Below are 60,430 nucleotides of genomic sequence, written 5' to 3' on the forward strand. Positions count from 1 at the left end.
TGATTATCCATCTGTTAGCCGACAAACTGGCGACCAGCCCAGGGTGTACCCCGTCTCCCCCTCTATGTTAGCTGCGATAGGCTCCAGCGACCCTGATAGATAACCAGAAAAGAATGGATAAAAATCCCAACAGCATGAGGTAAAAAAGAACAGATGCTGCTGTGACTATGCTGAGTTGAGGCCATGGAACACATGAAAATGCCATCAGACGCAGTCTACGAGTGAAATATTCAAATATATGTTGCTAGTTTTGGTTTTAGAAGAAGCTGTGTGTACTATTTTCCTCTAGGAAGTTGAGGCTAAAGAGGGTAAGACTTCAAACTTGAGGTCAGGTCAGCTCACTAATAAAGTGTAAGCGGGTCCTCTGCAAGTTACAAACTGCTTAGATGAAAGAAAAAGTTAAACTTATTCCAAAAGTGGCAAAACTGCAGTTCCTTTATTGGCCACTTGGGGCTGACCCAATTTCACCCGCATAGAAATGCCAGTTTTGTAGCTGTTTTCATTACTAGAAATTGGTCATAAGATCTCAAAGTCTGGTGTGACACGTCGTGTAATCCAGCCTGTGATGTTTGGTTGGAAAAAAAGATTCAGACATGCCAAACAAAGATTTTAAAACATGAAAAACATTTTCATGAAAGTGCAGTTTTTACGTCAGCGCCTGACAAACACGTCTGCTTCAAGTTTCTCGGACAACAGTCTCCACAGGGAAATGGGTCAACACATTTTTTTTTTTTTCCCCCCATAGTGTTCTCCCCTTTTTTTCTTCTAGAAAACAACAGTAAACAAACAAACTGTGAAAAGGCAGAGGACCCATCTGTTCAACCTTTTTCTGTCTTTACATGTTTTGTTTTGTTTTTTTTGGCACATGTAGGGTCAAGCCTGCCGCCTTTGCTGCTCGCCTGAGAGATGAGCAAAGGGCGGATGTTCACTAAGACATCATTAGAAGGGAATGAGACGTTTGGGTTCACAGTGCTCGACAGGACGCGCCGATCAACAGGCAGAGAGGGCAGAGTGAAAGGGTCGAAGGTCACAGTGTTCAACAGCGAAGGATTTCACGCCACAGCGGTAACAAACAACACCCACGACAGCCGGACGCCGTGCCTCCAGCTCATCATCACCATATTGCTATCACTCTTTTCTTTTTTAACAGGCGTTTCATTCATTTGATCGTTTGTACGTGACCTTCATGCAGATGAAAAAACAAACAAAAAAGGCAAAACATGGTCGCAGCACAGGCCAGATGATTTGTTGTTGTGGCGATATTAATAACACATCAGGAAAAAGTCCAACCTCAGATTTTAGCGTGTTTCCGATGACTTAATCTTTTTTTTTTTTTTATTTCCCATTTCCTCCACTTCCCAGAATGCTTTGCAACAGATTTTGATGTTTTCTTTTCACCATTGTGAAAGAAGACAGACATACTCTGATGTCATTTATTGTATCTAATGGCCAGCAGTGGGCGACGCCTGCAGCTGCAAATAGACTTCTATTACAGAAAATGACCACACTACTCACATGACCTATGACCTCAGGAAACAGTTTCCTCTTAAGTTTATGGTCTCAATTGTTAGATTCAAGTATTAGTGCATATAATATTGTGTAAGTCTTTGGAAACCGTGGTCCCCATTAGAGGTGGTTGTCATTCCCTAGCCTATGACGGTGTCTCTTAGTCGCTCAGCTGATTCACCCCCTGCTACTGATGGCTCGTTACAGTGGGTATGGCCATCTTTAGTATACAGTTTATGTTTATCACCTCTGCACCGCTTTGTATTAGATCTGGCAAATGTTCTTGGTTAAGCCACATTAGTCTGGCATCGGTTTAGCTGTGATCAGATGTGTTTCTGCTGTAAGAAACAACTCAGTTTTGTCATTTAGCACCTGCGGAAATGAAGGAAATACCAACCACAAATATTTGAAGCAAGTCACCAAAAATTGCTTGTTAAAAAACCAGCGCTGAGTGTGTTTAAGGTTGGATTTTTACCTTTAAAGAAACAGAGAGCATAAAGAGAAGAGTTTGTTCCCCTGTGTTCAGTCTGGCAGCGTCACCGTCTTTCGCCTGGGCGCCTACGCACGAAACATTCAGGAGCTCTTCTGTACGCTAACAGGAACAGAGAACCTAAAAATCACCCAAAGCTACTTTTTCCCCCCCACATGTGCTGTTAGTTAGAGCCCAGAGAGGAAAGACTCTGCTGCCATCACAGACACGTAAAAAACCACAGATGATACCGCAGCGCTCACCTGGCCCATCATGGCACATTTGGAAACTGATGGTTATGAAAGCCAAGCCGCCATGTTGGAAGCACAGCTAAAACAGAGAGTATCGACTCTACCGGGCAGAGCGGCCCTTTTTACTTATTATTTCTGTAATGCCTCGTGTCCCTCAGACGTTTCTGTGTTCCTACATGGCGGCTGGTGGTCAGGAGGAAGAGAAAAAACAAAAACGTGAGGTGCAGCTCATTATGACGTCTTCAGAAAGATAAGTAGCAGCACCATATCAAAGAGAGAGATGCAAACAAATGTACAAAGAGAAAAGAACAAAGCGTCGAGTCTGTTAACAAAATCTCGTGGTCCGTTTGAAAAGAATATACTGCACAGATGGTGTTAATCGATATATACACTCAGTTTTTTTGTGTCTTGTTCTCAGCTCATGTTTCTGTCCCACTCTGTGGCATCCTTCTCCATGTAGTGGTTACGATTCATTAATTAATAATAATAATAATAATAATAATAATAAAAAGAAAACAGTGGCATGTGATTCATGGCTGCGCCCACTGGTTTTGACACCACGTCTCTGTTTCAGGCCACGTGACCTTTTATTTTTGTGTATGTGTAACATGGCAGCGTTCAGGAGTTTATAGAGTCCAGATCTCTCCACGCTCGCGTCAGCGTCGCTGGTGTTAAAATGCTGAGGCGGCAGAGAGCGAAACCTTAAAGTGCTGCAGTCCTGCAGGCACTGTCGACATCAGGGACCACCGGGGCAAAAGCGGTGGCGGCGGTGCGCTTGAAACAAAAGCTCCCTGAAAAAGTAGAATCACATTCAGACACCTTTCTGTCCGTTAGTGTTTGCTCCACGCAGGAGGGTGCGAGCATGAAGACCGCAGAGTGATCACACAGGGACGAGGCTCTGCAACATGGTTAAAAAAAAAAGCAGGAAAAAAAAAAAGTGTTTTTGTCGAAGGTGCAGAAACGACTGATCTGACCAACTGATGTTAAGATGTAAACAGCTGTAAACGAAACGTAAAAGGACCGGGAGATCTGATGCTTTTCCATGAGCCGGCTGAAGCAGCTAACACACCTCGTTTGTTTGTTCCTTTTAACGTCCTCTCAGGGTCCCGACGACGCGACAGTTAAGTGTTAAGGTGCTCCTCTGCTTCCCGAGGTGCGCTTGGTCGTTCCTCCTCTTGCGTGTCCAGTTTTTGTCTGAACAAAAACTCAAGCACCTGAGCAGAAGCTGACGAGTGGAGGCCAGAGAAGGTGATCGAGGAGGAGGAAGAGGGTGAGTGGAGGAGGAGGAGGAGGAGGAGGAGAGAGGAAGTCTCCTCAGAAAATCCCTTTGGCGATTTTCAGTCCCTTCTGTTTCATGCGAGGCAGCGTCGAACTGGCCACGTTCTTGGCCCGCATGGGCCGTGCCAAGCCGCGCTTTTTCAGCACAAAGTCATAGTTGGCAGTGGAGTTCATGGCGTAGAAGACGTTGGCGTTGTCCGGGATCCGGAGCTCTGCAGGACGAGGTCAGAAAGAGAGAAGCAACAAGTGGTGATTAACGAGTTTAAGCAGTGTTATTCTCGGGGGACATGAAAGAAAATCAATTCTTTATCTTTCACCACATGAGAAACTGTAAATATATGCAAGTCAACACATCGGCCATTAAATTCATTTTAAATTAACAACAACTAAGACAAAACACATGTGTACTATTAATTACTCTCATATTTTTATGGAAGTTTTCACTGTGCATCAGGAACTTGTATCATAAAAGCAGCGTAATATTAAATTCACTGTTAAAAACCAATAATGAATACATGAAACAAAGAAATGATCACCTTTGTCCTCAGAGATTTTCTGCATCAGTTCGTAGTCCTCGGTCTTCTCTCGCTCCAGATTGTGTTTGATCATGGCCTTCCTGATCACCGCCGGAGTCTTGTCCTGACTCGTCACCTGAATCGCAGACAGAACATCAACATCTGTTCCTAACTATTAACCATCACTTTACACACAGAGAAAACTCTGACTTCACTGCCTCTTAAAAAGCCTGAAAGCTGTTTTTCTGCCCTCACCAGGATGCTCTTATACATGTTCCCGTTCTCCACGTCCAGGCTGACCCTGATGATGCAGCAGTCGTCCACCTGCTGGTTGTACAACGGCAGCGACAGAGTCGAGTAGTTCGACACAGCCGACACCGAGCGTTTGTGTGAGCGCGAGGCCGACAACGGGGTGGAGGAGGAGACGGAGGAGGAGGAGGCGCTGCTGGAGCCGGAGGCTGAACCAGAGCTCGAGCCCATCCCGGACGTGTCCAGAGACGACAGAGACGTACATTCCCAGAACTGAAAGGTTATCAGAGGGAGAGGTTGGTGGGAGAGGCTGAAAAATGAAGCCAATACTGAAGAAATAAAAACCTCATGCAGTTCCTCTAAAGATCACTTGCGGCTCCAAAAGCAAGTCAGTCCCCATCAATGCTTCATGTTAAAGTTTCCAACTTTACATGAACATGTTTACAGCTACAGTAAGCGATTCTGGTATCTGTAGCTAATTTTCTTCTTAATAATAAGGGGAATTATTATTGGACAATTATTACTGAGCAGGTTTGCAGCTTTCTAAATCGAGTACCCCACCCCACCCCACCCTGTCTGGTTTGCAGACAGTCATCCAAGCCATTTCAGGTTTTCAGTGTGAAATGAACAGAAAAACATAGCAGCCGTTACCGTTGAGGTTGTATCTGCAGCTGGAGCTTCTCTTCCCAGTGCTGAGACAGTTAGTTTCACCGAAGGAGTCGACGTCTGGAGGAGGACAAAGGAAAACAAAACAGAACCAGTCATCGCGCGGCCCCAGACCACTCTGACACGATGACAGCCATTATTTTTCTCCACACAGGACACCTAGATCACGCTCAAATAAACTGAACTTTAGGTGGGAACAAATGTGCTCTGTGAATAATCCCTGTGACTTAAGGACTTAAGCTCCCAGTGTGGCTGTGCGCTGGGAGTTTTTCTAAGTATAACACTGTGGAACTCACGTCTGTTTGTTGTAACTGTGAGTGATCACCAGGGGGCAGCGTGGGCTACTCTTACTCATGTTTGTAGAATTTCAGCAGTGAAGTCAAACCCAGCGTTAAACTACATGTTTATAATTCGTAGCGTTCATATCGTCTTGATTTTGAAGGCTAAACCTTGGTGTAGTCACAATGTCACACGACTTCAGTACAAATGACTACAGGTCCCACCCAGGCCTGGTTTTCTGTTCAGTTTCGGTGTGTTTTGGTCCCTTTTTTGATTTTACTGATTTTCTTTTTTGTGTTTACATTTTTCCATTGTCTAAAGTGTTTCCTTGTCTTTATTTCCTTTTGTTTTGTGTGTGTTTGCCCTTCATTATCTGACTCTCCTTCTGCCCTGTTTTGAATTTCGGTTTTGTTTTCCCCGCTGAAGTTTTCTTGTAGTTTGTAGCAGTTAACATTGTCCAATAAAGGCTCGCCCTTTTGTATTCAGCCTGCTTCCCTGTCCTCCATTTGAGTCCTTCTTTCGAGTTTTATGTTCAAAGCAAAGACTTCAAACATGAGGAAACGTTTCCAGCAGATCCACTGTTGTTTTTTCCCTCCTCACAAACAGCTGCTTAAAAGTGGCTGTCACATGTTTTACATTGTGGCAGAAAATACTATGTGCAGCTTTTTCTACCTTTCTCTCGTGTCCCTCCGGTGAGTCTGACAGGAAGCTGGCGTTCACATCCTCCAGGTCTGATCCGCTCGAGCTGACAGAGGTGACGCTGAGAGCGTCGCCGCTGTCCCCCCCTCCTCCTTGGTACGGCCTGTAGTGCGAGTGGTCGAAGGACTTGGAGTGAGAGCCTGCGGCACTGCTGCAACCGGCCTCCGTCAACTGTCGGCTGCAGATGACACCGTAACAGGAGGGTTATGAAAATAAGACTGGTGGTCAAGTTTAAAACAATGGTATTAACGCTGCGACTTACTCGCTCCAGCGCTTCATGATTCCTCCGTTCTTCTTGCCTCGGAGCGTGTTGCTCGCCGACTCTGACAGAGGCTCGATCTCACAGGACAGATTGTAGCTGCGGGAACAGGAGGGAGTCAGGACGGCAAGAGAGAAAATGGGAATTCAAAGACATAAACTCAAGGATGAGATAGGATAACACGGTTAGCACCGATAACACTGAGCTGGGTCATTACACCTGCAGATGTGTAAATTTGGTGGGTTTCACCACTGCTTCCATAAATAATTCTGTCATTTTTAATGGTTTTGTATTATTTTAAACCCCTCACCGCCTCCTCTGAAATGATATTTTCACCATTTTCATCAAAACGCAGATATTTTAATCCTGACGGCAAAACTGAGGACAAACTGAATAACCCACGCTTCATGCTGGCAGCCAGTGCTGTGAATCATTTCATAAACTCCTAAAAATCTTGGAACATGTGAACATTTCATGTGTTCCTGCCAAAACTTGAGGGTTTATATATATATATATATAAATATATATATTAGTTGTTTTTAAAGCACGGCACCAAGTTTTGTTAAATTCCCCTTTTCACTGTCAGAATTAAAGGATGACTGCAGATATCCAACCACCATCAAAATAACAGCCAGATTTCCTGCTTTCCTCCGGGGTCAGAGACAGAGGGAGGAGCCTGTGATGACTGACCTCTCTGCCTCGCTGTATTTGTCCACGCCGGCGAACCACTCCCTGAAGTGGCTGTCCTGAGTGAAATTGTAGTTGTTGGAGGCCAGCTGGAGCAGTTTGATCTGAGCGATCACCTCAAACTCCTGCAACAAGAGGGCAGAGCCGAAAAAAGGGTTTGACTTTGAGATTTGGACCGGCAGATTATTTTTGATGATGACTTCAAACAAACAAAAAGAAATAATTCACCTTTCTTCTCTTCTCGAAGTTAATCAGACCACCCTGAAAAAGAAGAAAAGAAATTATTAGCAGTGATAGAAAATAAAAAATACAAACCCAGGAAGAGGGTTTAAAATCCAAAAATCATCACAGTAACGACTCCCATCTGACGTCTGACCTCAGTGTAATCCTTCATGGCAGTGTCCATCATCACCAGGTCCGTCAAGAAAGTCCCCAGGTAAGGGATCGTCCCCTGCATCACTCCCTGTTTACGGAACACGTGGAGATGAACATGCATTTAGAGTGCAAGTAACCATTTCTCTAGAACAACGTTATTTAAACCAGTGCTGCAGGAAAAATTTGATTTTCATCAGTAAGTAGTCCTGCAATCTGCAGGAGTTTAGGCTAATCACTGCTTGTTGAAATTTGTAAGAAAACTTCCAGAAAGCTAAATTTGAAGAGCAGCTGCCAATCCCCCATTCAAAATGTGATTGTACTCCTTAAGTGGATTTGATATAGAGTACTGGTTGCAGCAGATGTGCCTGTTAGCATAAGAAAAATAAGTAAATGGAGGCTGACTCAGCGCCTGAAGGAGTGCTTTGGTGGAAAAGCATCAAGCAGATAGCATGTGGTCTCACCAGGTCTCTCTGCTGCTGGTGTCTCCTCTGAGCGCGTTTAGGGTTGATTTCTAAAGTTGCAAACTTGGAGGTGCCCTCCTGCAGAATAAACAACACATGATAAGTTTTTCTGGATGCTAAAAATCACAAATGTGCAAAATAGAGGCCAAACACTAAAAATACCCAACCCTCCTTCCACCAAGGCGCAATAAGTGAGTTTTGCTCACTCACTTCTGCAGAAAAACAAACGTCCCCACAACAAACATCCCTGTGCTACATAATTCAACATCAGACACAGTTTATCCCATATTGTCTTCCTTTAAACGACTTCTGAATACACACATTTCTCCTGTAATACAGTTAGATTAATTTTTGTTGTGCGTTTCCCAAAACCACAAAATGACAGATAACACACTAAACAATAAAACATATATAAACTGAAAGAAAAATAATCATTCTGACTGACCCAGATCAAAATGCTCAGTTTTGGTCTTTTCTAAAATATAATGTTAGGCAACTTTGAACATAGCTGTAGTCGAGCTATAACATTTAAGATGCAGGTGTTTCAAATGTGGTCTTCAGTGACATCGCTTTAAAATGAGGCTCTGAAGCGAGGACGTCTCATTCCGCCTCGACTCCTTCTTCCTCATGCCTCGTCTTCGCCTCCTCCGTTCGTATCTCTCGTGGGAGGAACTGAGACCAGGGAGAGGAGTCGAGGACGTGCAATCCAGGAATGAGAAATGACGCACATCTTACAAGCTAACTCAACTCAACTCCAACCTGACACATTCTCCAAGCTTTAGAAACACTATAACTATTTCATTCCTGTCATTAGCGATTTTTAACCAGGAACCTCCCTTCAAGGATGTTTTTCTCCAAAAGCTTTTTAAACTTCATATACTTCGTTTATGTGTTACAGCAGATTAGATCTTTAAAACCTGTTCTGAAATAAAAAATAAAACATCTGCACGACCTCAAAGTAAAAACTGGGAGAAAATCCACCTCCTTGCCGTTCCTTGCGCATTCCTCAGAGTGATGTAATGCCCGGAGGCCTCCGGAGCTTCGTGCAACTCGAGCCAACTGAGTCGAGTCAACGCGGCCTGTCCCGAGCAGATAGACAGAGGCGACGCCCTGAGGTCTGCTTTCACATATTGGAGCCGTTATCTACACCTGCCAAAGGGTTCCTCCCTGTGACGTCAGCAGGGATTCCCTCAGCGGACGCCGCGGGTGTTAACTAACTCAGCATTACATCAGAAAACTTCTCAGGTTAAAAATAGGTGATTGCAATTATTTACAATGATTATGAGCTTTTTCCTAAAAATTGAGCAGTCTTTATGAGCGTGCAAATGTCAGAATGTGACAACTTAAAAACTTGTTGATTGTAAGGACAGCGCTGCAGCATAAGTGCAACTAAGTCCTGTTTCAGTCGTTTCTTGTGCGATAAAAGCCAAACATCCCTACTGCTCTTCAGACCTTCTGTTTACAAGCAGCAGCCACTCAAAAGCGAGTTGGTGTAAAAGGCGGAGGAATTAAAACAGCTTGTTTCAGACAGAGGACGAATGCAAAGCCCCAGTGCAAGAAAAATAATCATTATTTTGACCTGTGAATCATGCAAAGCTTGTGTAGTAAAGTCAAAGAGTAAAGACGAGCAGCGGAAAGCATGTGCAGCCTGTTGATCTGTCATCTCATTTCCTGCTCTCTCAAATATCTTGAATTTATGAATCAGCTCCTGCTGACCTTCCACTGAATGCGTCAATACGAGCAAAACACTCTGACGGTGTCAACAGGTCTCTGCATTAAACCCACTATATCGCACTAATGATGACAGCAACCTGTCAGCTGCACAGAGCCCACCCTGGACATCGTATATGGATCCTGTTGTCCAAAAGTAACAGAACAAGGTGCTCTGATGTGCAGGAAGCTTGGCTGCAGCTGTTGTGAGGAAGGATACTGACAGTAAAGGGTCACCTAGCCGTGCATCCTCCCGCCGCCTGCTCAGCTGCCACGTGTTACTGTTATGTAACTCATAAACGGATTTGTCTGCGTATTATTGCGAAGATGGCTTTTCCTTCAGCGGCTAAATACACCTCCTCCGTTTTCACTGTGCACCCCCTCAGTGTTATGTTTACATCTGTTGCTGTGACTCACCTTCACCAGCAGCTCTCGGCTCAGGGAGTAATTGTTGTCGTCAGAGAAGATCTCGGACAGCTCGCGGAAGGTTCGGAAACTTTCCCTGTAGGCGGACAAAGAGGTCAGCGCACAACAATCACTCTGCAGAGCCTGCAGGCGGGCACGAAACCTACCGTGACACTTCCTCCCAGGTCCTCTTTAGGCGGTGGATTGCGTTGCACTGCAGGGCGGAGAGGATGGCTCGCAACGAGGAGAAGTTCTTTAGTATTCGACACTCCTGAAAACAGCAATCGTTCAGTCAAAAACAAACCAAAACGGCCGTCAGTCCCAGGAGCACATGAGCTCAGCAAACCAGAAGTCTCACCCGGGCAACTTCTATCCACCTCTCCAGCAGACGGGCTCTCTGGTTGGGCTTCAGTGCCGGGTTGCTCAGGCAGGTGGTGATGACACAGTTGGTGACAGAGTTGAATTGGGCCACGGTGGCTCTGATGGTGGGAGCCAGGTGCTCCTTACCTTTCTTATCCCGCTGAGACCAAATCCCCCCCAGGCAGTGGTAGGGAACCACCTTCTTGAACAGATCCTGAATGGACGCAGAGAAAGAGGGGAGTTAAAATCGATACTTATTTCTAATTTAAAGAGAGGCGGTGCAGATACGATCTTAAGAATCAACACCACCAGGTAACTGTGCTGAAAGGGACAGGAAAGATTCTCACCGCGTCCATGAGCGTGAACTGCTCTGCCACCATGATGGGGTCAAACGACAGGAAACTGAAAGCAGGAAGCTCATCCTCAAAGCCGCTCTCTTCCTGCGTAGCAAAAGGGCAGCCGATGTGTTCCCCTAAAGAGAATAAAAAAATATATATTTTTCACACAGCTGACTCCACCCGAGCTCAACCTTAACACAGCTCCTGCACTTTTTCTGAGCCAACACTTTCTTTGTTCTTTACAGCAACAAATATCTCAGCGTTTGAACTGAAACTGAACATCTAGAGCCACCTGAAATGTGCACAGCCTTCAACTGGTTTATTCTAACACTTCAGGTTTTTATTACTGTGGGACCACCATTCTGATATGTTAAAGGAGTCCCTGCCTGCTCTGGTGTCCCTCTCTTGTCCTGCCTTCATACCATCAGGATCAGGCTCACACTGCTGTCTTCGGTGGAAGTGGGCCAGCAGGTTGCGGGCACGGCGCTCCAGGTCCGAGCCAGGGAAGTGGAGGTGAAGGTAAGCGAGGAGCTGATGTAGACACTCGTAGTTGGGAGGGCTCCAGAAGTCCTCAGAGTACTGGTCCAGCCACGCGCCCAGGATGGACGAAACAGTGCTGAAACACACAGGAAATAAAATATAAGAAAAGAGCCTCCTTAGGAAACCCACAAAGCAACAATATGAAAGTAGAAAAACAAAATTTATAGAAAGACATTCTCACATTTTCAATTTTAAGGTGCGCTTGAGAGAATTATCTACTACAGTATGTTAGTGTTTATCTGAACTGGTGACTCTTATGGTCAGGTTGTTTTTCCATCCTTTGTTATTTCCATTCTTGTGATTCAAACTAAATCTAAACAAATATGGTTTCTGTTACACAAGAGTAAAAAAAAAAGAAGCCCTGTTTTACTGAATTAATGAGCCATCTTGAAACCCTAAAAGAGCCTCTACTGCTTAAAGCTCGATGTCATTAACATGAATGACCCTCCACTTAGTTTAATACAGCTTTATTTTGGCTTAGATTTGAAACAATGGGACCTTTGAGTAATACAGCCTTCATTCAGGATATAAGGATGACGCAAATAATGCATAATGCATTATCATAAAATGCATTCAGGGTCACTACATGGCTACAAGATGGAGGAGGTGGTTTTTACTCATGAAATCATGTTCCCAGTGCGCGGATTTGAGTATCTGAAGATATCTCATTTATTTAGAAAAAAATTAAAACTGCACAATGTTTCCATGAAGTTTAAAACAACAGCTACCTGAAGTCAATGGGAGCATTTCTCAGAAAACACTGTCTTGACTTTAAGGATTTAACTAAAGCTCTTTTAAAAGAGAATAAGAAAATGAATAAGTTGTTTATTTTTCTGTGATTTATCACATTTTTAGGGCTGCCTGAACCCAAACAGCCCCCTCAGTCTGACAGGTATCCAGCCACGGGGAAGAAAAGGATCCCTTTAAGCCGGGGAGGAGGGGGGTTGAGGCTCGGTGCTGTGAATGTACTCTGTGATTAATGTTGGAAGCTCGACACTTAAGGTCGCAGCACGCTTACTTTCTCAGCTCTGTGCAGTCGTCCTGGGAGACTCTGTGTGCTGTGGCTGCAGGCACATTTTGGAGCTTGGCATACCTAAAAACAGAAAGAAAAAAAACACCAGTTTCATTTTATGAACCAAACTAATGAACAAAACAACCAAAAAAGAAAGAAGCTTCAGTCTGAGTTTTCATGTCAAGGTTTGATGGCTCTCTCTCTCTCTTTTGTTGTTGTCCCTAATAAGCTAAACATTTTAAAAGCACAGGGGCATTAGTAACAGTGTTTTGTAATACTGAGCAATATTTAAAATTATTCTGAACAGAAAAACATGAAACACTCAGAAAATGTCCTGAGGCAAACTTGAACCCACGCCCCTGCAGTAGCCTTCAGCATGTGGGTCACATACGGTGATACTGCTAAACTCATTGAGCCTTACTGTCATCGGCATCTTTTTATTTTTTATTGCAGTTTTATTATTGTATCATATTTATTTTTTACTACATTTTGCTTTGCAGTAAAACAATTGTAGCAAAAGCACAGGAGTAGTAAAACTAGTCGTAGTTGTAGACCTCTGACCACTGCGCAGGGTCCATCCACTAAGTGCACGATGGCCGTTTAAAAAAATACAACTTCACAGCACAAACGAACACATTTACTACAAATCTGCTGTGTATGTGCGGTTTTTCCCTTCATCACAACTGCTGGGTGGACATATTTTGTTTTATTGGCTTTTCAGGGGTGTGGTCCTTTTGATTGACAGGTGTCCAGGCGCAGGCGGTTGTCCCGGGCCTTATCTCTGTTAATTCGACTCACTTAACTGAAATATTCAACTGTGTGTGCTGTTGGTGCCTTTTGGATAATTTTGCATTGAACAGCTGAATTAACCATGATATCACTCAGGGTACCAGGTTCAGCTTTTTTGAGAGAAATTCTAGTAATTTATAAGTCTGTTAATTAATGTTACGTCAGTCCTCTGTATACAGTGTGTAGGCATGATGGGGTTCATTTACAGTGTGATCATTTTGGCACTTTTGGTCCTTTATAATCTTAAGAAATATTCCCTTGTTTCTTGTAATTTGGAGAATTTATTTCTAAGTAAATCTGCTATTTTAATCTTCTGATATACTGAATTTTTTTCTCTGTTTGTTTTATAATAATGGATCTGAGCATGATTATGTGTCACAAAACAAAAATATTCAAGTAAAGTGTCTAAAATTTGTACTTAAACACAACTTCTACCTCAATGTATTCACATTCATTTCTGATTAAGAATTTAAATCAGAAAAGTCTGGAAAAAGCACAAATCTGCTTTTCCACCCGGTGTGTCGTCTGGTGTCACCGTACCTGTTGAGCAGGAGATCGAGCACCTGCTTGGTGGTGGCGAAGGATCGGTAGGTACAGAGGAAGATGGTGACGTAGGTGGAGTCTTTGCCCTTGAACGCCGACACCATGTACTCCACCAGCCTCTCCAGAGTGCCGGCCTTGATGGTCCGCACCTTGCAGGTTTCGTAGAGGCTCAGGGCGGAGTCCGTGTCCACGCCCAGCCATCGCTGCCCTTTGCTGGCCGACTGGTGAAGCTGCACCTTCCTCAGTGTGATGGTGAAGATGGCGTCCTCCTCGGCCTCCTCGCCGATCTCCTGCGTCGAGCTCTGAGAGGCAGACAAGGAAAACAAAACATTTTACTCCAACTGTCGACTTCGTTTGGGTGAAATTTTGTCCCAGGATCCACGGCGGTTTCTTCATGCTGGAACAAGCGCTTCAAATAAGTGTTTAAGGGACCAGATTAGAGGGAGCTGAAGGCTGAGAGGAGCAGCCATCTTTACCGTGCAGAACGTGGAGTTAAAAATGTCCGGCATCTAATTCTGGGACTAAACCCTTTAATTATGACCATCTGTGTGACCTGGCCCTCTCCTTTCTGCTCGGTCCCTCTCTCTGAGTCATACTTCGTGAATCATGTGCGTGCACAAACAAACAATAGCTTGTTACCAAACAGAGCTTGCTGGATAACTGGGTCGACAATACAGGCTGCAGCCTGCATTTACCCAAACGGGGAATTAACACAAGCTGCTTGTTGCCTGAATGAGGGCTCTGTGGGCCGCTGCAGGTCACCACCCACAACAGTTTGTTGTTGTTTTCTCCTCAACATGAAAAACGAAGATGAAACAAACCATGAACTGTGATGCTGACGGGGATCATCATAAAGTAAGGATACGAATTCCACTTCACCTGATGCCTCATCAGCACCGCTCGTGGTTACACAACAGAAACAAAAGTGTTACCTCTGACGGCTTATGAGTAAAATTAGATCTTTAACACTAATTTCCTTGAAAACACCAAACTCTAGCTTAGCTGCCTACAATGCAACATGCACTGGGATAGTTCTTCAGCTGGCCTGCAGTGCTGTTTCCCCATCTAGCTTGCCCAGTTTTAGAGATATCAGCAATAAGGATGTCTGCCTCTTGAATTTAATTGACCTAAATGGACCTTTGGAGGATGACTTAAACATGTAAGCAAAGATCAGCTCCCAAGCAATAAAGATGAGAACATAATTAGATGAGTTCATTTTCAAAATAAGAGCAAGAAGCACTTTTTTCTAGTTTTCTAGAAACTTGATCACGGTTGGATAATTTTTCTAAAATGCTAAATTGAACAACCAAATATACCTGGACTGTCTGTGAGTGGGGAAACACCACTGTAAAATAAACATTAGCTGTTTGAGGGGCCAAGAAAGATGAACATATTAAAACCTAACAGGAAGAGCCACGGTGGTGTGAATCACTATGGAGGAATGGCATGCAGTGCCACAGTCGTCTGTCACGGCCACTTATCGTGGATCCTCAGAGAATTAGTCATTCAAGTCCATTTCCAGCATCTCAGCTCGGGGCTGAGAGACGCTCAGCACCGTTTGGAGCTGTAATTAAATGTCAACAAACAGCTAACATTCTCTGAGTAATAATACAAAGACTAAATTGGGAGAAACTGTGATATTTTTCACTATTTTACGTGTATGGAGTGAAACAGTAACAGTTAATGGCCAAAAAACAATGAGCATAACCGTGAGCTGCAGCCCAATCATTTAGTGTTATGTCAGAACCAGCCTACTAACAAACAGATTATGGACAGAAGGCGATGCCATTTCACACACTTGATAACCAACAATGTTTTCATAAACGCAGAAAAAAAGACTCAAATCAAACTGGCTTTAACTGGGATATCTAACCTCTGCCCAATAAACAAGAGTCCTGTACACAGAAGGTGACCTTCAGTAACCCTGAAGAGACCCTGACAGCTGAGGGAGGGTGTATGTGACAGATAAAGAGAGGAGACAACCCCTGGACTGCTGTAAATCCTGCTGGATATAATGGCCGAGGCACAGCTGCAGCTGAGAGGCTCAACAGCAGGAGCGGCTCTTATCAGCCAAACCGCAGAGGCCGCGCCACCATCACCTCCGGCCCGAAAAATGCAGCGCTCAAGGGCAGCTCCTCGCTCTATCGGGCGAATCGATTCCCAGAATAATGCTCCTATTCATGTTCCCGTAAGTGTTGCCGTGCAAACCAAACAGTCCGTGCTAGTAGAAAAATAAGTGAGAGGCTGATGCTCTAAAAAGGGGAGTTCAATGCCATCTCCAAATGGCTTCAACAGAGGAAACTACCAAGTGTGAAACACCACTGTCTATTTCAACATGACTAGAAGCTGAATCTAGACTCAAAATGTCGGTGAAAATGAAATCTTAAAGTTCATTTGAAGGTTTCTCCAGTGAAAACGGACAGAAATGCTCGTCTCAGTGACTCGTCTGGGTCTCAGCTGCACAGCTGATATGTTGAACACCTTGTGAACCATCTCGGAGCTCAGCATGTTTTAAAACTGAGGCTTAAATCTAGAGGTGACTCTGCTTTTGCCATAAGAGATTTAGTCTTCAGTCTGAAAACTGGGGTGTTTTCCTACGAGAGCCATGAAGCAGGTGACAGCGTTTTCAGTTTTCCTCTTAAACTGAAAACAGTTTTACAGTTTGAACATTTGGGCTCGATCACTCTCCTTGTAAATAAAATGAGAAAAAAAGTTTATTTTAAATCAGGTTCAGTTGCAGTTTGACTTAATCAGCATCGTTTACTGATGTAACAGCTCAAAAGCACTGATAAGACATTCACATAAAATCTCATAAATCCAGAAGCAGCCCTTTTCGTTTCACTTACATTTATCTTTTCCTCGCATTCCTTCAGCCTGACTCAGTGTTTCATCAATAAAATCAACACCACACCGCGTTTTAAAATCCCTGCTATAAACAATTAATGACACGCCAGACAAAGCAGGGTCACAGTTAGATGTTAATTATAGAAATCACACTGAACCAGAAGCACTGATTACTTTTATTTATAGAATCCAATTTACCCACTGTGGTTAAAAACAAAACTAAACAAACTGCGTCACAGTCATTACAGCAGAGGAAGGGGTTTTGGTTATTTTTAATTTACCGGCAGCTCTCCTGAACATAGCGATGCAAATTTAGTCTCTTAGTGTTTCCACTGAAAACTACAAGATGTTCAAAGTGAATTATACAAATTATTTCTTTTATCCTGATGTGTCACGATGTTCAGGCATAGTCAATTCTGGGAAATAACTTGATGCTTATTAATATGGCATACAGATTTTATAGTTTAAACAGAACCTATTCTGCTTATTTCTCTGAGTCGACATTCATAATAATCCTTGATCATCTCATGCTGGACCTTCCTGTCTGAAATAAGCCATTTTAGCTCTTCTCTTTTAAAGATCATCCTCCCTTTAACACGGCTTTCTTTCATTGTTTAGCCCACTTTGATCACAAAGCAGGACAAGGTGGCTAATGCACAGAACATGTACCATATATTTCTCTCTCTGTAAAAAAGCTGTAAAGCTTATGAAAATACAGTTAAAAGTCCAAAATGTATGCTCTCAATCACATTTTCCAAAGCATGAACATACCCTAACCCAGTGGCTCCCAAACGTTTTTTGCTAGGTCATCCTTTGTTTTACAAGAAAATCTTTGCAGTGATTAAAACATATTCAAAGTGAAGTGGCTGTCTACAAGTAACAGACAGTGATGATGATGCTGCTATCATTTTAAGAAAGAACTGATATAATTGTAAATATAATCTGGAGCATCTGAGCTGAATAATATTCCTCGAACACTGCTCTGAATCAGTTACACTGACAACAATATAAATGACACAACTACAGAAGGGTCCACAGGAAATGTCTGGCATCTAGAAACAGCCTCCTCCACACTCTACATTCACCTACACCGTCCTGGCTGTGAATGACCATGAATGCAAAGTGGGCTGGAGGAATGTGAGGCGAGTAAAAGTGTCAGGACAGAGTCACGAGGCAGGGAGGATACGTTTCCAGAAGGAAGGAAAAGGAAAATTAAGCCACATAATCCTTGTTTTAGACTTGTTTTAATGCTCAAACAAACTGGTTTATATTAAACACAGTGGGTTTTTTTCCTTGGCTTCCTTTGGCCTGACTGTTGCCCGGTGTTCCAGTACAGGAGTCGGCTCAGCCCTCACATTAAATGGTAATCTTACCGCACGAATGTACCAAAGCAAAATCCTAGTAGATTTACAGAGGGCTGAAACAAAAGAGGCTTGTCCAGCTGCTAAGGGTCGTTTTTAAGGATTCCTGCTGGCCAAGAATACCCAAGGAGGCACTTTGGTCAAAGACTTTTAACAGTTTTTAGTTGCTGGGTAGTTTTTAAACTTGTACTTTTAAATAAGGAGGTCAAACCAGCATTCGTGATGGATGTTTTCAACCATTTTGAGTCCCTGTCTTCCTGCTTCCAAAAAACTCTGGTGTTTGTTTTTGTTTCCATGACAGATTTTGAGGTTATCTTCTACCCTGATCCAAAACATAAACTTAGATTATAAACTTATTACCACTGACAAAATGACCCAAGCTGAAAGTAAAGGCTCTCTCACGGCTATTACCAAGAAGGCTGCAGAGTTTCAAGATTTTCTTTGAGTAAAACTTTATTTAATCTGTAAATATAGATGGAGAAGAGCTTCTGACTGCATCAGGATTAGGCACAAACACCTTGAGTGACTTTAAGGGTTACTCCTGCATGACTCCATCCAAAAAGGAAAATCACCAGGATTCTAATTTTTAAAAAAGTAAACCAAATGAGAAAAGTTTTTATTGATTACACAGTCAATTCAGGAAAGTTCACGTATTTTCTATTAAAAAGGCAGCACAGACTCTTGCACTGCCTTAACTACATGTGGACCAGATATACTTACATGCACAGTCATCTATCAAAGGGTGAAGGAAAAACAAGGAGGCGACAATTGGTGCTAAATTCTATCTTCAGCAGGACGAGGTGACTAGCTCCTTCCTGCACCTGCCATGGCAGCTAGGTAAGTATGACTGATCATGAAGGATCGTGTAGCTTTTCATGATTTAATAACGTAAAACACACACACAAATGTATGCACTCAGCTGTGTGTGTTCATGTTAATTAGGGATGTGCATAGAGCTGTTCGATATAACGATAAATATCAGATGACGATATAAAAAGTCTATCGTTTCATTTTACGCTATCGTTTGTTTCGTGGTGTCGCAAAATAAACTGTTTACGGCAATATTTTTTCATCGGTCACTGTAGTGGCTATATTAATTTCTTAAAGTTCTCTCTTTCTCTTATATTTTATATAACCACACTACGGATGGACAAACGCCTGTTTTTATGCGTTGTCGTTAGCAACAACGACGGTAACAGCATCGCGTGTCCGCTTGTTTATGTTCCACATAAACCTTTCACAATAAAGCTCAAGATCCTGTTGAGACTTTTCAAAATAAACTGAATCACGTGAAAGAGCAGATTATTTACGGATGAGAAGTAAAAAAGAGCCGTCAGGTGCTAAAAAAATAAACCTTTGACTCAAACGTTAGAACAGGCTTTTCCCTGCAGCACGCCGTGTAATAAATACTCACAAAGAAAACGGCGGCGTTTACAACTTATGTCTAAAAATGTATCGTTTCATGCTTCGGTTAAAACACTCCAGCTACATGACGCGCAGCTGGAAACATTTCCCGCAAGACGAGCTGTCCGAGATTCATAGAATTTACAGAAAATGTTACATTTTTGTGATTTATATCGTTATCGGGACGATAGATGTCTTATATCGGGATATGAGATTTTGGTCATATAGCACAGCCCTAGATGTGCATAAATACTCAAACAGACATTTCAAAGCTGCTATCTTTACTCATCTCACACTGTGTATGTTTTCAACATTATACATAGCCCAAACATTTCAGCAACATTTAAAACACGATTCAATTAAAGGTTTCATATAGCTCTGAAAATATACAATAAATGTTTATTTGTCTAATTAAATCTGTGGATTTCAAGTGTGATCAGTATTAAACATTTTCTAAAGGGATTCTGTGTTTTTAGACTCTGCAACTAGTCTAATTTCATAGCAAACATCACTAATGCTAATTAGTTTATAAAACAACCATAACATTCTAACTGAGAAAGGCATACCATGAGGTAACAAGCTTTGGATCATAATTTTCCTGCTTCCCAACAAGTTTTTATGTCTCCTGATCATAAACATAACCTTTGTTAACAAAGCTCTTAGCAGAGGTGTGGACTCGAGTCACATGACTTGGACTCGAGTCAGACTCGAGTCATTAATTTTATGACTTTAGACTTGACTTGAAAAAATGTTCTAAGACTTGTGACTTGACTTGGACTTTTACACCAATGACTTGGGACTTGAATTGGACTTGAACCGGTTTACTTGAAAAGACTTGATATTTTACCCCAAATATAAAATTTAACATGCATATTATATAGAGATTGAAAATGTGACGTCATTCACGGGTAGAACCGCAAAGGATTCTGGGAACTCGTGGCAAGCGGTACTAGCGCACGCAGGCTTTCAATTGAAATCAGTTACACAGCGATAAAAAGAAACACAAAAATGTCAAGAAGCTGTTGTATTATTAACTGCAATAGCCGGTCGCATGACAGCCACGGGAAGCCGACGGGTAAAGAGATCGGTTGTTATCGGATTACGTCGTTGAAGAGAAATTGTTCGAGCCATGTTTCCGAAGTAACAAAGACGCGGATGGCCTGGATTGCAGCCATTCAAAGACCAAATATAACGTCCCAGAACACTCCAGCTCACAGGTTAGTCTGCTCCAAGCATTTACACGAAGGTCAGTCTGCTGTTGTAGTTAATGCGTCATTTTCATAACATAATTAGTGATATAGGTTACAAGCAAGTCTGGCGCTGAACAGAAATGGTCGCGCTATGCTCCTTTATTTATTGTGCATAAATAGTGAATTGTCCTGACACAATATTGCGTTTCGCTTCTGTTATTATGGTACATTGACAAAAACATATACTTTTATTCACAGGATAAAACAGGTTTTTTGTATCACTAATTGCCCAGTACGATTACAGCATACAGTATTGTTGTCACTGCTACATTTCTGTGATGCTACCAGAAATTATTTCCACTACTAATTAATTACCGTTGAGCTCAAAGGTCCTATTAATAAACGGTTAAGGAATGTGTATTTATGACGACGATTTGTGAGACTGGTAAACTTATGATACGTACGATGGTCTTTACTTTCTACACGGTGCATTTCAAGGTCCTGTACCCATCCGTCGGTAAACTGTACCTGGGCTTGTTGCAGTGACCTGAAGTTACTAAACTTCATGAGTGTATGCACTCACTCCAAGAGCCGTATGATTATAAATATGCATATAAATATGCTACGATGAGATAGCTGACTTCATCTAACTAGCAAATGTTGTCCAGGCTACGTTGGTGATACAGTTTTTTTTTTAATGTGTATGATATTTTTGTCATGCGATTTTAAAGCTGGTCCTACAACCGCATCCAAGAATAACATGCAGCTTATCTCAGAACTGTCGGTGAAAATTATTCTTGGAGCTAGGTTTAATTGAGCTGCATTTTAAAGAGGTGCAATTTCACAATTTGTGTATATTTTCTAAGTTCACTATTTTGTCATGTGTTGAGAAAAACACAGATTTAAAAATTACATGGTCTAATATTTACATTTAGCATATAACTGCAACATTATTTTTTCGTTTTTTTTTTTTTTTTAAAGACTCGAAAGGACTTGAAATTCAAAGTTTCAGACTTGTGACTTGACTCGGACTTTTACACCAGTGACTTGAGACTCGACTCTGACTTGCCTGACATTACTTGAGACTTGACTTGAGACTTGAGGATAAAGACTTGAGACTTACTTGAGACTTGCAAAACAATGACTTGGTCCCACCTCTGGCTCTTAGCACTACCAAAAACAATGGCCACACTTCTAATGACCCAAGCAGACATAAACAGGAACGATTCTCTATTGAAATTAAAAGTTAGAAGAGTCGAGAGCATCAGCATCAACTCCCAGCCTCTTCACAGCAGCCGGCTGACCTTTTCATTAGTTCGAAAAGACAATCACATCCCAAAATTTAAAAAAAGAAAAAGGTTTATCTCAAATAACAAACCTCCTTCTTTCTATCTGATAGTGTATAGGCTTTATAAATACAGCTAACTGGCACAGGAACAGGCTAAAATAAACATAAGGGCTGAAGTAAACCTTGGGGCTGCGCCAAATCCCCCCCAAGGCCAAAGAGCCCTCTGGGAGTGTGTTCGGAGGAGTGAAGCTACAGGGCTCATCAACAGCAAACACACCTGCTTCGAAAGTGACCATTAGAAATCCCCTCTGAGGCAAAGTCTAAATGCAGATCAAGAGAAACTCTCAAGAGAAAACCTGCCCCCTCCCCCAAAAACAATCAACAGCTGAACAAAGGCAACGCGTCCATTTCAACTCCACGGCACAAGCCGGTGACTTCCCCTCGCTAACAATGAATGCTGAAAGGCGGTGAGATCATTTGGAAGCGGGGTAAGACACAGAAGAGGGGAGGAGGGTGTAGCCGAGCTCTTTAGCTGGTAAACACTGAGGCACTGAGGGGGTCTCTGCGAGCAGAAGGCTGGTTTATGCGCCAAAGTCATTACTCATCTCCCACTGATGCTTCTGAACAGCTAAAGTGTCGGGACGCAAATGCAAACATACAATATAATTTCCAACTTCTCTTTAAAATAATTTGTCCAAGAGCTGATGTTTTAGTTTTAATCAAGCACCATGAACACTACAGCAGGTAGACATGCAGATACTTTCTTGGATAAGACAATAAATGTAACCAGGTGCTGGCAAAGTCACGAGGCGACCAAAGACTTTAGTTCCCATCCAGTGCAGCAGGTAGATATTCAAATAACTTTCAGCTGTTGGCAGCAGAGAGAAAATGAGAGATGACACTGGGATGTATCACCCGATAAATATTTAGATAATATAAATTTAAGTCACAAGTATTAGTGAACAAAAAAGGAGCTAAAATCATAAAACAAAACTTCTTCTTATCAATAAAACAAAAATACATAAAGACACGCCCCCTTACTTCCAAATTACCTTTATTCCAGCAGTTTCTCCATCATTTCTTTCCCAAACTAACAACAACACAAACGGTCTATTTTTATCCCTGTGCTTCTGCTGTCCAAAAGCTGACTTTGGAGAGAAATTAATTTGACAGACCAGCCGTGGGTCACAGAACTTCTGCTTAGATTTAGGAGATGACCTCAATCTACATTTCCTGTAATCAGATTTTGTTTTTATTAAGTTGGCTTGTTTACAGTGTCAAAGAAGATTCAAAGTGACGGCAGTGACTGTGGATCAGCAAACGATGGAGGATGGAGTTTATTTTCTTTCATGTTTTTTGAATTATACTTTCTACTAATTTCACTCAAATTTATTTTTTTTCTATAAAAACTAAAATAAGACCTTGATTTAACCCTCGGCTTAGGACATTTCTGCCCATGTGAGAGAGAAAGGTATTAACCGAGCCAAGCTGGCTTGCTCATTTTAGCGTTGCCATTATCAATCACACTCACAGTTTAATTGGGAAAATGAGCCTCTTATGCTGATCCCGTTCAAACAGGGCTGATTTTCATATCCATAAATCATCGTTGATGCAAATTAAATGCTAATTAAATTTGACTGTAAAACTCCTCAAATATCAACACGACTTGGATTCAGTCATTTATGTCACCCTGAGTCAGACAAGCCCGACTCAAAGTCCACTCTGTTGTTGACTCTGGAGCTTTTGCACATATCTATGCAGACGTTTGGTGTCGTGGAAAGTTTAAACGCTGACATTTCCATTGAGCAAGCTCGTTCTGCTGATGAGGACTGTCTGATACGTGGGAAGGCTCCAGAACAAGCAACGTTTTATTTTTTAAGACAACCTGCAGTTAGGATTTCTTGCTTTACACTCTGGGAGTCAGAGGACATCTGCGCTAAAATCTAAAATATATTTTGAAGGATATAACAAAAGATTTCAGTAATTTTGCATTCCCAGACTTCAAGTCTGTATCGTGAAGTTCCCTGCTGATGCAAATAGCATTGACTCAAGGTCTGCTCACTAGCTTATGCTGGAGGTTTTCCTGTTACTATCACAGTCACTTTTTTTCTAATGATAATCGTTCAGCACGGCTGAAACCTGTGGAAGAGAAGAAGAAGAAAAACCATCCTCTGTGACTCTTCACAACCTCATAAAAGAGTTACGGTCAGGTAACTAATACCAGCAGCGATCCACCAGAAACATGTGGTTAGGCTACAAAACCAGCGTGACGGAAATCCCAATTAATTCTCAAGTGATAACGAGAACTTTGATCATTTTGTCCCGCAGGAGGTTTAAACGTTACTTCTTACAAGCAAAACCTCTGAGCTGTGTCCACGCACAGCGCATTAAAGACCTCCATCCTCCCCCTCTGCTCCCAGTTAATCCTGCCGAATTAAATCAAATCCCTCCAGAACCTTCTCTCCTGCTCTGACCCACTTTGTAACTCGCTCAGTAAAACAAAATAGCTGCTTTAAACGCGACAGGGTTGTAACTGCTTTGTGTCTTAAAATAAACTTCACCTAAATCCAAACATGAACTCACAAGTTTTAAAGCCTACAGGGGGACACCAGCCAGCCGGCTCATTTTTCCCTCTGTATGTTCTAACGCCTACCAAAATAAAGCAACGCAATATTGTTTCCGCAAAGATTATATTGATGTCAAAGTTTTTCTCCAGGTTTAGATAAACATGCTGCAGCAGACAGACAGCAAGTGCAGAATCAGGCAATTTGAGCAAAGTTGGAGAACCGAGTATTTTTCCAGGCGTCTGGCCTTCACATTCCAGTTTCTGTCTGCTGCTGCAATCCAGCCCTCAGCCACTCGACTTTCTCTCTTCAAAATGAACCCAGAAACAAAAGCTCCTCTGTGCCGAGTCGGACGGTCCGGCTCCTGATTCTCACAGCGACACTTAACCAAAGTTCCGGCTGTCGGGGCTTATCTTAAATAAGAGCACATCATAAATGGCATCCCCGTGACTCAGGCCAGAGAAAGCTGACTGAAGTCACTTTTTCTTCACTGTAAATCCGGGTCATGTGGATATAATTAGACAATGAGACATGCACAGAGGAAACCGTAATCCAGCATTGTGCACTGTCCAGTTTTTGGTTTATTCTGATTGTGTTTGAGATCATTTCTTCCATGTGGGGCTAACCGGTGCTGCGCTGCAGTATCATAACATACATCTGGGACTGCTCACAAGCAAGGCTGAGTCACTGTTAGCTCCGAGGACAATCAGATGATGACAGAAAGAACGAAGTTCATGGAAAATGTTTCAGCAGCTCGGAGTCTCTCAGTTCGCCGTCACTCTGCGCTTCTAAAACTAAAGACTCCTAAGTACTCCCCGAGGGTAGCTGCCCACTGAGGGGTTACCCTCACTGTCAAGGGCTTTCTGTCTGTTTGCATTCACGCGGTTACGGTGCGACTGGCATAGCAACAACTACAAACACAACAAGATGGACGACTGGAGGTGTGTGTCTATTAGGGATGGACTGATCTGATATTTGATTGATTATCAGTCCGATCGACACATCGGTTCAGTTCTGTGTTGTTCTGTTTACTGCACCACGTGTCAGCAGCAGCAGCCTTTTTAAGTAAAAATAAAACATATTTTCTGTTGCTCCTGTAGGGAAACAATGACAACGTCGTGCTGAACACTGTCCAAGGTAAATGGCATTGTTTTTCTTCCTTTGAATACCCCCTTAATTAAGCTTGGAATTCCAATTTCCCTGCTTTGTTCTAAAGTTAGGGGATATTTTTGGTTAATAAACGGAAATCCCAGATTTTTTTTTTTTTTAAATATGTTGATAGCTGGTGCTGCAATAACATGGAGAACATTCACTAAACACTAAGGGGAATGATCTATGAAAAAGTCCCTGCACTTCCTTCCTTCCTAAACCGAATCAGATCCTTTAAGCACAAAGGTGAACAGAGTCCCTTGAACCAATTGCTCTGGGAGTTGCTTCGCTGCTTCTCTGATGTTCTCTGCAAACTGATTTGTAATTGAATGAGCTGACAGTTCAAAGTGCTCACTGTTTCTCTTGAGACGGGCTCGATAAGCAGCAGTCTTTGTTCAGCAGAGTTTTATGAAAGGTTCGGCCCCTGATCCTGCTGATTTGCTAACGGACTGCATCGTTGGTAATTATGACTATTTTTAGCTTGAATGCACTGTTGTATACCGTTTGGCTTATTGCATCTGTGGCCAAGAGGGCTTCTTGGCTCCTGTGAAAATTAGATTATACAGGGTTGAAAAAAAAAAAAAGAAGAAGCAAAAACACGGTTACATAAAGTCAAACAAAGCTGGTAAAGAAAAAGAAGAAACAAAGCACGATGCACAAACAGCCAAAGTACACACTGTTACACAGAGAGACCGCTTAACTCTTAATGCAATACATTTGTACCAATCAAATGGCAAAAAAATAACAAGAAACCCTCTGCTAACTGAGGTTAACAAAGACTATTCTCTTCAGTTACACGTGGACGAGTTGTGGTTGTATGCACAGTCACCCCTCAGAGGCCCATTTTGAGCCAGGAAAAAAAAAACTCTGCATGAGTGCAACTGTTTTATTATAGGGTAGAAAAAAAGCAATTCCATCAACCTTGCCATATCAGTGGGTCAGTTCCTGCAGAAAGATACAAAATGTTGTAGAAATAGGTCGATAAATGTAACTTGGTCAAGCACATCAGCTTCAACTTCAAATTTAAGCAGGCATGCATCATTTTTGTGCCTTTGTTATAACAAATCCGATTTTACAAAGAACCAAAATGCCCATTAATCGCCCAAAACAATCATCCAGCCGTGACACAGCACAGCATCACTTTGTTATTAGCCTCACACTGCAGTAACTTCATCTCGTGGCACACCTCCATTTCAAAGCCACTCGATCCTCTCAGCTATACGATACAGTGCATTGAGGCTGATGTTGCTGGTTACACGGAGTCAGAGGGATCAACAAATAGCTCAATCTGACCGCCGGCAGCACCACATTAGCCCCAGTGACCCCCTCATGCTGCAACACAACCTCAGCATCAAATAACATTCATGTGCAGCAGGAGGGGAATAAAGGCAGCGATTGTGGAGGAAACCCCTCAGCCTCCGCAGGAGGGGGATTAGGTAATTGTGTTAGAGCAGAGGATTAGATTAGAGCAAAGGGACGAAGCAGAACAGGTTAGCAGGGGACGGGAGACCAGCAGGGGCACACTGAGGCAAATGGGGGGGGGTTTAATAATGAACCTCTGATACCAGTCCAGTCTGACCGAAGACACCGAAAAGTAAAAAGAAGAGAACATGTAATCCAGGTACACAGACTGGAATACATGGTCTCCATGGTGACACTGCCATCCAATCCTTGGCTCCGTTTAAGACCAATAAATATGATTACTCATCCTGCCCTCCTTATGTGATCGAATGTTCGAGATGTATGGAGCACAAGGCTGGAAAACGTTTATTTAATCCAGAACAAAGGCAATTTCTATAGATAGCAATGAAACCATATCTATGAGGCTGGGTTTAAAGAGGACAGCGAGGCGGGGGGAACATGACAGTTAGAGATATGAAAACAGTGTAGTGATAGAGAAGCAAAACACACGTGATCTTCATATACAGCAGGGACAATTTCCTGTTATTAACTGCTCTAAATTTGCAGAGCAAAGAAAATATTTGCATACCCATAAACCTCTATTTAATTCACAACAGAACACAGAAAGCATATCATAAATATATCATTTTACACAGCATTAAAACTTTGGCACAATTGGGTTTGTAGTGTGTTCAGTCTTCTAAAGTCAAACATGTTAACATGTTTCGGTTTAGTTTACTAAAGAATAAAATAACCCTCCATGTGTTTGAAGAGTGAAGCATTTAACCTGCATTCTCTCTAATGGCCAGCAGGGGGAGACTTTTCTAGTTGCACAGACTAGTCAGATTCTTTATGAATAAAGACCCCTGCTGCTCACTTGACCTATGACCCTAGCAAACGCTTTCCTGATGAGTTTGTGGTATCAATCGTTAGTTTTACATCTTTTAAAATTGTATAACTTAAACTGCCACACAGACTCAAAAACCATAAAGCATCAATCTCATTAGTTTGTTCCATCTCATCTCAAACCAGCAAGATGGTGACAGCAAAAAAGTTCACTCTGAGGCTTTAAAACCTCATTAACAAAAACATGAATGTGGTCACACATAGCTTCCTGCAGAAGTCCTGCAGAACCACGCTGGCTCAAAGAAACGTGACAGAGACTGAAGTTACAGGAGCACCAGCCAGTGGCGTCCTAACATTGTTGAACTAGCAGGAAACTGCTGTTGTACTTCAATGAAATAAGAATAATTTGTTTAATCAACTAACATCTGTAGTGCCAACTAGTGGCTATGTCCATCTTTCATGTACAGGCTATGATTTGAGCTCTACTAGCATCACAATTCAACTCCACGGGAACACAAACAAGAGTGATTCTTGATTGTCCATCTGAGGTCTAAGTGATCAACCCAACCTCTAAAAACTAGGGCCAGCATAGTGAAGAGTTGGTTTTATTGCTTATGCTGACTTAGACCACAGAGGGTTAACATTAATGTGTTAAATCTACTCTTTAGCCCGCCTAGAAATGTAAATACACACCACACAAACACCTCAGCAGCTGTTACAGGTCTGTTTGTTAGTAATATGTAGTGAAAACACAATACAAATTAATAAATGATGAATAATGTGAGATGCTGTCATCTTTTAATGGTAGAAATATGCTGTTTTTCTTGTTTTCATTTCAGTAAAAATAACAGCTGCTTAAGATTTAACGGCTCCAGTGATGCAGACATATCAGAGCACAAGTAATAAGTGAATGCAGACAATGACGTCACCACTACAGCGGGGATCCAAAGACCCCAATTTAATCAAGCATCCACTCAATTAAACCTGGACCGATCCACGGAGGCCCAACCCAGAACTCAGAGGCTCACGGTTCCCTCGGAGGGTGTTTTGGATGTAAAACACTCTAAAGTCATTCTGCTGCGTGTGTGCTTTTACTTTTAGATTCACTTTGATCGTGACCTGAACATGTAAAAGCATCTGATTCGCTGGCTGCAGCTTCTATATCTGAAAACCCGCTTGTTTCTTCGGCTTTCTGTGAAATTACACTAAAGTATTTCTGCTTCAGATTGCTGATTGGACAAAAGAAGCCATGTGTAATCTTTATTATGACAGCTATTCTAACAATGAAACAATGACTCAAACAGCTGGGGTAATGGGGTAATCTACAGATTAATCTGTAATTACAGTAATCATGGCCACATTTAGAACTGCAGTGGAGCTTCCTAAACATGATACAACTAACTAAATGGATTTATATCTGTCTGTTAAATTAGATCAGAACCAAAAACAAAATCTTAACTTCGCTCCTTTGTTGGGTGACTTTGTTGACCCATCAATGAATCATGTTGCTGCAGTAACAGGCCACTACTTCCTGTAACAACCAGTGAAACTGTAAATCACACGATTGATTCAATGTATGCCCGCACATGTGGAAAAACCCCTAGAAGTACAAGCGACCGATGCAGAAAGCATCGTTCTGTAAAAAACAAACAGAACGACCACTCTCAGTATGAAACATGCAGATATTTCATAGCATTTGTGAGGTTTGACTCAGCGACACCTGCACAGGAGGGTTTCAGTATCAAAGAGAATCAGAGGGAGGGAGGGGTGATAACCACAGGGCTGAAAGCTTCAATAACAACATGAAAAAGCAAGTCATCCTGTAACTGTACTCTCCTGCCAAGCAGCACCGCAGCATCATATTAGATTTCCCTGTATTGTTATGTTTGTTATGAGGCTGTATTAACACTGTAAGCTGCAGCCAATCAACAGCTTTATACTGATAATCCGTTTACAGGGCTTAAAAATACAGGATTAGAGCGTTTATGGCACATTGCATCACCTGGGTGACTCACCAAGTTGAATGTAAGCTTATTTAACGCAAATTTAAACATGTTTTATGGGCATAAAAGTAGATAAAGCTTTGAAATACGTGGAGATACAGGAGAAACATCATAAATCTCTATTTTAACGGTAAGAAAATGTTTCTTTAAGAGCACAAGTGTTGTGTTATTCCTCCAGAATCGCCACCCTGAAGCCTGAAAACCTGTTTGGATCCGCCCGATCACCCTCCTTCATGACAACACAGCAAACCGCATCAGCTAACGGACCTCTCCTTGCCTCCTCACCCTCCTCACCTCCACCAGCGGCAGGTCAGGGTCCAGGTGGGTGAAGCTGTGCAGGACCACCGGGCTGCGGTCTTCGACCACCTCTAGCCTCACGCCGTCCCAAATGTTCCGCACCCTCCACGAAGAGTCAAACATCTCGAGCAGCTGGCCCGGCTTGACGCTACGCGCCTCGGCTTGCATCCCCGGGAAATAGACCATGGATGCCCGCAGAGTTCAGTCACACCCCCGCGCTGACATTTCTAATGTTTTTTAGGAGTCCCACAGACACACACTGCCGCTGCCGCCTGAGACTAACGCTTCTGTGTGATCATCGCCTCTCTCAGTACAGTTTATCACGGCCCTGACTCACACCGGGGCTTTTCTAAACCCCGCCCCCACCAACCGGTGCCTTCAGGGCTGTCGGATAAACCAAACGCACAGGATGGCTTTAGCGAAAATTACGTTACAAGTTTTGTCTTGTATTTAATCCCGCGCATTATACTTAAAAAAAAAGAAGTTAAAACTTTAATTACATTAACGTGAATACAACTTTGCAAAATTTCTGTTAAACATCTAACACGTACTTTTCATGGAAAAGGAACAAACTACTTCTTTTCATTTAGTTATTTTTTATTTACATAGATGTAATGAAATGCTGTTAACCATACTTTAATGTTTATAACGGTCGTCACCATATCAGACTTTTACTTTGTGCTAAAACAAAACAAAAACAAACTAACACTCTACGGTTGTTGTTGTTATTTTTTAATCCAATTATAATAGTTTTTCTTTTTCTTTTTTCCAGTTAGTTTACAAAGTGAGTTTGGTCATTTCAGGTAATTTTTTCATTGTTGGAAATTTTTTTACTTAAATATTTATTAGTTTCAGCCCTAGCTTTAGTTTGTGTTTTTTTGTTGGGTTTTTATTTTTCTTAAATATTATAATCTGGAGATTCTCTATCAGGGACAAAATTTTTATTTTTATTTTTATTTAACCTTTATTTAACCAGGAATGTCCCGTTGAGATCAAAGACCTCTTTTTCAAGGGAGTCCTGACCAAAATTAGAATGAGTATTAGAATAGAAACACAGTTTGTTACGGCAGTGGACTCACAGATGTGCAGACAGCCTATTATCTCAATAAGCACATTCCCCAAAGCCTCATCATTCAGATTAACAAACTAGAAGTAATGCTATTTAATCTGCATTGTAATTTTATTGTGATTAGTTTTCTAAGGTCACAAAATAATTTCATTTACTTACAAAAGTTTATATTTGCTTTTAACTTTAATTTCAAGTTTCCCACATTTTATTTTATCACACCTAAATTAAGGTAACTATAGTAACCTGGGCGACACAAGCACACTATAAAGTTGTTATGTATGAAACGGGAGTCTGCGAGACGTCCCTGAAGGCAGCACTTACTCCCCCGCTCTTACTCATGTCTCTGGGAAATGATGGCGCTGTTTGTGCCTTCACTGTGGCAGGAGGACTGTGTGGGAAAAGAAAACAGTGGAGTCTGCTGGAGTTACACTTTTACCGTGAGCCCAGAGCAGCTCAGCAAACACGCTTCCCCCACCTGATCCTCCACTGTTACACTGAAGCACAGCTTAAAGGTGGCGTAGAGTTTAAACCAGTACATGCTCCTCTAACACCTTTCGAAAGGGCAACTTTCTGCTTTTCACTTAGTTTTCCAAAGATTGATTATGCATTAATATAAAAAACAAATTACCTGTGAGTGTGTTAACTCGTTATAAAAGTCTAAGTCACACTTCAGCAGTTTTACTGAGATTATAGCTCTATAAAGACATCATTTAAATATAATTATTTAGGGTTTTGGGGGTTTTTTTTGGTCTTTTTTAGGTGACTGATTTGAGTTTTAAACATATTTGTGGAAAGATGATAAATAAGTATGTATTTAAATGGGGAAAAAGTCTAATTTTGTGTATCTAAAATCTGCATTTTTCAACTTACATTTTAGCGTTTAAGACATTTTTATTCCATTTTATTTTGATTAATCAAATGTACTGAGCTTTTACTTTACACAAGTACTATATTATATTATTTTTATTTAGATCGTCACTTACTTTGTTTTTTAAATTTTACTTATTAGATTTTTTTCCATTTTTGTAAATTTTACCCAACTGATCTATTTGGCTTTGTCACTGTACTTTTTCTAGTCTGTTTAAGCTGTTTTGTCATAAGCTGCTGTAATTCTTTGCCAACTTTTAGAATAAACACATCCTGTCTGATCTTACTATACTTAGAAAATACAACAGGGAAAATCAGCAGGTCCTCAGCTGAAAAAATAGAAAAGAATAATTTTTCCAAAATAAATGAGCTAAATTACAGATTAATATCGAAATAGCTCACTGACCAAACTTTTCAGCTGCAAACAATTAGGAGCAAATGAAACAAAATCCTCAATGGAACCACCTCAACACAAAGATCTCAATGTTATACAATGTTATCCTGCACACACCTTGTCAAAGCACTGCAGCTCACCATGAAAACAAACAACCTGACTTTAACAGTCAGAAAGCACCTGAAAGCACCATCAGGAAGTCCCTGTTAGTAAACTGAATTAGTTTGTGTTGTGGTTCAACAAATGCATCTTGGGGGAATTTTAGGCTAAGACTTCAGAGAAAGAACCTGAAGACGTCTAACACCGCCTCCTACTGGTCAGTGTCAGGAACAAACGTCTCCAATCACAGTGAGAACAAATCTTTTAAATTCACCGCAGCCTGCTTTAAACAGCAGAACAAAACCATTACCTAACTGTTACATTATTAAACCTTAATTTTCATTCACATGTTTTTCTTTTTGGATTTTTTTGAAACAACCCACTGCTTTTCCACGCCAAGGCTCTGACAGGTGTGAAAGCATTTTAGAACATTTAAGGAAAACATCTGCCGCACCAGCTGAAGCTGAATGCAACCACAAGCACGTCCGACCTCGCCGACCTGTCCTCGCCAAGCGGCTGCGCATCATAACTCAGAAATCTGCAGCTGCCCGACATGAAGAAGACGAGTGAGGGAGCAACACGGCTTTCTAAAGGTTTATACAGATTTAAGTTTCCAATAAATCAAGACAGCCATGGTTCACTGTGGAAGATTACAGTCTAGTGATTAGAAGTGGGAAAGGAGATATTTCCAGACATATTTCCATTATTGTCACCACACCAATGAGCCAGGTCCTGTAAAAGCAGGTTTCCTGATATAACATGTTTTAAGTGTTTGAAGAAAGGTTTTGGTTTCATTTCACTTCATTTCTTGTACCTCTTGGGCAAAACAGTGGTTAACTTTGTCCCCTCACAGCATGAAAGTCCTGGGTTTGAATCCTCGGGACAGCTGGGGCTTTCTGTGTGGAGTTCTGCAGGTTTTCTCTCTGCTTCCCCTCACAGTCTGAAGACATGCATTGGGGTTATGATTACTGGTGATTCGAAATGGCTGTGTGTTTCTGTGTGTTAGTCCTTCGACAGACTGGAAGAAAGAGGATGCATGGATGGACTTCATTCCTTTATAATTGGACAAATCACTTACAAGTATCCTTGATTGCAAATAATAATCAATAATCAAACCATATGAGTCCATATGAGGCTCTGTGACCTCATAAAAAGCTCTGCATGCTGCATCTGATCGTGCAGGCTATATGATAAAATGTGGCTGTTGCTGTTTCGCTTATCACAAATCTCCAAGATGTTTATTTGAAAGCTTTTTATTAAAGTTTTTGTCTAAAAAAGATAGAAATTTCCAATTATTTAAATGTTTAAATATCCACACTTTTCATATTGTTTTAAAGATTTTAGTACCAATTTATTCCCAGATCCTCGGTGGCCTGTCCAGTGCTTTTCTGCCAGGCTGCAACAGAAACACGAGGCTTTATTTATTATCATTAATCAGAATCAGAGAGACTTTATTTATCCCCAAGGGGCAATTAAGATACAACAGAGCAGCAAAAACTATACTGCAAACACAGCCTGAAAAACATCCTAAAGTCTGTTGAACACAAAGCCTGACCCGGATGGTAGATCGGTTTGAAAGATAGCGTCGAGCAAGACGTGACTATTCCCCGTTTCATCTGCACAGAGCACAGAGCAGCAGAAAGAGTGAAAGTCACAGAATAACAAGCACTGGTACTAATATCTGCCCTACAAAATAACCCACATGGGCTGAATCCCAGAAATCTGACAGAGCCTGGAGGGCCGGCCAACTCTGAGTCTGCTGCGATTTAACTGAAGCTCTTTTTCCATCTGCTGGAAATCAACACCAGAGGATGTTGTTGTGCTGCTGCTGCGGGCCTGGCTGATGTTTTACAGCTCCCCGAGGACGGTGACGCTAACAGCCTGCATTACGTTCTTATTTTCTCACACAGAAACACTCGTGCTTTTACTGAGAGACTGCACCCCCTGACCTACAGAAGAAGTTTCACAGAAGTATGTGAGGAGGGCAGATCCAAACGTCACTAACCAAAGACAGATTCCCATCACGACGAGGGTAAAATTTAAATTAGGGCAGTGACATCAGCGGCTTATTTTAGTCCTGCTGACACTGAGCAGTGCAGAAAGTTCTTTATTCCTCCTGTCAGGAGGCCATTTAGCAAGGCATTAAAGCTGGGTGGTTATCCTGGGTTGCTGCCAGGCTCTCAATGTTTCCTGCAGTGCTTCACGAACAATAAACCTGAAACAAATAAAAGCCAAAGGGAGAGCCAGACATAGACTGGATATCGAGTTATGTAACAAGAGGAAAATAACAAGCCCATAAATCACGATAAACTGATTAATACAAGAAAAAAATAAAGATTCATGTTCAAAACCCTCCTCCTAATGAAATCAGCTAAATCTGTAAAATTCAACTTCAGTGACACAAACACCAGCGTTCACAGCTGTTGATTCATGGTCTGCAGAACTGCACAGAGCACAGGTTTTCTTCTACCTCAGATAAAGGCTCAGAGCTGAGGACAGACAGAAGCCTAAAGAACACATTCAACCAATCTTGGCACAGTTTAAGATAAGATAAGATAAGATAGAACTTTATTAATCCCTCGGGTGGGTTCCTCTGGGAAATTCGACTTCCAAAAAAAGCACAGCAACGACCAAAGTTACAGTTACAGAACTGTTATATATATATACACACACACACACACACACACACACACACACACACACACACACACACACACACACACATATATATAAATACAGAGACAAATATAAATAAAATATACAAAGGGGATAAATAGAATAAATAGGAATAAAAAATAAAAATACAAGTGAATTGCACATTTCAAGTATTGAGTCTATTTCAAGTATTTCAAGTTTAATCGCACCTTTGAGCTGCCTTCTATTATAAATAACAATAAAACCAGTAAAATCTTTTCTTATTTCTGTAATCTGAAGGCCCGAGTGAGTGTGAGTCATACAGAGAAAAGGTCTGGCTTCCTGTACTTCCTGTCGTCTGAGGTTGACAGCTTCTAAGCAGCACAGACAGCTGAGGTCAGGCGTCTGTGCTGCTTCATGTCTCTGTGAAGCCAGCACACTGTAATGACAGCTAATGGGAGCAGATTATAGAAAGCGAGGCCTTTATTCTTTCATTTCACATGTAGCGATTGGTTCTTGGTGCAGACATGTCGTGCTGTGAAGTCAGATTAACTCAAGAGCCGACCTGAGCGCTCCCACTGTTGCAGCAATATTATGTGGCTGTTGGACATATTTCATTTTAAACATGCAGGATGCGTATCTGTACCACATCTTTAAGATATTTGGAGCATATTTTAAGTAAGACCTTTTTAAAATCACTCACAGGCTTAAACGGGTTGATATTAATCTTGGTCAGTGTGCTAGTGATCCCTGTGAGTCCAAAGCTTGAAGCCTAAACAGTTTTTTCTACTCTTGACTCTGTGTGATGTCACTAAGAGTCAAAGATCCCCTAATATGGTTATCCCAGGCACAGAAGCCCCACCCAGCCAATCAGAAGACAGGGACCTTAAAAGAGACAGGAGATTGCCTGTACAAAGGCCGAGTATAAGATAAACAGGGATTATTTTAAACTGCGAATCATGCAAAGCTCATGTGGAAAGGTCAGAGCAAAAACATGGAGTTGTAAAGAACCATAACAGGTCCCTTTAACAACAGCATCACAAACTACACTTAAAAACTTAAACGTAAGACTCCAAATCCTTCACACGGCCAGCAGAGGAGTGCAGCCCACACTTGGGAAAACTTAATTTAAACAAGAGCAGAATTACAGATAGAAAATTATTAAAAATGGAAAGAGCATCTGACTGGTAAAAAGCAAAACAAATAAACAAACAAAAAGCTCTCACACTTTAAAACCTCTCCACTCCAGGTCATATCTGTTAATCAGAAGAATGTCAAGCGTGCCACTGTGATGTGTCACATGCATCACTTCAAAACAACTCAAGTTTCTACTGAATTATTTGCATAGTTTAAACAGCCGAACAGTGAGCTGTTCGGCTGTTTTTTACTCTCTACTTCCAAGTGAGCAGATACCAATCCTGCTTGTTTTTACATTCACCAACAGAGTTTAAAGAAATTGCAGCGAGCACACCCAGATCATTGGCACAGATCATTAATTCAGGTTTATGACTCATAAATATGACTATCACTCATAATGCATCACTAATATAAAAAGGGTGTTCAAAACAAGTCGTGGTATTAAACTGCATTAGCATTAACGGCAAAGTGTAGCAAAGGTTAAACAGTAAAATAAACACAGGTAACTAATGCTGAGTCAGTGCTATTTATACCGGGGGGCTAAACTGGGGAGCACTCAACCAGAGTTTAATTTAAACTGGGACTTATTTTGAAAAAAAAAAAATTCCAGTGCTTTCCCTGGAACTATAAACCAGTATCCGTCTAAACGTGTCTTCCGCTTCACTACAACTTCCTTCGCTGTTAGAGGGTGGTATTATTTTACCTGCAAGGAGCCAATGTGGCCAGTCCTTCAGTTCAAGCCCAACACTGAACTACAAACTCAGCCTCTTTACACTTAAGAGTGAAGGCAAACATTAAGAGCTCCAACCTGTCTTTCTTTTCTTCCGACTGTCCTGTAATAATCCTCGCCATCCCAGGTCCCGGCCAGCAGTCCACAGATCCACCGGCTCCAGCACCACATCACGGCTTTGCTGACAACCAGTCCCAAAAAACATGAGGATCCTGGAGGAGCAGAACCTCAGTGAAGGCGACTCCAGGGCTCCCACTCCCCTCTTCACAGATTGGCCGAACCCCAACCGCCAACGCTCAGCTCATGCATGTTTACTTTAACAGCTGTGTCAACAACACGAGGAACAACACTAGAAAAAAATTAACCTATGCCGGCTTTCTAGAAGAGGCTCACATCTGTCCGTGTATGTCAAAGGTGGAGAGAAACCGCTTGGTAATGACCTCCACAACAACAACAACACCGTGAGGCTACGACGCTCAAATGTCCTGCTGTTACCGCTCTCAAGAGAAAATGAAACCTCAACATGATGCAATAAAATTCGAAGAAATTTCCTGCTTAACTGAAGGAGGGGATTATCTCCAGGTAGTTTACGTGTTTAACAACGTCATCTGAAGCTATGTGAGCGTTAGGCAACCTGTAGGGACGAATGAAAACAGACTAACAGGAACCGTCTTAAGAAATTCAAACACCTCTAACTGAAAACAACTTACTGAACCTGTTCCTCTGACACCTCAGGGCACTTGTTGTCATCACCTTGATCCAGAGGAAGAGGTGTTTGTTTTTTTAATTAGTGTTGTTTGACTCAGTTTGCAGATACACATATTTAATGCTGCAAAAAAATATAGAAGGCCTGCACTTTTTTTTTTTTCCTCAGAGGCGAGTCCAAAAAGTAAAGAAACAAAAATCCAAATAAAGCACAAGAACTCAGGGAACAAATAAAAAAGTCTGATTTCTGGACTACCTTCCTGGTTAAATCAAGATAAAAAACAATAAATTAATAAATGGGAGACAAGCATTTACTGGTCAATAAGTGAAGGGAACACTCAGCCATTACAGTAAAAAACAAAGCTAAACTTCAGTGCTATCAATCTCTCCAGTTGGTAAGCAGAACCCACTGTGAGCTCATTTCAGCTGCTTTGGTGCAGATGGTCATGACAACAGGTCCACTGGACAGGCAACAACATGACAAACCCCACAAAGGGAATGTTTTAGCAGCTGGTGGCTACAGCCCATTCCTCTCCTTATCCCTCCTGACTGTTTTTCATCTAAATGTCCCTATCACTGCAGTCATCATGCGATAGTATCTGCAGATAATTCAGGTTTCACAGGTTACTACTTCAAGATGGAGATGTGAGGAGAGCTGGACAGGCTCGCTGGTTCATGTTTCTGACCAAAATGTCAGATTCAGACTCCACGAAGGGGAACACGGGTCCCGGCGTCCTTTAGCAGGACCTGTGCTCGCAGCTCAGTCCCACGCAGCTTGATCGGCATTCGGCAGACAACACCACAACTGGCAGCTTTGCTTCTGGTACCCTGATGTCTGATAACATTCACCAGAGCGCCTCCAGACTCTTTCACACCTGTCACGTGTGCTCAGTGTGAACCTCCTCTCTGAAACTGAATATTTTTAAAGTAAAAAAAAAAAAAAGCATTTAACTTACAGCACTAAATAAAGAGAAGATTACATTTTTTCTTATGAAATAAACAATAATTTGTTAAAGAATGTCTCTGGAGCTGATTTAATGATCCATTAACAAACAAGAACAGATAAACTAGCAACTGTAACAGCAGATTATTTATTATTTTGTTGGGTGATTATTTTATATTGTGTGTCCTGTGCACACAAAATACATTTTTTGGCAACATATATTGTTTTTTAATGAAACCCTGCCTGGATATGTGCTCTTTATTCTACGCATTTTTTATGACTAACCGGTAAAGACATCTTACAGTGCAGCATTACAGGGTTTTATGGGATCGTAGTCACACAGTTTTCATGGACTTGGAACTGTCAAAGTGCACAGAGCTGGTTGAAAGAACTACAGAGTACATTTGCCGCATGGCTGATTAAACAAACATAAACAGCGTGTTCTCTGTACAGATGATGAAAGCTTGTTTAACTGCTTGAGCAACAGAAGTAATTTTGGTATATCTAATCTTGTAGTTCAAAACAGAAAAGAAAAACAAGAAAATAACTTATAAATCACAGATTAATTAGACCTAATTTCTCAAGAATTCAATAATAGGTTTTGTTTGTCCCTCCGGAGCCTCTTCTCTTTTTACTGCAGCAAGAATAAAAAACAAACAAACACAGGAGAGTTTCCCAGTAACAGACACATACAAGAAGAAGCTTCTGAGAGCTTGCCAGATTGCGCTGCCTCTAACAGCCTTTAGATGTATCCCCTGCTATTATTTCAGCCAGTCGAGCCATTCAGGTGCTCCTCCAAGCTCCTGGCATTTAAAAATGCTCTCTCATGCCAACTGCAGCCACCTGGGGACGGCAGCTCTGCTCTGAGGCATCCTGACAACCGTCGCACAGGCTGAGAATAAAATAAACCAGCCTGTGTTTGTTTTGGAAATTGTATTGTCAGAAAAATTATTCTGCTTTTTTTTTTTTTTTTTTTTAAAGATGACTGATCATCAAACCGAGTGTCGTCTTTAAATTCGACTCCCTTCACTTTAATGCCATGTTTGTTGTTTTGGTTTTTCTTTTGATGTGACACATTTCTGTCAGCCCAAGATGTTTTTCAAGGCTTTAACCTGCACAAATTAAAGGCCGTGTCTTTTTCTGGTCTTTCTGAGAGCCGTCACAATATCAAACACATTTGGCAACCACACAAAGTTTCAGTGGTAAGTTTAAGTCAAGCAGTTTGAATGAAACTGTCCAAACTGCACAAAGTGACCTTGTAACAACTTCTCCACGATGACAACCAAATCAGATGCTAAATGGCTCTTATAGTGCTGTTCTTCTCTAAAAGCGCTCTATACTACAAGCATTATTCACCCATTCAAAAACAGATTTAGGATCACACTCCTGTGATCGAGTGGAAACCTCAAGGGAGATCCTCTAGTATCCACTAGAACAGGGGTGGGCAACTCCAGGCCTGGAGGGCCGGTGTCCTGCAGGTTTTAGACGTGTCCTTGATTCAACACAGCTGATTCAAATGGTTAAATGACCTCCTCAACATGTCCTGAAGTCCTCCAGAGGCTTGGTAACGAACTAATCATGTGATTCAGGTGTGTTGACCCAGGGTAATACCTAAAACCTGCAGGACAGCAGCCCTCGAGGCCTGGAGTTGCCCACCCCTGCACTAGAAGCAGGCTTGAAAGGTAATTCAATCCCATAGACTCCAATGTCCAAGTCCAACTTTGCAGCAGCAGTAACCATATTCACACCACAGTGCACAATCCTGTTGTGGTCCCTAAAGCTATGTTCAGCCATCATGACAGCCTGTGATGATTTGGTTATAACTCACCCATCTGGATTTGGCAAAAGCTTTGACTGAAAAGTGTGCAGAGACAGGTAGCTGCACTCAATCACGGCCTTCTAGGTCTCAGTTCTGCTAATTCAAGTCAATGAACTGGACCTTTCAAGTCTTTCTGTGATGCTGGTGACTTTTATATCATTTTAATGCAACTGAATGACAAATATTACACAGGACCTGAAATTAATTTCCCCAAATTTAGGGAAATTGCGCCATATTGCTTTTTACCAGGGGGAAGAGGGTACCAGTCTGAAGAGGCTACTCATTGTGAGCTTAATTGCATGTCTTATACAGTCACCCATTGTTCTTCTCCAACTACAGCATGGCTGTATTCTCTGCTCTGTCCATCTTTATCATCGTAGGTCTTTTCTCTCGTCCACTGTCAGCTCAATATTTTACAAATACAGCAGCTAAACTAACATCAGGGTCGGCCGTATGAGGATCCTGAAGATTCACCTTGTCAACATTAACCTCTCCTGGGACTGCTGTTTTTTTCCTGAGTGCACTTCTTGTCAGTTGACATACATTACAAGACTTTAAGATCCTTTTGGCTTCTCTTGTATTCACAAGGGCCCATCACAGAGTTTTTACACCTGATGCCCTTCCTACTGCAACCCCAAAGGGATGTGTGTCACCTCCTGGGATCAAACTGTTAGGCAAACATGTAAGCCACTACACATTTACATAGTTTAAGTGCCTCTGAGTCTGGAGCTACAGTAAGTCTGTGCTGATTTGTGTCCATTTCATGCCTAAAGTGAGAATTTTCCACTTTTAAAAAGCCCAAAAGGTCTACAACTGGAGGCTGGAGGAGTTAGCTCCAGAATATCAAGATGGCAGACGAAGGAAAACTCAACCCTTTTTTTTATATCAAACATTTATCCTTCTTGTCAAAACTTGCACAACCAAGCAACACAACCATCAACATTTTATTCCGGGTTGTGCCTGGAAACAGGACTGTTATTTTCCGTGGTGTTCTGCTCTTTAATGAGTCCGGGGTATAAACCATCTTCCACTTGAAAGAAACCACAGCAACAGATGGAAAAGCAAAGAAAAGAAACTCCTGCTCTGCTGTGCCACTTTATTTCAGTCCAAATGTCTCCGGTGTACTCCTGCCTTTCCATATCACCTCCACCTCCACATCCACCTGCACACCTGCTTCCAATTTCCTCTTCGGGTCCTTCACCGAGCATACCCACACTTGAGTTCCTTGCCAAATTGTCAATCATGCTATCTGAGCTGTAGATTTCCAGCCTTCTGTCTGGCCAAGTTGCCTTGTTTTTGCTTCTTCTTCTTTCTCTTTTTGGACCCATGCCTGCCTGCGTGTGCCCCTCAGGACTTCCTGTTTAATGACCCACATCAGAAATGGATGATCATTGCTGACGGCTTCATGGTTGCAGTGGGAGCTAAGAGCAAAGGACTAATAGTACACTGACTGCCTGTGAAAGAAAGTCTGGATACTGTTGTCCAACAACAAAACGCTGCACTCATCGTACTCATTAACTGCTGAAAACTGTCTAAATGTTGATTCTAAATATGGCTATAATATGGCTCAGATCCTCAGCCTTGCTTAGTGAACATTATCAACACGTCTGCAGATGCTTCCTTCAGAGTCGACTGATAGTTTGACAACTGACAACATCTGACAGTTAAACTTTTTCTTCCTGATCACTGGCTGTAAGCAACTCATCAGTGTGCTGCACATCCTTGTTTTCTAACCTGCTTCAGAAAACAAATGTTGTTTGCAGGAACAGCTGATCACAGTCTGTCAAAGTTTACAGTTTTTAACTAAAACAGAAAATATGGAAATAAACTGCATCAAACCACTCTAAGAAAGTCTGACAGTAACACATGCATTCTGCATTCAATATTTGCTGTTTTCCCATAAAATACTGCTACACTCTGTGAACAGCTTTGCATGCTGGGGTTAGGTTAGAATAAAGACAGCAATGCCCCACAAATACAGAAAGCTATTGTCTTTCTAGAAGAAACACTAGGGAACACAAGAGGTGGTTGTGATTTTCAAATACTGGAATAGACGTTTTATTAAGAATAACACTACCAGCCAACAGGCCAATAAAGCATGGTTTCATGGAGTGGTCATACTAAATGTTCTGTGAACGGTACACACTACAGCCACCAAACAGCTCTGAAATCTGCCTGGTAAAGCTAGCAAGGCTATTACAGCACAGTTATTCCATTAAAATTAACCTAATCCCCTCAGAATCAGCTGTTTTGTTTGTTTGGGGATATGTGTGGAATCCCAATCCAATGCAAAATGGCAACCACACAAAGTTGCAGGCTCTTTAGAAGCATCTATTAACCCTTTAAGACCTACCATAGAACCAAGTCCGCCAGAGCTTATAGTATATTTTTACATGCTGTGGAGCCATTTTTTGGAGTATTTCAAGTTGCTATACATCAATACAACCATTATAGCCCAAAATTTAATAATATGTATTCATTAAGTGCATAGTAATTACATAAATTGCAAAAAAGTGCAATAAACTACAAAAAAATTTAAAATCGTTTTTGTTTTTTTAACATATATTTCTAGTTAGAGAAATTTAAGAGGTTTATCCCTCAAAACTGTAAATACAAAAAAGTTGCACAAACTAGTTTCCCACCACAGGAAATTTATTTTGAGTGTCTTCATAGTTTTATTTTTGAGATACACCAATTTTCATATACTGCAGGAAAAACAAAAAAATATATTATAGTGCAAATTTGCAAAATAACAGCATATGCATCAAAATAAAATATTTCCAGCAGTGCAATATGAGTCCTAAGCATCCCAGAAACGACACAGAAAGTCATAAAGTCAAACATAACTTTTAAAAACACAAGTATAGGCTCATATGGCCACGATGGTAAAAAACTACATTTCCGCAATGTACGTCACTTCCGGTTTCGGGCAGTTCATGCCGGACATGCGATAGTTCACGCTGATGGACGTAGGAAGTGTTACAAACAGCTGATCGGATCGGCAAAGCGTGTTTCTGGAATATTATGTTTTTGTTGCTGCAAGTGCTTTTTATGCAGTTTTTGCAAAGCTATATGTGGAAGGAAACTGTGACTTAGGACAAGCTGATGGCATAAGATGTAAGTACAACTCCTCCGGTTTCATATGCAAAAAAAATTATTGCGCTAGCTCACGTGATTGCAGTGCTACGGGATTTAAAAATAGTTACGCAAAATGGAGCGTGTCCGCTCCGACCGGCTTTAAAGGGTTAATAGGTCAAAACTCTTATTCGCCTTATAGTTTCCAGTATTATTGAGCCCACAAAATGTCCTAAATACAACAGATATCCTCTTCATATTGTAGGTTGAAAAAAGCAGCTCTGGTAAAAGCTGCAAACAAATCAATTTTGAACTTTGACCATCAATATCATGGGTTATCTAACAGTTTTAACAAGAACACTGAACAAATTTAATGCCTATGAGGTACAGTTACAAAAATGGCACTAACATTAGAGCAGCCAAAAACACCACATAGACAAATTAATTGAGCTAAAACTTAATCTTACAAAATTACGGAGCAGGATCACTGACTGCTCAGGTGTTTCGTGCATGAAAGTCCTCTCTGGCATTAACAGCACAAAAACTGTGCACCAGGAGCTTCGTGGCATGGGCTTCAATCCAAAGGTGTAACGTGTTATTTGCCCTATAGAGTAGCTCACAGTTAATACTGAATAATGTTTTGTTTGAAACCCTCACCTGTATTACACATGACATTTTTGGCTTTTATTAATACTACCTAAACCCTTTTTCAGTACAGCTGGATGATACAGTAGTAGAGAGTTGCCATCCTTAATGCGAGCAGCGATCTAGTCAGTGAAAACATCAGTGTAGCCTTAAATGAGCAATTTCATATAAACTCTGTTGAACCCTTCAACAAATTAAAGAGGAAAAGGCCCAGTACTAATTTGAGTAGGTAAAGAAAGTCTATTACAAGTCTACCACAACTACTTACAGTCATCTGAGAGCAGTGTCAGGTCCAGTGGGATCTCCGAGTATAGCATTGTTGCTTGGAATACACAGTGTTTTATCACACACATCACTTTTTAGTAGAGGTGGATGGAAACACAACTAGAGCTTCAGACAACCTTAACCTGAGGTCTAATGAGTCAAAACACCAGTATGGACATGCAGAGCCTTTATTTAATTTAGCATACCATTACATGTGTGTGCTGGTGCATTGGGTGTGACTTTCTAAGCCCCTAAAACCATTTTGTTAAAGTCATTGTAACATGTTTGTTATAAATTTCTAGTCTCCATGGCTAACCCTGAAAACACAAAGTGATTTCATTAGTTTTTCTTTCTCAAACTTGACAAAAGACCAGAGTCAATTCTCTATTTTTTTAATAATAAAAAGACTTTACAACTGCAAGTCTCCACTTTTTTTCAGCCACATCCAGCCGTAACTACACCAAAAGCCTAACAGCAGGGAGCGCAAGTGACTTTGTTTGACCCCAGAGAAGAATTCGGGCCACATGAAACACAATCCGGTGATACAGCTGAGCCACTAAGTGAGAGTTAGAGAGAGACGATCAGCTGACAGTACATATCCACCTCTCACACTGACAGCACAGCAGAGGATCACATCTAATTAAATATTTTTGTTAGAGCAGATTTCCTACAACAACATTATGAAAGAAAAACTTTCTTGTCCTTGATTAACCTTGAAAACTGCGACTACGTTGTCGTTTCCAATCACACACTGGAAACATTGAGACTTTGCAGTTTAGTTCAAACATGTTCAGTATTTCACAGGTGGAGCAGACTGCCAAACAAAGGCACAGGAGGACGGTTTGTGCAGCCAACCTACCTGCACACGAACGCACCATCACACCTAACTTCATTCAGTTTACACTTGAAACCTCAAACAGAAAGACTGGATAACTCACGGTCAAAACTATGTGGACACCCCTGTTACATTAATTCTTGATGTCTCCCCATTTTTTAAGATGTTGTCCAGGAAGATTTTAAGCCGCCTGCAGTGATACTAAAACACAAATCTATTAGTGACATTCAGCACTGATAATAAGGTGAAAATTTCTGGCCTATGATTGGTCTTCCAGTTAATCCCACAGATGCTGGATAAATGGGGTAAACAATTTCTTTGGTTCTTTGGTGCATTGGCTTCGTATTGGGAAAACGACATGTTTAAAGTTTAAAGGGCCACTGGGCTTGCAATACGCTGGAGGATAGCTTGATGTTGTGGCACAAAAACACTGATAAAGCTGGTGTGGCTTAGCTCAAACTGTGAAAAATGGCTGTCTGGAATAGTTTTTGCTTGGGCTGCCAGCTCACATTGTTTCCACAATTGTCATATTACATCCATACCTGCATGTCTAAAACTGCAGCTTCATTTTAGCCAAGAATCTATCATTTAAATAGCTGCCAAAGACTAACTGCAGGTGAAGACTCAAGAACAGAATAATTAACGACTTAATACTGAAAAAATAATAATCAAACTATTAAAACGTATTACTTAAAAAAAATCCTTCTGTTGAAGATAAAGCTCCCGCAACCCTCATACCAGTGTACGTGCAACTAAAGAGAACTCCCTGTAAACCATTTAAATCATGAGCTTCTTTCAGCCGCACATTTTATTAAGAGCAACACATTCACTACATTCACCATGGGATCATTACAGACACGACCAAACATGTCAGGATTTCAAGGGGCACACCTTTATCTGCAGGGAGATGTTTTCCTGGGTGTGCAGAGTTTTATATCAGCAGCAGCCCGACACACACACACACAGACGCACACACAGACGATGCTATGTCACAGCTCTGCAACAATGAAAAGAAAAAACTTGGCAGTAATAAACACATAAGCATCCGTCCCCATGCAAACAGATTCATGTGAAGAAACAGCCTGAAACCATGTTTTCAGAGTGTGACAGACTCTGAAATACAGCCAGAAGCAAAACCTGAAGGCAAACTGACAGATCAGGTGAAAAGGTAACGGAAACATGCAGGTCAACAGGTGAACATACGCAACCTGCAAACCTGGGCTCAGCACATTTTGACAGAACCTTTAGTAAAGGGGTGCAGACAAACCCCAGGGTTTTTATATACGTATATATTCCAGTTAGGTAATACTTCGTTTTTTCTCTTTGCCCACTTGCTAATTTGTTTCCTTTTTAATTGCTTTTCACCGTCCCTTTCACTCAGCCACTAGAAACCTTTCAGTTATATTTAGGCACAATTCATTTTTGGCTTAAGATATTCATCTTCACACAACACTAGTTGTGTTGATATATTATAACCAGGAAGGTACTGGCCCTTCTCATTAATGCTAAACCGGACCTCCTGCATAACTGAGACAGACCAGCAGCTTTGATGGAATAAAAATAACCTGTCCCAACAAACAGAACCAAAAAAGTCACTCCAATTACATTAACCCAATAATGGCAGCAAAAATGTTCTCAATTTGACTGCTTGTAAATCACAGGACTTGTCCAAAAGCTCTAAGTGGCTGTAACTGCTCCAACGAGTCAAACAAAACAACGAAGACATAAAAGAGCAACGCAATTAACTTCTCTGGCCAGAAAAAGAAAATAAGTAAAAGCAGAGAATGGTGAGTGTTATCGTTCTGCGTCCACTAAGAGCTTCACTTGTAAACCACACACACTCAATACTGTAATCATTTACAGCCATACAAGTAAACAAATTAATAGATGTATACAGCTTAAGAAACACACCTGTGTCCATTTTAAAATAATCTACAGACGTTAATACTGCATTAAAATACACATTCAGTCTTCTTTTTACAGTAAGCATGCACGAATATATGCTACAGTATCAAATATGCAATTAGTACACAGGAACACACTCACACACACTCAAGCAATTAAAATTTAACTAGATACATATACAGTATGTATGAATGCACTTATGTTCCTCTCCACACACACGCTGCATCCACACACACACGTACACCCAGCCAGCCTGGCGCGGTATCAGAGCTCACCAGGTCGTCCAGGATGGTGACGGGGAAATCGAACATGCACATCTTGACAGGCTGAGCGAGCGCTCTGTGCAGGCTGAACAGGGATTTGGCTTCCATGCTGTGCCCTGAACGCACCGTGCAGCCAACGCTCGACTGCACGCAACCACAACAAAAACACAAATAAAACCAGAAGAAAAAATGAAAAAGGAGGAGCTCCCCAGTCTGGCTGCTCGCTTCGCAGTCCTATCACAGAGGACTGCAAAGAAATCCACCTCAAAGAAACCCCTCCACCTCCTTTTCCCCAAACACCAACAACCATCCACTCCCCTTCCTCTTCCTCTTCTCGCCTTTCTTCCCCTCCTTCTCCTCCTCACCAAGGAGCGTCTAACTGTCAGCAGCTGCTCTCTCGTCTTTCCGTCCGTCCTCTGGGGGTATTGCCCAACACCACTCAGCTGTTTTGCCACGACCGCAGTGCTCTCACATTCAGACGGAGGTGCTCGGACTCGCCACCGAACCAAAGCACACGTCTGCCCGGAAAAAATAAAACCTCGCCAAATGAAATAAAATGCAGCAAGTACACAGAGGGTCCTCCGAGTTGCTGTCTGACTCGCTTCTGCTTCATTATGCTGCAGCGATTTAATCAGGAGAGAAGGACCAGCTCTGTTTTGCTCCTGTAGTGCCAGACGGTCTGTGTGAGCCCATTAAAGATGAAGCAGGGTGACTGCTTCAGAGGCTGATGTATGAATCAGACTCTCTTCTCATTAATGTCGCTGGTAAATGTGAAGGCACGCATTCTGCTGAGTTACCAGCCCTTATTCTAAAACTTATTTTTCTTTTATGGGTTTGATGAGAGTCTAAAAGTCTGAAGATCTTTTCAACAGGATGTTAGCAAAGTCCTTTCTCTCTCTCTCTTTTTTTTGGGGTTGGATTTTAGTGTTAAATTTTATGTTTGATGGTCTCTTTGCTGTGCTCCTTCACTGCACGTGGGCAGCACTGACTTTTGCAGATATTTTCAACAATGCAATTTTAGCTTTATTGCTGCAGAATTTACATTAACTCACATTTAACTTGACTTACTGCAAATACAACCTGAAACTAAAAAACAGCATGTGTGCCTCAAACCTGCAACATGCAGTTGATGCCTCTAGTATAACAAAGACTTCATAGAAATTTATGGTAAAAATGACCTAAATGTTCTCTTGACCTCAGTAAACATTTTCCTGATGGGTTTATGATCTTTGGCACTAGTCTTACTGAATGCAACAATTATTATTAGACTCAAAGATAATGATACCGCAGAATGCTTTAGGGCGTGGCCACTTTGTACTTAAAAAAACATTATTGTTGTCAAATATACAAATTTATCAAACTGGATGTCAAATAAAAGGACAACAAAACAAACTAATCAAAATCTCCAAGCCCATAAACTGGAGTTCCTAAAATGGAAACATGAGGATGGCTCCAAAAAGTGTCCCCATGTCACGATCTAACTAAACATGTTTACCTGGTACAAAACATTGGTTTTGGCCTCTATGCAGAGTTTACCCCTTTCCAATGACTGTAGGGGAAAACTGGAGTCAGGGGCATGGACACTATTGACTGGGCCTCATTGTCCCTGAACTTGACCTCTCAACTACATTTGTGTTGTTGGTGCCTTTTGGAGCATTTTAATGTCTTTCTTGGACAGTATAAGCCATCCAAAAAATTGACTGAGTAGTTTTTTACTTAGCACTAATTAGCAGGTATTTGCGTCATTCTACTTTTATACCTGTAGAGTGTGTGGATGGAGTATGCTAGAATTAGCTGATAATTAAACTCTCCACCCTCTCCAAATATGCTCACTTCTGGCTTCATTAAACCAGCAAATGTTGAAGCTTTGAAGCTAAATTACTGAGCAGCACCATGAAAATGTCACCGATTATCACTTGAAACGAGGAGGTGTCAGACGACAGTCTGTGAATCAGCTCTATCTGACAGTGGAGGAGACACATGGGCCGATTATCTGCTCGTTTATTGATCCATGAGGTAATTACAAGCTTGTTATTGAAGCTGCGGGTTACAAACAAAAAGAAGTAAAAGTAAAGTATTCAGTTTAAACTAGAGCGGAGCGGCTGAGATAAAACAAACCTTTTCAGGACATATTCTCAGAGTGTCTTTCATGTTTTTATTTGCTGTGTGTAGGTGCAGGTTTCCCCACAGCAGCAGGATTGATTCAGAGCCCACCGGGAACCATCTCGCCTCCAGCTGGACTCCGTATTGACATTCTGATATAATATCTTTGTCGTGTTTGCAGCCTGAACCTTAAGGCTTTAATGTGCTTCTGCAAAGACTCAAAATACCTCTTGTGAAAGTCGCTGTATGTAGGTCACACGGCTGTTACCCTAAATGGCTGAAATGCTGATAGAAAGGAAGCAAGTCTGCTTTGACGTGAAAAAACAGGGTTAGCGTTGTGAAGACACGTTTTGTTTCTGAAAGTCTTTCATTTTTTCTCATGCATTTTTTGTAGACCTATCACATGCATGTGATTCGGCAGATTATGGTATTCTGGTAGAAAAGATATGCTCAGCTGGCTTAGATCAACAGCACATTAAATGGTTTTATTCTTGTATTTCTGGTACAACTCAGACAGTAGTCTCCAAAGGTTTCACACCTCCTGCAGATGTTCCACAAGGATATTCTCCTGGTCCACTTTTATTCACCTACAAACTGCAGCCATCGAGCTACAGGCAGTTCTTTTTCTACACTTTAGAAAAAGAAATCAGGAGATGAACAACCAAACTTGGCACACAGGTATATGTTAGGCCCCTGAAGGTTCTTATTTACATCAGAAATTATGATGTAATCATGGTGCCTAGCAGTCATAGCCAAGAGCCTAACGTATTATTTATATCAACAAAACTTCCGTCCATCCATTTTCTTCCACTTATTCTGGGTTTCTTCCAGGTCACAGGGGTGTATAAGTGCACATGGCACCAAGAAAACCCTAGACTGCGGGTCGATTTTCTAATCACTGGGAACGCCAGGCAGAGGCTCCCATTTCCGAGATCTTCAACTCCCACCTTCAGCAGAGCTTTAACAGCAGTCCGAGAGAGACTGGGGACACCGAGTCCAAATAAACCATGTTCAGCACCTCCATTGTTGAAGCTGCTGCACTGAGCTGCAGCCACAAGGTGCTCGGTGCCTTTCACCGTGCTAACGCCCAAACTAAATGGTTGACTCCGGTGGTGAATGGAACCATTAGGCAGAAAAAGGAGTCCTATCGGGCTTGGTTAACCTGTGGGACTTCGGAGGCAGCCGATAGGTCCTGACAGGCCAAGCGGAGCGCAGCTCGGGCAGTGGCTGGAGCAAAAATTCATGGGAGGAGTTTGGAGAGGCCACGGAAAAAGAATTTCAGACTGCTTCGAAGAGATTCTGGCAAACCATCAGGCGACACAGGAGGGAAAAGTGGTGCTCTACCTAAACTACACCGCACTGTGTATAGTGCAGGCAGAAAGAATACTTTACCACATCTGCTAAATGTATCACATCTCATGCATTTCAGAAAAATTCTAATCAGACATAAGTTTGTTCTAAACTCTGATAAGACTGAGTGCATGTTAAAATGATCCAGCCTATGGTTTATATTGTATGTTATATTCATAGTTACAAAAGTGAAACTGTTGACTCTTAAAGATATTTATGGTGGTGTTGTTTATATGGAAAAAAGCACTTGATTCTTTCTGTTACAGCGTACTGGTTTTATTTCAGTTCAGGGGTTTATTTCATTGAAGTATAAGTTTACATGTATCTGCAGTTATTCTTACACATGCTTATTTAAAACTGTGAACATGTATAATGTGTCTTTGTATTATTTGTCTGACTCTATATTATTGCACATCCTTTGTGCACAGGTCACTCTTGAAATAATAATCGCTGGTTTTGAGGAACTTGAAGAATTATAGCAGGGTCTACCTTATAGTATAAAGCATCCTTAGGCAACTGCTGTTGTGATTTGGCACTGTATAAATAAAACTGAATTGAATTGAGTAGAAAATTTGAATTGATTTAAAAAGTGCTGAATTCAATGATCCTCAACATGGAGATTTAAAAGTACAGCAGCCAGTAAAGATGAGGAACTGCCGCTGCTTTTTAAAAACACTATTAAGAAGTAAAAGAAGTAGCAAAGAAGCTGAAGGAAAAGAGAGCGAGAGGGCCTGAAACACCACTGGGAACTGCTTTCAGATGCAGAGACCGTCCCACGGATGAATACTGTAGGAGAGCGGTTGTCATGGAAACAGGGAGGCAAAGCTGGCTCTTCATAGGGCTATATAAGATAGACCCCCTCCTCCTCCTCCTCCGTCTATAGATACACAGCCAGGACAGGAAGCCAGAGTGTAACCTGCAGCTCGGCTTCCTGCGGACTCAGACAAAGACAGGACGGGCGGTGCAGGTACACGAGAAGTCAGTTCATCCGAGACACGACTACAGGGTGCAAACCTGTTATTACGGCTAAACGCTGCTTTTAGACAAATGATTACAGATTACAGAACAACAACAACAACAACAGTACTTGTTCTGACTTCTTAACACGAGACTTTCAAGGAAAGATCAAAAGAAACATGTAAACAGGAAAATATAACCTTTATGTTTGTTTGTTTCTATTCTTTGCTCAGCAGACTGAGCAAAGAATAGAAACAAACAGAAATTATCTATTGAAAACTGGCCTGTAACCTAGTTTAAATCAAGAAGATCTTTAAGACCCTGTCAAGGACAGGGTAAATCTGGTCCTTCACACTTTTTAAACTGATCTAAATATAATTTTTTGCTCCTCACAACTTTCAACAACATTAATGGTAATAATCTGCAAATTAATAAAAATGTTTTAATCTTATCTGATTTTCTCTGAGCATAAAAAGAGGTCGTATCTATTTGATATGAGATCATTTTTGTTTTGTAAACATCAAATTTGTCATTTTGATGTTCGCATCCACAATCCAGAGGGTTAGGCTTATTGTGCTGCTGACAAGAAACAGGCTTCAGAAAGTCAATGAACTGAAAAGAGAACTACAGAACAATATGTGTCTTTGAAGCTAATTTCAAAATGATGGAGATGTAAAGACAAGTTTCACTTTTATGTGCAGGCAGTTTTATAGCTGAAGGTTTGGCTAAGATTATTTTAATGACACTAAACATTCACTTTTTTCATTTTTTTTTATTAAACCAACCCTTTCATATATTTTCTGTCATGCTATACTTATTTTTATAGAGCTATTCTAGTTTATTTAAGCTATTTCGTTTTAGGCTATATTCAATATTTTGGCTGCTGGGATAAATAAACATTGTTTTAAGTTAATGAGGAGGTTTGGGCAATGTGCTCATCCTATGAGATACATAAAGGATATAGCCATCATAACATGCTTCAGAAAAAATGATTAGGTATTTTACGCTCACTCTTTCTCTGTCAGACAGAGCTGAACTGTAAAAAAGCGATCTACATACCTACCCTCACCTATAGTCACGAGCTTTCTCCTAAGGGTGGCTGGCTTCTCCCTTAGAGACAGGCTGAGGAGTTCAGTCATTTGATAGGAGTACAGACTAGAACTGCTACTCCTCCACATCAAAAGGAGCCAGTTAAGGTGGTTCGGGCATCTGACACGATGCCTCCTGGGTGAAGTGTTCTGGACACGTTCTAGCAAGAGGAGGCCCGGGCCAGATCCAGGACATGCTAGAGAGATTTTATCTCTCAGCTGGCCTGGGATGCCTGGGTGTTTCCCCGGCAAAGCTCGAGGAGAAGGCTAGGCTGGGGAGAGAGAAGGAGAGATCTGGGCTTCTATTCTTAGATAGATGAGCAGATAAGCGTGAGAAAATGGACTGATGGATAGATGGACAGGATGGTTGGAAGTTATGGAAGGCAAAAAGAATGTGTGGCAGGTGATTTCACTTAGAAAACACAAGAACCAATCAGTAATGAGAAAAAGATGTCAGGAGGTGGAAAAGGAAAGGGGTGAATCTTATGTGTTCAACTTCCTGCACAACTATGACACTGTCATATTTAGGCTGCAAAGAACTTGTAAACATATCTTCAAGGTCAAAAATTAAAATTCATTATTTTGCTTTTACGTCAGGATTTATTTGCTTTTACAAAATGTTCCATTCCACCCCTTAACTGTCACATCAGGCTTGTGAAACAGGTGGTTGTGAGTTGGCTCCATGGTAGAACTGTGATCAAATATATTCCTTTGGTTAACTAAATGTTATAAAAGTTAATTTAACTTTTTAGGGGGTAATGGTTTAGAGCTTTATGTAAATCAAACTGTACTTGAAAAGGCATTAAATATGAGTCATTTGAATGATGTCTTCCTATGATGAAGAGAGAGAGGTGCTAAAAGGAAAGCAGAACATTAGATCAGAATGATTTTAAGGTTTTCAGGCTCATGTGCAGACCGGTGCTCTGATACATATGAAATACATGAAAGGTTTAAAAAAATATTTTGTACAGTTGTGAGACAAACATTTAAGTACTTATGTAAAAGTTGGAATCGTGCAAAGGTTTTAGCATTAAAATGTACTAAAAATACTTGAACATACTCATAATGCAGAATCATATTCATAATATTATTGGATTAGAATCATTGATTCACTCCTTGGTATATAACTTAAATCTGATTGCTGGAGACAGCTTACACTGCTCATTTAATGCTTTGCAGATTTATCTATAATATAACAGCATCATATATTGGCAGGTTTATTTCTGCAGAGTGGCATGGAGTGCAAAGTACAAAACCTGCATCCAAATTATAATGGGGTAGAAGAAGAAAGTAGTATAAGGATAGGCACCGAATGCAATGGTAATCCAACCAATCACAGCTTTGAGTTCCTTTTTTGGGAGCAATCAGGCTGAAGTAACAAATAATTCTTATTCTTAATGTCAGCAGCCTGATTACACATTGAAATAAGAGTTTAAGGTTACTGAAATACCCAGTTTGTTCTTAGTCTTTTGGAAAACACAGCAGGAAGGCGACGCCGGTTGTGCAGGACAGAACGAGGATTTCACTCATAATTGTAGGGCTGTGCGATATGACCGACATAAGACATCTATCGTCCCGATAACGATATAAATTACAAAATTTTAACATTTTCTGTAAATTCTGTGAATCTCGGGCAGCTCGACTTACGTGAAGTGTTTCCAGCTGGGCGTCGAGTAGCTGGAGTCGAGTGTTTTAACCGATGCATGAAGCTATACATTTTTAGACATAAATTGTAACAGCCGCCGTTTTCTTTGTGAGTATTTATTACACGGCGTGCTGCGGGGAAAAACCTGTTCTAACGTTTGAGTCGTTTATTTTTAGGCACCTGACGCCTCTTTTTTGTTTCTCATCCGTAAATACTCTGCATACTTTTTCACGTGATTCAGTTTATTTTGAAAAGTCTCAACAGGATCTTGAGCTTTATTGTGAAAGGTTTATGTGGAAAATAAACAAGCGGACACGCGATGGTGTTACCGTCGTCGTTGCTAACGACAACGCATAAAAACAGGCGCTTGTCTGTCGGTAGTGTGGTTATATTAAATATAAGAGAAAGAGAGAACTTTAAGAAATTAATATAGCCACTACAGCGACCATCAAAAGTGTAAAAATAATATTGCCGTAAACAGTTTATTTTGCGACGCCACAAAACAAACGATATATCGAACAGCCCTACATAATTGTGACTTAAAGTAGATCCGTGCCAACTGTAAACTGTATGTGTGACCATGTGCACAAATAGAAAGTTGACTTTTTCTCTAAGAGTGTAGCCTTGTACACTTCAGAGCTCATCCTGCTACTTTTTTCGGCAGTCACATGATCAACAAACACCAGTGACCCAGTTCCTCTGACACATACATGCCCATGCAATAACAATCCCTCCTCTGAGTTTGACAGATGATGTGATATGCTTCATATCATGAGCTGTTTCTCTCCTTCTCCCTGCTTTACTCCTCCCATCATTCTGGTCCAAGTTCATATTAGCTTCTTCTGTCCAAAGAGGAAGGAACTGGCTTTTTAGCAGGATTTTTGAAATGAAGCCTAAAGCCAAAATGACTAAATAAGTTCAAGGAGCCTCTATGATACTTGGATGATAAACCATGGAAGTAATTCTGTAATAATTCTCATGCACTTTAAATGTCTTCAGCTGTTTTTCATGAGCAGGACAGTTTCTGGAATCTTTCTGTTGGGCTTACTTTGTTTCTTTCAGCCTCCTTCACTTGCATCAGCGTCTCTTTTGACCTCATACTAAGAGTTCCAGTGAAAAGACACCATTTACTCATTGCTGTCATGCAACAACAGTAAAGCTCATTAGTCAACGATGTCCACTTACTTTTGAACCTCAGAAAATGGGGGGTGGTGTATAAAATGCCTGCCTAACAAAGTTAATGCAATACCTTTTTACCCTCCCTGAATTAAAGCGGAAAGTCAGTACTTCCACTATGGAGGTGTATGGAGCAAAAACTACAAAAAAAGAAGTGTCACCGTTCAAAAACTCATGGCTCTAACTGTATACAGATAGGAAAGAAAATACTAAAAATATAATCTATCTATCACATATGATTCCTAAGAGCAGAGACAGGCATACAAAGAAATTTCCGGACTCTTCTGCCTGTTCTGTATCCTGAAATCATCTTGTTTCTGGCCTGCAGAGTCTCTGGATGGAAAAATTTGCCTTCACTCAGCATGAACACGCCTGCAAATGATTACAGTGTCTACACACTCAAATCTAATCCTGTCACAAACGTGGACAAATGTTGGCAGCCCTGACACAAAAATTCGAGCTGTTTGCTGACCGAACAAAAACAGAGTGGGGCAAAACAAGTGTCATCAACGAGTGGAAATGTTACACAGCTCCTGCACTTTGCAACACTATTCATACACTTTGCCCAGCAGTGCAAAAAGGCTTCTTCAGAAAAGAGATTTCAAGGACAAGCCCTTCCTCTACATAAATGAAAAAAAGAAGAAAAGAAAAACCCCGAGGACTAAAAACTGGAGAAAAAAAGTCTGATTCTTGTCACATTCCATCAGACAAAGAAGTCCGATATGCTTGGAGTGAAGTCAAGCTCAAGAATGGAGTGGTTTGTGCAGAAAATGGAGCGACAGAGAGGCTTACAGCTTTATCTGCGATTCCTACAATAGTACAAAAAAACCAAAACTGGGAGTGCAAATAAATGTTTCAGAAGCAGATAAACATCAATAATACCAGCAGCAGGAAGCAGGATTTACATGGAGGAGACAAAGAAGAATAAGGGTGTTTACAGTAAAATCCAGGCAGTGAGAGCTGAGGGTTAAACGCAGCCTTTGAACGGAGGCGGTGGGAAGCCTCACATCCATCCTGCTCGCCTCGCAGACAAAGCTCAGCAGTGACCTTTGACACAGATTCATCGGGTTTACTTGATGATTTCTAGCATGGAAAAATTATAGAAACAACACAGTGAGGCTGTAACCCTGTCTTACAGTTATGAGCTGGGACTTTTAATAGAAAAGACAAGAAAATACCATGACAGCATCAAATCACAGCAACCTCTCCCACTAAAAGAGAGGCCTTTTCTTTTAGTTAAATCAGCGGGAAGCTGCAAAATATATTTAATCCTGATAATGAACATGACACGGCTTATTGAGACTAATTAAGATTCTGAAAACAGTGCTTCTAACTATAATTAATGGAAACACCGACACAAGTCCAAACAGGCTTGCAATCAACTTGCCCAACATATTCTTTTTAGCTAGACTTTAGGCCAAAGTTTATATCGAACTCTGGGCCTCTCTGAGCTGACTGGTTGTAACTGACTGACTTTTATACCATTATTAGAATCATAAAATATTTTTACAAAAAGTAACACAAACACCTGCATACAATTCAGATTTTCCAGCTCACGCCTTTAGACACCAGGAGAGTAAACACTACAAAAACAAAATTAATCAACAGGAACAATTTAAGGAAACTGATTAACTTCCCACTGAGTGACTGAAAGAATTAAAATCAGACACACCTCCTCACATCTCTGACGGTAAGATGTAACATTAACGCTCTGTTTATGGAAGCAAACAAGAGGAAGTAACTCCACCAACATCCCGTCAACACCACCTCCTGCCCTCCGTTCTTGGACAGATAAGATTATGAGTTCTATTGGTTGAAGGACATTTCCTGAAGCAAGTACCAAGAGGCAACAACAAGCAGAAAACTATCACTAAAAATAACTCATACTTCAGTTTATAAGCCTAGGAGACAAACAAGCATCTGCCTACTAGTTTTAAAAACTGTTCAGTGAAATTTTTGGCCAATAATGTAACCATAGACACGTCTTTATTAGGATTTCTTATTTGCCACTTACATTTTAAGTGAATTTACTGAGGTATGTTCGGTTTTTATCCATTTTCCAACTTTAAACCTTCAATATCTAATTAATCTATTTGTCAGTTTGTTTGAAAAACTGTTAAAAAATAGGACAGTTATTTATTTATTTTTTGGTTGTTTATTTTATTTTTATTTTTTTTACTGGAGATAAACATAGTGGTGAAAAAATATTGGTTGAATTGGTATTTTATAACAATTTTATCCATCCAGGACTTCATTCAATTCATACCTAACATTGTACAATAACAATTTATTTTTCCATGTAACAAAAGTTAATGTAACAAAATAAAAAAGACAAATGGCGGCATCAGGAGCGGATGCCTGACAAACTGTTATTTTAAATGTTGGTATTGGCCAAAAAATTCCCATTACAGCACGAGGGCTTGTTTGTTTACCTGGAACAAGAGCGAACATAAATAACACAAAAAAAAGAAAGAAAAAATACATTGGTATCGCCACGAGCTTAATAAAATATCTGCACAGAAATCACAATCAGCGCATCCCAAATATTTTATAATGAAGATTTATTTGTTCTCCCAGGCACATGGGAGGGAATAAAAAACAAGAAAACAAAGAAAAAAACATCAGATATTATTTATTAGAATTGACCTGTTTAACAAGCAGTGACTTCCTAAAATTTTATAAGATTTGTTCCATAGAACAGAGGTGAATGTAAATATTAATAAAAAAATGAAAAGAAAATGTTGGCATCACAACTAGATATACTTTGGATTATTATTTTTGCCTGTTGGTATCTGCCAGAATTTCACAATTTGGTGCATCCCTAATAGTTTATAATTAATTTGCCTCCCAGAAACAAGGGTAACCCTGAATATCAACAAAACCAAAAGGGACTGAAAAAAATATCGGCATCAGAACCCGATATCTGTCAAAAAACATTGGTATTCATCTATGATTCCACAGTTGGTGAATCCCTAATCCTACTATAATGATTGTAAGATATGTGGTATATGTGTCTTAAGTGCCAGGTGGGCCAATCTGAACAAAACTTGGCACATATATAATATATATATCAAATATTAACATGTGTTTTTTTTTTTTTAATGTTTTTATATTTTGATTTGTCCTCTACATTATGTTCACCATCCCCCTGCAAATGCAACATTACATACACCGTTTGTATTTTTTTTCCAAGTGTCAGGTTCAACATACTTAACTCATTCACTGCCATTGACGTCTATAGCCGTCAATTGCAGTGAATGAGTCAATGGGTTTAACTCATTCACTGCCAATGGCTGGCAGTGAATGAGTTAACATGGACCTAATTTAACAATAACAAAATTTTGTATCTGTGAAGAAATTCCATTTCAGTTGGGTAGGTGAGATGTTTAGAATTTTTCATACCATAATTACTGGTGACTCGAACAAATAATATAGTACAGATCTATTCTTTCCAGTCACGCAAGTGGGAATTAATAACAACAAACAAACAAACAAATAAATAAATAAATGATTGGGGGGATCAGATTTAGGTCCTAATTATTTTACAAAATGTCTTTATTGACCTAAAATTTCAAAATCGTGCAACCCTAGCTTCACAACATTGATAATGTCTTGTCGATTTAATCCCCCCAAAATCAAAAACACATTTAATTATTGTAAATGCTATGTCTTACATCTTTATATACAGTCTATGGCTTAAAGAGCAGCAGGAGAGAGAGTGGCAGAGAGAGGCAGACTTTAAGCCGGGGAGAAAGAGAGAGGGGGGGGATTATTATCATTAAAAATGTGCTGATCACCTGCATAAATTCGCCTTTACAGCCCGTTACTTCTATCAGATCACAGCTGTGGCAGGGGTGCAGCACGCGCCCCATGTAGCCTAATTACGATACGCAAATGAGCTCAGGTGTGCATTTAAATACGAACCCGCTGACTTCACGGCTCTGTGCTGATTTCTTACCTGTTTTTCCAGCATGATCATTCTCTCAGTATCATGACCTTCATGGAGTGAGTATCCATGCGAGTTCTGCTTCAGCGCTAGACACACTCCTCCTCAGCCAGCATCTCCACGGACGAGCGAGAAAAATGTAAAAAAATAAAAGGTACTAATGGCTAACTGGCGTTACCCTTTGGAGGTTAGGAGACCCCTGCGATGTTTTATCCTTGAGATAAATGTCCTTGGTGACTTCAGCATGTCTTCGCAAGAATAAAAAAAAAGGCGGGGGGGCATTAAAGGAGTGTTTATTCATGGAGGAAAACACATCGGTCAGTGAGCAGGGAGGGGAAAACGGGCAGCTAACGTTAGCGTGCTAGCGTTAGCCGGCTATGATCAGATTTTTATTTGTCTCCTCGTGCCTTCATCCCAGTCACGCTCCAAAAACCGCACGGGGACGGTGTCCTCCAGCTCAGGCGCTCCCGAGCGAATCCCTGCCGCCGTTACTCGACGGCGGCATCCCAGCGGAGCGAAGAGTCCGAGCGGAGAAGGATGCGATGTGGCTCGACCAGTGAAAATGGATGATGCTGGTAGTACTGCTGCCGCTGCTGGCTGAGGGGGATTCTCCGCTTTCAGCAGGGCAGCAGGACGGTCCTCTGCTGCTGCTGCTGCGATCACAGAGAAAGTCGGAAAAACGACGCTCCTGAATGCACCACACGTAGACCGACGCATCCAGGGCAAAACAGGCGCTCCTGAACACACCTCAATTCAATTCAGTGCAATTCAGTTCAATTATGTGAATATTTTGCATTTAAAACACATTTATCAATTATTTAAAATAAAACAAAACTAACAACGACGATCTAAACACAAAGCCGTGTAAAACCTATGGCACGAGGGCCGGAAATAGCCCTTTAAAGGGGCAAACTTGGCCAGTGGATGTCTGTGTTAAAACTGCAGAGAAGTCGTCAGAAGTCCAATATTATTTACTGTTCAGTTCAATTTAATTTATGTGATATCCCACATAATTCCACAGGTCTGGAAATATATATACTTAA

General features: G+C 41.1%; 1 protein-coding gene across 6 annotated transcripts; it reads right to left on the minus strand.

Moving 5' to 3' along the window:
- Positions 1 to 739: 739 nt before the first annotated feature.
- LOC146658020 (ral guanine nucleotide dissociation stimulator-like) lies at positions 740 to 60,045 on the minus strand. Of its 6 annotated transcripts, none has more exons than XM_085426411.1 (18): positions 59,400 to 60,045; positions 13,389 to 13,693; positions 12,066 to 12,140; positions 10,894 to 11,123; positions 10,517 to 10,641; positions 10,168 to 10,383; positions 9,977 to 10,080; positions 9,822 to 9,906; positions 7,695 to 7,772; positions 7,235 to 7,321; positions 7,087 to 7,119; positions 6,862 to 6,983; positions 6,175 to 6,270; positions 5,886 to 6,090; positions 4,920 to 4,994; positions 4,275 to 4,541; positions 4,041 to 4,155; positions 740 to 3,716 (listed from the first exon to the last, which is right to left on the minus strand). In XM_085426411.1, the coding sequence occupies exons 1-18, from the start codon at positions 59,418 to 59,420 to the stop codon at positions 3,541 to 3,543; spliced, it is 2,415 nt and encodes an 804-aa protein (XP_085282537.1). In that variant the 5' UTR covers positions 59,421 to 60,045; the 3' UTR covers positions 740 to 3,540. The 6 variants fall into 6 exon arrangements, with proteins under 6 accessions (XP_085282537.1, XP_085282535.1, XP_085282536.1 ...); XM_085426409.1 differs by lacking the exon at positions 59,400 to 60,045 and adding an exon at positions 47,135 to 47,335; XM_085426410.1 differs by lacking the exon at positions 59,400 to 60,045 and adding an exon at positions 36,747 to 37,565.
- Positions 60,046 to 60,430: the final 385 nt, after the last annotated feature.

The sequence above is a fragment of the Rhamphochromis longiceps genome, linkage group LG12 (genome assembly GCF_057381845.1).
Source record: "Rhamphochromis longiceps isolate RC_006_pf linkage group LG12, R_longiceps_female_GT1.1, whole genome shotgun sequence".
Taxonomy (NCBI): Eukaryota; Metazoa; Chordata; class Actinopteri; order Cichliformes; family Cichlidae; genus Rhamphochromis; species Rhamphochromis longiceps.

Bases quoted from the DNA above. Each gene is read 5' to 3' on its own strand.
- LOC146658020 (XM_085426406.1), bottom strand. From the start codon at position 29,924: ATGGTCTATTTCCCGGGGATGCAAGCCGAGGCGCGTAGCGTCAAGCCG. The intron at 13,694-29,735 runs GTGAGGAGGGTG...TCTGCCTCTCAG, and splicing joins CTGACCTGCCGCTGGTGGAG to AGCTCGACGCAGGAGATCGG. The intron at 6,984-7,086 runs GTGAATTATTTC...CTCTTGTTGCAG, and splicing joins ACTTCGAGAAGAGAAGAAAG to GAGTTTGAGGTGATCGCTCA.